Below are 72089 nucleotides of genomic sequence, written 5' to 3' on the forward strand. Positions count from 1 at the left end.
AAACTATAAATTTACAGATTCAAGAATTCCAATGATCCCAAACTAGGCATTTCGGAGTAAAATTGCTGAAAACTAAATTTTAAGGGGAAAAAAATATTAAAAGCAACCAGAAAGGGAGAGTGCATTTTACATGAGAATAATTTTTCACTATTATTAATGTCTTCTGATCAGAAACAACAGAAAATCATAAACCATAAGACACTGGAATATTATTTTCTGGAGTACTAAAATGAAAAAAATACATATAGAATTATAAATCCAGTAAAAATGACATTCAAGTGTAAAAAATAAAAACACTTTAGATAAAAACTAAGAGAATTTGTTAGAATAAGATCAGCCCTATAAGAAATGTTAAATGAAGTTCTTTAATCTGAAAGAAAATAATACAAAAAGAAAACTTGGATATACCAAGAATATTAATAATAAAAATTACTGAAAATGTCATATAGGGGATAAAATGCTATTATTTTTGTTTCCTTTATTTATTCAAAAGAAATTAGTAGTGATTTTTCATAATATATATTGAAGTAAAATATATGGCAATAATTGGACAAAATGGAAGGGAGAAATGAAAGTATACTTTTTAATTTCTTACATGTGAAGTGATATAATCAAGATAGACTATGATAAAACAAGTATGAATACTTAAATCTCTGCAATAATTATTAAATACTATATAAACCAAAAATATATATAAGAACCAATGGGAGAAAATAGAATATTTAAAAGACTTGCATTTTTTTTGTTTTTAGATGAACAAAAATAATTACCAAACTACTTCATTTCCTATAGAGAAATAATTATATTTAAACGATAAGTATAGCTGGAAAAATGTATCACCCATATTTTTAAAATTAGTTATGTTTTAACATGATTATTATAGTCAGTCCCATATGAGTATAATTAAATAATATCTTGAGCTTCTTTTATATAGATCACTCTAAAAAATTAAGCATAAACATCAGTGTTCCAGAATATTTAGTATTCAATAATAATTTTGACTTTTAGAATTAGTAATACTAATAACAAAATAAATATAACTGTTTATGCTTCCCAGAACCGGAGTATAAAATTTTGGCTAAATCTGATGTAATATATTATTTATGAAACATTTCATTAAAAATCACCTAAATGTTATTACCAGTGGAGTTTGTCTAAATTTGAAACATTTCTAAGTACTTGCAAAGCTAAATATACTTGGAGGAGAAGTGAGAAACACACAGTTGATGAGTGTAAATATTGATACAAAAAAACCCACCATTTCCTAAAATGTACTTTATTTAGAATTTTTTTCTGAAAATAGTAGGCTTTGTATGTGAATTAGCAGTTTAAGCTATAGGCAGTGGGGGGCTAAGCATGACAAAAGAAGGGTATGCTCCCATATTTATTTTTTAATCAAAGAAAGATTCATTCTTATTTACAAATCTGATGAGGTTCAGGCTATTTTCCTACATTTCGTAGCAATGCCATATCAAAGAGATGTCGTTGATGCTCACATAGCAAAGAAGAAAGCATGGATTGCTTCCATCTGTTTTTATACTGTATTGGGGAATGATATACAGCATTTCTGTCCACCCCCAGATAGTCTGGATACAGTCATATGTCTCAACTGCAAAGGAGACTGAGAAAATAGATTTCTGCATCCCCACGGGGAAGAAAATTAATTTAATCAGAATCATTTTTCTCTTTACTGGTTACAAAATTATGATTTTGTATTTTGGCAACCAAAAAGAGAATATAGTCTAGAAATCAGTGAAGACCAGATAACTAAAATTGTTAAACCTAAATTATGAGAAAAAAAGTAGAGGTTAAATACATTACATTCTCTAATATTTCAGGCTAAGAGAGAAACTTCAACAGTATCACTAGTATTAGAAATTCAGGCAATCTTAAAGGTATAGTATAGATTAATAAATTAATATGAGAATAATTGGGGAGTACAACAGGAAAAGGAAGTTGGGGAAAAAATAAATGTCACCCTTTGAGAGCTACTAAAAGTTTATTTGAATATAATGACATTTCAGAGGGAGAAACGTGTTTCAGAGGGAAAAAAAATGCTTACAGGGAAAGCCCTGGAATCGCTGGGACCATTTAGAACTTACTAGAGAGGATCAAGTAAAAGGCAATGAATATCTGAGCTGAGAAATAAAACTAATGGAAGTGGGGTAAATTTGGAAGATAATAAAAGTGGAATTGATTTGAAGGATTAGCCATAAAATCTCAGAATGAGAAAAGAAGCAGAGATATAAGCAATCTTTATAAGCTCTTTGTCTGATAACATGAAATGCTGGTGATTCTGTTATCAAAGAACCAGGAGACAAAAAGTACCTGTAGGAGAATCAAGTTAACTTCTATTTAGAGTCTGGAGTTGGAAATATTTGCAGGACATAGAGGTGGATATATAGTTGAAGCAATCTGGACATTCAGGGCTGGAACTACTGAGGAATTAAAACTAGGAATGAACATTAAGTGTATGAGCCTTGTACTTATATTTGACAGTTTTAGAGAACATGTTTAGAGTATATAAAATTTTAAGGTAAATAAGGAGTGAGTGTAAAAGGATACTTACTTTAAATGTTAGACAAGAAAGGAAAGTCAAAGAAAATGCTTTTGGAATGAATACTGTAATTTAATGTAATTAACACCAGAAATGTTTATACTTTACACCGACACTTTTGATTATGGTACAGGCCACTGAATAATATTACCTGCAAAATAGAAATATGTGGTGTTTTTACTTTTCCATCTGTTGAAAGCACACTGAAGTACATTATCCATATTGACCCAAGAATTGATTCCATTTTTCTTCTATAATCCAAAGGAGTATACACTTATGATCACACAATTTCTCCAACAGATATGTGAGGCCTTGATGTTATTTGTTCAGTTAGATTAATTCCAACAACGACTCTAATGAATAAAATTTTCCACTGTCATTAATATTACTGTTTTTTTCTGAAGCTTATTATTGTGATATCCAATTATTTTGCATAGAGTTTTACAAATCAGAGTATGCCACTAAAGAAATTAAAAGATTTAAGTAAGTGGGAAACAATATGGTCCTGAAAAGAAATATTTCAATAATAAAAAATTTCCACCCAATTAATTTATAAGTTCAACACAATTTCAACTGACATAATGTTTTCTTAATTGCTAAAAAATTCTTAAGTCATCTGGAAGAACAAAGAAATAAGAATAGTCAAAAGAAAAATGTTAAAGCAGACTTTGCCTTACAAACATTAAAGGCTATTAAGTAAGCACAATGCTATGCATTGTGTGCTCTGAAATACAAATTGATGAATAAATAGAATACCATACATGAAAATTTCATGAAATAGATTCATTATGAAAGAAAATTTATTTTGTGAAAAGGTGATGTTTCAAAACAGAGGATATATGAATCACTCAATTAATTGCAATGTGACAAGTGGCTAATTGCTCAGAAAACTGATAGCCCCATTATCATTAAGTAGATGAATGAATCATTCAATAAATGATATTGAAATAAATGAAAAATTGTTTAAAAATATGACCACATTTTTAATTAATCTCATTATTAGCTATGCTAATGGCTATAGTAAATATATTATAAAAGTATAATGACTTGTGTAATAGCACATACAATTTTTCCTCATCAGAGAGCAGCTTTATTTCAGGCTCTATCTATTCTAACCTTTACCACACAAAAGACTTTGAAGAGCCCTACACTCAGCAAACAAACAGAGAAGAGAGATCAAAGGCAAACCCCCAACACTGTGCCTTGAAAGTAACACACTCATATTCCACTGATGAAGTGTAATCACATAATCCAACCCAGATGAAAATCAGGCCTACAAGACATGATTCCTGACAGGTAAATAGAGAGTGAGCAATGAGGGTTGTTAATGTATAGCTGTTCCTATCTGTTTCATGCATTGTGCAGCAAAATAAAATACACATAAATCACATATTTAAATATGAACTTAACTTACTAATATAAAATTGTAGTGTTATATATACTGTAAATTTAAAGTAGCCTTTTAAATATAATTCAATAGGTTAAGTCACAAAATAACTGGTGAATTTAAGTAGATACATATTTTTGAAGGTTTGCATATAAAACAACTCAAAACTACCTGAGAAAATTAAAATCAAAATACAAAAATAATCTTCCATATATGACAGAAACATGGAACATATCTATAAAACTTCATTTAAATCAATAAGAAAATTGAATACCAGTACTATGAACTGACAATATTCGAATGAAGGAATTTAAATGGTCAGTATACATATAGAATAATTTTGTTTAATATTCAAATTTTAAAACCTTAAACATCACAATACCTGGAGTTCCACTTTCAGTTATGATAGCGTAACAAAAACTAGATTTACCCTCTAATAATAAAAAACTAAAAACTTCAACAAAACATATGAAACAACTGTTTTTCAGACACTAACAACAAGCCAGCAGAGAAATGAGATCTTTGAGAGAAAGGAAAAAAATAGGTGAGCAGTACAGTTGTCTTCTGTCTGGAGATGATTTCCAAGCAGGGTCAGGGGAGACACAAAGGACAATGACTTCACTGAAGTGAAGAGATGGAGATCAGAATATGAAGCTCAGATGTCTGAAAGTCATGGAGCAGCGTTATGAAAAGTAGGATGATACACAAAGAAAGAGCTCCAGACATCTGCTTGGACATTCCTCTCGAGTGTTTGCTGATTACTAGGTTGAAAATGCATAGATAGAAACTTTACAAAGCCAGTCAAAAACAAGGGGAGGTGGTCTGGTAACGCCAAGTATACTGGGGTTCAAATAAGGAGGAAGAAGAGACATACTTGAGCCAGAATCAGCCAGAGTCGACAGTCCCCACTGATCCGCTGGGACATTTAGCGGAGACCTTAGAGGAGTCACACCTAAGTGCTAGAGACAAACTGTAAACTATACATGTAGTGAAAGTTACTGTATTATGAAAATTTCAAAGTAGAGACCTCAAAAGGATTAAAATGATTATAGATTAAGATAAATCCTTGCTAAACAAAGCTTCCCGCCTTCTAAAGAAAGATAATGCTAAAACTTTTCTAAATTTGACAAAAACTATAAAGCCATGAATTAAAGAAGCTGAAAGACCCCAGGACAATCAGGATCACAATCATGAAGAGAGAGTACCAAGATGGCTGACCACAGGCATCTGCTGCCAGATCGTCCCAGAAAAAGGAAAAGTTTTAGATGAAACAAACAAACAAACTTAGATGGGGTGTAATTGTGAGGGAAAGGTGCTAAAATCTACCAGAGATTCCACGGAAAGAAGTTGTGGAGCAAAACAATAAGGAGCAAGATATTGGCAGAGATCAGCCCCCAGTAGTCTTGGAGGTGGTGAGAGGAGGTGTGGTTTTGTTTCTCCCCCCTCACACCTCTGGACGTCAACAGGCTCCAGAACTGCTGGAGAGCCTTTCTCCCCCATGAGCCCAGGGGCTGCTGCCACCAGTGACCGGGAGCTTCTTGAGGACAAAGTGCCCGCTGAGCCCCTCGCGGTCACTTTCCATCACCACAGACCCGAGCCAAGATGGCGGGCGCCCTGTTGCCTCTCCCTGCGCCGAGCGCCTCCGGCCTTCCTGGGAGCTCCCGCCCCCCGGGTTTGCTCGGTGGCTCCCACACAGACACTTCCCAGCTCTGGCCCAGACCGCAGGGGTCACAGCGGCCAGTTAGTCCCTGGGGACCTTCGTGACCCCCGAGCTTGGGCATTTTGGTGGGATGCCTTCTGGAGAGAGGGACGGAGAGGACCAGAGCGCGGCTTTCCTCCAGTCAGACTCTTCTCCTCCCCCAGCCGTCCTGCACCCTGCTGCCGACGGGGATGACTGAGCCGAGACTCTCAGGAGCGGCTGGGTCCCGTCTGTTGGGGTGCGCCTACACTCCAGGCTCCCACAGAGAGCGGGGCTCACACTTTGCCTGTTAAAGCCCTGCAGCAGCCTCGGGATCCGGGTCTGGGAGCTCCCTGCCCGCTGGTCCTCCCGGTGCGCCCGCCTGGCTGCCCGGCGCGGCGGGGGGACGGCGAGCCTACCATAGCACCCTGCGGGCAACCGGGCCAGCACCGCGTGGTCAGGGGCTGCACTTGGGGCACCCGGGCACAGGCCTGCAGGCCAGATTCCACTTCTCCCCACCCCCAGGACTCATTCATGTTGCTGGGGCGCGGAGGGGGCATCTGTGAAGTGATCTCGAGTAGCCAGCGAGCCCCAGAGCTGAGCGGGGAGCGCGTGGTCAGAGCCGCAGCGCACGCACTGACAAACCCTCCTCCCCAGGAAAGCCTCACTGCCGGCCCGGGCGAGAGCCCGCGCAGGGAAGCGCCGCCGCTCCATGCGGTCCAGCTCAGCTCGCACGAGCTCCCGCCTGCAGCCAGACACAGGAAGACTGCAGGGCAGAGGCGGACGGAGAAGAGCGAGGCCCACCCCTGACAGCCGGGTTGCGAATTGGACAGCCCTGCCCCCACGGGCAGACTTTCTGGTTGGCGGGGCTGTTTCAGTCTCTTTCTGGTGGTGGTCCCCAGCAGCCTGCAACTGGATGCTTCACCCCTGCAAAGACAGCTAGCTCCCTTGGTGGAGCCTGAAGCAGGCTCACCCCACCCAGCCCTGCCCATCCTCACTTCTCCACCCACCTCTGCTGTGGTGGAGAAAAAGGAGTCCCTTGGGAGCTCCAGGGTACCACCCACCAGCTGGGGCATTTGAGTGCTTCTCTTGAGGGCTAGAGCTGATCACACGCTCCCAGAAATAAAAAACAACCATTGCAGCTGGTTCTTTCTGGCTAGTGCCATCAACTGTCAGAGAAGACAACGTGTATGGCTGTTTACAGCATTTACTGCCTCAATCATATAGAATATGGCTGATTCTTACCCACAAGCACCGCCTACTGTCTCGGAAATTAAACTGGGCATCCCAGTATAATCCACACTGTTAAGAAGACCACAGGGCTGGGGAAAGAAAAAGGATTGCAAAGACCTCCATCCTCTCTCATCAACAAGAGACAGGGAATCTGCCCATACACGTAGCTCCCCACTGCTGCAGCCTACAAACAACTTGCAGCTGAGATAGCTATCACGTTAAAGATATCTATGATGAAGGCATCCATCCAGAACTTAGAGGACATCAAAGCTCCCACAAGCAAATGAAATGAAAACTCATAAAGAAAAATTTCCATATAAATGTTTATAGCAGCTTTTGCATCATAGCAACAAACCCAGAAGAACTCAAATGCCTGTCAATAAGTCAATAGACATGTTATGGTATACTCAGCAATAAATATTAACAATCTATTGAAAACATTATGTTAAGTGAAATAAGCCACACACAAAAGACTATTATCTCATTTATATGAAAGTATAGAAAAGATAACCCATTACCTACGTACAGACAAAGAATCAGTTGGTAACCTGGGGCCAGGGTTGGTGAAAGAATGAACAGCAGGGAGATACAAAAAACTTTTTGCGGTAATTAAAAATTTCTGTTAGACCCATTATAGTAGAAAAATCAATCAGCTACTTGATATACAAGCTATTTATTTTATCAAGATGGGAATATTTGAAGATAATAACTCTTCTTTCTAAGGTGATGAAATAATGAAAAGATTCATTATTTGGTTGATTTTTTCAAAGTATTTTGAAATAAGTTACAAAGGCCAAAAGGGCAAAATGAAAATATCCATGAGAAGACATTAAATAAGATGAAGAATACTGTGAAGTGGTTATAGAATAAGGTTAGGCTAAGCTGTCTTTCATTCATTCTAAACCAAACAAACTAGTTTTGTTTTTTACAGCACTGATAATTTACATGAGTGCATTTATGAGGTTCTTTGGAATGCACAATTAAGATGGCAGTCTTTTAGTCTATGTGAGCTATACTTTAATAAGTTTGATTTACATATACACATTATATACATATTTATTTAATTGAAATTATTTTTATTTACAGAGTTTCTACTATGATCTCAAATAAAAATGCTTCTTTTGGAATGCTGCCTTTTCACATATATTTACTATTTGGTTATTGCAGAATCTAAGAAAGAAATAACATAACCCCCAGGCCCATGAGTGGGCATGTGGCCATATCTATGAATGTTTACTCATTGATTTATTAAAATTTTATTAATTTATCAGTTCATGACAGGAACTCTAGTAAGTGCTCGGTAATCAGATATCTTTCCCAGATATGTTCCAATTTGATCTCTGAAAAAAAAAATCACTTCTACTTTAGGACACATATTATAAATGCGAACCTGAGTGCAATAAGCTTCTCTATGAGGAAAAAGCTTCCATTGGAAGAAAACTAAGCTGACTCATAGGGAAAATCACCCATAGCAGTAGCGGGAAATGGTTCCCAAGAATTATTAAAGAGTTAGACTTCAAAGTCATTCTACAGCACTCCAGTGGACTTTTGTTATTTTGCCTATAATATGAACATACTGGATATATATTTAGCAAATAGCCACCATTCTAGAGTATCAGTTTTTTTTTTTTTAATTATTTTTTTTATTTTGGCCTATTATGGGGGTACAGATTTTAAGGTTTCAATAAATGCCCATTTCCCCCCCTCCCCCCAATTAGAAAAATGTAACATAATTTGAAAATTTACTGAGGGTGGAAATATTTATGCATATATTAATAGAAAAAGTAATTAAGATAGGACCATTGTAGTAGAAAATAAATTGGCTATTTTATATACAAGTTATTTATTTTGTTAAGATGAGGGTATTTGAATATATAACTCTTCTTTTTAATGTTATGAATCAATTAAATCATTATTTAATTGATTTGTTTTCAAAGTACTATGGTATAAGATACAAAGCCGAAAGTATTGTTTTAATTTGCTCTGTTTGTACATTGTTCTTGGCTCACAAATTTACATATTTTTCACAACTGACTTAAAACATGAATGATTATCATATTATACACATTTGGAAAACATCAGAAGTGCATCATATGCTTCTTCCAGAAACATATAGATGCATCCAGGTCAATTCAATTCAATTAAACAAAATGTTCTTGTGTACAAACAAATAGTTTTGTGAAAGTTATCAATCCAGTTATTGAAGGCTGTATAAGATGAATAAGACACAGGCATTCCCCTTCAAGACAATAATATTTTAGGGAGACAAAGCATTCACAAATACATTACGATCTCAGAGTTTTGCTGGCATCCACCCTAAATTGATTAAATGTAATGAAGTACTTTTCTCTGTATTGTATGTGTATTTGACAATTAGAGATGAAAATTGTATATTTAATTGAAATTGCTTCAAATAAACATTAATTGATTACCTAATACATAGCAGGCATCATGCTAGCAGGTGTTGATACCACATTCAATGAAAATATCAGATTCCCTGAATATAGAAGTTTATGTCTGGAACTGAAGATTGATATTAAATAAATTGTTTGGAATATAATGTTTGTAATTCAACTCAGGCAGTAATGAATCTAATTCAAACTTTATTGTTTGTACAAATATATAAATGTGAGTGTGTGTGTCTATATGTATGTGCCTTAGCATATACTTTAATACATAATATTTTAATAGATTTCTCTATAAGAATAACAAAAACACTAATATGCGTCTACTGCAAGTATCAAAACTGAAAGATAACCAAATAGAAATATTTTGTTATGCCTATCTTCACTAATTCCTTCATCTTGCCTACTCAACCTGCCCATAACTAATGTCAAAAACCTGATGTATATAAGATTCCAGATCTCTCTCTTTGTTCATATATATTCAAGTATTTATGCACATATTTAAGGGTGCTTTTTGACATTTTAGTATATTTATAAAAACTACTTTTTACATATCCCTTTCTCTCACTCTCTGTGTATACATATATATATATATATATATGTTTGTTTAAGTATATAAAACTTTCTAACTTGCTTTCTTACTTAAAAATAAATTATGAACAATCCTCCAAATCAGTACCAAATCAGTAAAAACAGATCTAGGTCATTATTTTCCAATTATATGTTAATTATACATAATGTTTAAGTGTATAGACTTGAGAAGCAGACTGAATTTTCATCCAGTCTCCCCCATTTATTATTAATGTGGCCTTGTGTACATTATTTAAATTATCTTTGCTTCAGGTTTTTTCTCTATAAAATGGAAATAATACTGTTATCTAACATATATAATTGTTGGGAGATTAAATAAAATATTAGCTATAAAGTGCTTAAAAAGTTCCTGGCCTATAGAAGGTGCTATGTAATATCTGTTATTGTCATCATCATCAGTATTACAAATGAAATACTAAGTAAACATATCCAGATAGATGCACCTTCAAATTTTTCCTATTTTGTACAACTACAAACTATTAGAAATATCTTCTAAATATATTTTTACTTGGAGGTATATATAATTATTATTTTTAGTTTGTTTTACTATAATACAATGTAGCAAAATATATTTCCATCTGGAATTCATGAGAGTATCTGCTACTTCACATACTAATAAGCCTTGGAAAGTTCCATGCTCTTTAATTATTGCCAGTCTAAAAAATGAAAAGCTATATTTAATTTGTACATCCTCAGGAACTAGAGATGTTTTGAGTATCACTTTCTATGTTTGTTTGGCCTACGAATATTCCCTCCTATGAATTGCCAATTTGCATTCTTTGCCTCTTTTCTATTTAAGGCTTTTAATTACAACTGAGTAAAAATTATTTTTACATTTTTCATACTGACATTTTATCTCTCCTATGAATTGAGAGAGAATATCTGTAATATGGGCATCTATTTAACATCCTATTGCTTCAAAGTGAACAAAAAATGACAGATGGAACTCTGCTCATCATTCAGACTATCCAGCTCTGGCCATTTCATAGTTTGAGTATCTTGCTAAGCCAAGTGTGATGATATTAAAATACATATTATCCATATAATATTATATATATATTTTTCATGATCACTTAATGTAAGTGGCCATATTTAACACTGTGATTTTTGGCTTATGTTCTGTGTTAACAGCGTTAATTTCTAGGTCAGGTGAAGTTTCGTAGCAACTTGTCTTCATGTGTCTTGAACTTTGTAACATTTTTTTTTTCTTTTTGTCTTTCTCTCTATGGAAGTTAAGGATTTTAGCAGTATTTGTCTAATTTTCCTTTTAAATGATCTTCCCTGGATTACCCTTAGCCATTTAATAAACATATTCAGATTGTTCTTCAGGTTTGAGAAATTTTACTCTATTGTTGGTTTTGTTATTCCTTCATATCTGTCCATTTTTCTTTTCCTGAAACTTTTATTATTCACATGTTACATCTCCTATGTCTTTCATTTATACCTCTTAATATTTTATTTCATTAATCTCATTTCATTTTCAAGTATTATTATAACATATTTCTTAATCCTCTAAGCAAATAATTTACTTTCAAAAGTAGATTTTACTATATTCAATGTACCTAATAAATTTTGTATACATGAAATATGTTTTGGGTTATAATATTCTTCTATCTTTGTGGTTTTCGTGTGTGTAGGCGTGTGTGTGCCTGCACACTTGTGTGTGCACTCCCACCGAATCTTCCAAAGAGTTTTATTATTTTGTTGCTCAATCTCCTATCTGACTTTTCTGTTATTGTCACTTCAGCAGGTGTTACATGTTCAAGGCTTTCAAAGCTTCCATCGGCCTTTGATTCTTGATTTTTTAAAAACCATTTTCCTTTTTTCTCTTTATGTTATATATCCTGTATAGTCCAGACAAGCAGCTAATCTCTCTTGAGTTGCCATATGCAAATAATCATTAACTGGAGCAGTATTTCTGCTCTTATTGAATTTCTATAAACACATATACACATAGATAAACATCCTTCCTGTCAACCAGGTCACTCTAGATGCAAGAACAGTCGTCCCTCAGTCATTCTGTCTAGGAACAAATTCACCTGCATATTCAGATTGCTTCTGTGTTTGCAAGGGTCACAGAGTCAGGAAGGCTTCTCATTATCACACATATGCTGGTACAGCCCTTTTCTCAGGTGACTCAGAGGTATTCGCAGGTAAGACATCTGAGACCGCAAGTCAGCTCTTATGTCATAAACATGCTGCTCTCCACTTCCCTGTTTCTCAATGATTCAGACATGTGCAGCAGATACCCAGTTTACCTACACTACCTCCATCTTATTCCAGAGATACCTCGAGTGAAGCCAGTAAATCGAGGGCTTCCATGAATCAAAAGCAAGATACCATCTTTCAGGATTGACTCCAATGTTTTCTCTTTTTATTCTTTTCTTCCCTTCCTCCCTCTTTCTCTCCATCCCTACCCCCTCCCTCACCTTCCGTCCCTCTCTCTTTCTCTTTCTCTTTCCTTCCTTCCTCCCTCCCTCCCTCCCTCTCTCCTTCCTTCCTTCCCTCCCTCCCTCCCTCCCTCTCTCCTTCCTTCCCTCCCTCCCTCCCTCCCTCCCTCCCTCCCTCCCTCCCTCCTTCCTTCCTTCCTTCCTTCCTTCCTTCCTTCCTTCCTTCTTTCCTTCCTTCCTTCCTTCCTTCCTTCCTTCCTTCCTCTTTCTTTCTTGAGAACCACAGAGAATAAGTTGGTAGATATAGACAGCTAGGTTACAGTACAAATAATTTTGTAATCTGAATTATTTTTGTCAGTGCTTTATAATTAATGATATATTTTACTATTCAAACGTTGTTTGAAAAAATATGTTGATAATGTCTTACATCATTTTATCCATTCAGACCCATTTGAAAATCTTTAAAAATTAATAAATCAATCTATTTTCATATTTAAATCTAAATATTACATGCTAAAACATATTTTTCAGAGCCTATGTGTATCCAGATTACAAATCAAATTAATTACTTTTATTAACTAGCCTAATTGATTTTATTAGAAAGCATAACATTAACTTGAATATATTTGCCTGAATTTGATTTGATACATCTGTATATCTTGCATATTTGACTGAATGGATCTTTCGTTACAACAGCAAAAAAAAAAAAAATACATATTTGTGCATCTATATGCAAGTTTAGTTGACTATGCAAAACGTTTTACATAACAGATATCTCAAATTTAAATCTATAACACTTTAATTCAATTATATTGAAATCTGATTGGTATTTTGTTTTGAAATTTAATTGAATCTACTTCCATATCTGATCATGTACTTAACGATTATATATTCTATTGTTTTAGATAAAATTAACACTGTGAGAAATGTACATTCTACAATGTCTTGACACTTTAAACTCAGTTAACATTCTGTTAACATAAATTGAATTTTAAAAATAGCCATACTGTGATGAAAATTATGTGGCATATAGTTATTTTTAAGTGAAGGTTAAGCATTCAACTATGGATGGCATAAAGTATTTTTTCAATAAATGTAAAAAAATTGATAAGATATAGAACTTTCATTTTTTCTTAATCTCTTAGAATTAATTTCTCTAAATATTAGTCATATCATTAGCATTAGGACAAAAATATACTTCTTAAAAACAAAGCATTTCATTTTTTGACAGTTTAATCAAATCTAGAGAAAAGTGTATTGATCAATAAATTGATTGATTTGGGCCAGAACCCATTACTTCCCGTTTTTTTAATCTTTAAGAATTTCAAAATAGAAATAAATTTACAGATGTTGTAAATGATAATCATCATAAAAATGAATATATTAATGTAAGCGGATCTAGCAGGAAATTACAGAATGGCAACTGCTTGCACCTATACATACACAAGTGTAAACTGGCACTTGAAATCTAGATATCTTCTTTGGTCTTCTCACTTTCATTTCAGTACATACCTATAATCAAATTATTATGTTTTTTCCTTCCAAAAAATGTTCCTTAACAATATCCCACCTCTGCCACGTCAAGTTGAAAATCCTATTCAATTTTTGCATTGCTTTTTCTACTTCATTCCAATATTTGAATTGAATAACCCCATGATACATTTTATTCCCCAACTCAGTCCAGAGTTTCATTATCTGCCACAGAGTTATTGCTACAATCTTCATCTGGCCAGCTGGCCCTGTTTATTGTCTGGTCTTTATACTCTTCAAACCATTTAAACAACATACTCACTTCCAACTGAAACACATTTAAACTCTGATAATGTTTTTCAAGGACTTACATTCATACCATCACTATAGTTCACCTAACAATACATTGTTAGAAAACAAACATTGTAATATCTTCAATGTGTATGTTTATTGAAAAATTACTTCATTATAATTGCTTTTTACTCCTCTTAAATAAAAAGGTAATGATTTATTTACATAAAAAAGCAGGAATCCTGAAAATTCAGAGTATACCTCTAATAGTTAAGTACAAATCAATTTGCACAAAGAGCTAATTTTGAGGATGAGTGTTAGAATTCCAAGAAAATAGAGAAAAATTAATCTAAATGCCTTCTACTAAAGATGAATAGCCAGAGGCCAAGAGAGATTATTTAGTTTTTATAAGATTATAGAGCTTGGAGTTAATAGCATAACTAGAACTCTTGATGCTTGGCTCTAGCTGGTATAGTCAATTTAAAGAATATCAACAAGATGGAAAGAAACCATCAATGGCATTTTTCTTCTCTGAGTCCCTATCATGTATTTTTCCTTGTGTCTCAAATAAAGAAGTTCAACCAAGTCAGTAAAAAAAGCAGGATAGATGAAAGTATCCAGAAACCCTATATGTTCAATAACTGTATAGGAAGGGAAACAGACACAGAAAGGTAGCTGAATTAATGGAGACAGAATCTGGAAACTAGTGTGTTTGCCAGTTTTATGCTACTATCACATGCTTGTTTTGTTGTGGAAGCTGTCAATTGGGTTGTCAATGCTTAAAGGGCCCAAATCAGAGCATCCTTTCATTGCATATTCAAGCCATATCGAACAAAATCAAAGGCAGGTATTTATTTCTCATGGCTTCTGTTTCTATCATAAGGAATAAAGTATATTTCATCAGATTAAAGCAATAATCTGTCAGCATTTCCAGGTAGTGCATTAAAACTTTTTATCTTACATCCCTGTATGTTATGCACATTTCATGAGAATCTCCATTCAAGTACCAAAGACTGAAAGCAATTGGTGAGCCAAGAACATGTACCAAAGCTTTGAGGAGAAACTGTTAAAATTTTTCTTGAAAACCTGTAAGACAATTTGAAATTAAAATAAGATAGAAACAAAGATAAATAGTTTAAATTATGCAATATTTTCAAGTGTTTTCTTTTAAAATATTATTGATAAACAAAGGTTTTATTATTTATATTTTTATGAAATTTTGATAGGACCATTTTTCTGTTTTTTATGACTGAGGTTGGTTTCAGTAGTTGACCTATATCATTTTTCATTTGAAAATATAGGAAGTAGATAGGAGAGTATTTTCCTGATAACTATTAATTCAGGAAAACATTAGAAAGCAGGGTCAGTCTTAGCCTTGGTCCTTCAGAAGGTCAAAAGCTCCTACCTAGATACCACAAAGGCCTGACATCTCAGCACAGGTCACTTTGACAAAGAATTTAGAGAAAAAAATCTTAAGTTTCTGTTCTTCATCAAGATCAGGTGACAGAGGGACAAACATTGATTTGCTTGTTTAACACTGTGACTTACTGAATTTTCTTCATAATTTTTGGAACACTGTAATCCTCATTGTATTTTTTGGCATGGAACCTATTTATTTTCTCTGTCTGCCTACCCACACAGGTACTGTACTCCAGGCATCATAAATAATGTTTTTTTCTTTTATTTAATATTTGACCAATACCAACAAACATGTTCATACTTAATTTATGTCTCATGAGGCAAAGTACTAAGATATAATATTTTTGATATGCAAAGTATATTGTATTTGTAGATGACTTTTGAACAGAAAGACCGTTTATTATGAATAGCATCAATAGTCATAAGGATTGTTGAGATCTTCAGTGGTAATGAATGCTAAGGTCTACCTTGTCGTGGCCCGTTTACAGGATGGAAGATGAACACAGAACACAAAACACAAATGCAGAACACAAAGAAAATGCAGACACACATGCAGATGGTTGACTTGAGTAGTAATACACCTGGTCAGTTTTATTTTTATACTCTAAAAAATTAAAGTTAGTTCCTTGTGCGTAACTACCCAGGCATTTCAGCAATGGCCATACATTCTGGAATGCGTAGCCTTAGGGAAGCAGATATCCCCTGGCTCAGAATTTTAAGGTGGTTGCTCTAGGTACTAGGCATAGATCACAGACCGAGATTAGCAAGGATGGGCAAGGCAAGCCACAGGGGGCATTTCTCATTCCCAGCCTTTCTTAGGGTGACCCCCTAAGATCTTTGGCTGAACCCCAGCGGCTGTGCATAGCTTAGGTCGCCCCTCTCTTGAGGGGTCTTGCCCGTCACTGATTAACCAGCCATCTGATGGGGTGTTTATCATGTGGCCTCCAGACCCCCAATGCTGTGGGGTGGGGCAGCTCTTGCTTACTTGCAACTCAGGTCCTTTGTTATGCCTCTAGGCATCAGTTTTGTTTATCACAGGGATCCTGTCCAGAACACATTACTTGCAAATGCTCTGGGTAGAACACGTACATTATTCACTAACTTTAATTCTTAAACTAGGAAAATATATATCAGTCCCCTACACTTCCTTATTTCCTTTCTGCCACCACAGAAGTTGTGGCTCAGGGGATCCCTCTTGCAGTGTCTGATGAGTGATGCATGGATCTTAAGCTTGATGCACAGGTACAGATCAAGGAACTGCAGCTCTGGGAACTGGGACTGTCACAGCACCGGTGCACAGGGCACAAGTACAGCTGCTGCCACACTGTTAACAGTATTTGGGGTGTGGATGATTGTGAAGTAGGGAACCAAGAATGTGAGTACAGGTGTGTGCAGATTTAGAGCAGCAATGGAGGAGAGGCAGAATCTGGTTTGTCATTGTGGCTGAGGCAGTGCCTAAAGTGAGGGACATGCACAGTGAAGGCTTGGTGCTGAGGCCTAGCATGTACAGCAGCTCACTATGGCAATGGCTCTTATATCTGAGATGTGGGTAGGCCCAGTGCAGCCACAAGCCCTGGGCTTGGATATGAACATTTGTGGATCAGCTGTACCTATGGGGGAAGGGCACACATGAAGGTAGATGGTAGCTCCTCTCCCAAACTGCTCAATAGAAGCTGCTTCTGGGGGTGAGGGAGTGCAGCCGTCTCTCTCTCTCTCTGAGGATTCCCCACTAGGAATGACTATTGATTACTGCAGTGGCAGGAGATTTTAGTGTCCTCTGAGGAGCAGTCGCTGGAGACCTGATGGTTCCCACTGTGTGGCTGATACCAATGCCCTCACCTTTGTTCTCTGATCAGCTATCTCTTGGCATCTCAGGTATGCCAATCTCATCAGCAATCCTTTCTATGTAAACATGGTCTCTTTTGTTGCATTACTGTGTTGTTGCAGACTCTTTAATGAAGGCTTGTACTCTCTCTGAGCTATTTACTTTGCAAATAGCTGCTGTTATATATATATATATATATATACATATATACATATATATATAATATATATGTGTGTGTGTGTTTTAATGGAGAAATGAAGACTAGTATCTCTACTATTTTGGTTGGAAATTAAAAAGAAATACTCTTAAATTTAATAATTTATTCTCCTTTATTTACTTAATAATGATAATTTCAAACATTTATTAACATATATTCTAATGAATTTATTATGAGAGGCAACTTCTTTCTTGTCTCATCTTTTTTCCTCCAATACATGGGTTTTTTAATGTTAGTGAATGTTTCCTGGGAGAGATGGAGTTTCTCTGTATTGATTATGATGCTAATTTTCTGTCTTTTATCTTCTGTTTTATATTTTATGACAATATTAAAATGTTGTTTTTTAATTCACAAAATCCAAGATGCTTGTATAATCATAATTGATTGTTATAAGTTCTTTCTTTTTGAAAACACAATAAATTTTTATCTGTCAAATTACTTCTTCTTTGTCCTTAGGCAATTTAGTCATTAACTTCTCATTTTAAATCATAAATTTTTTAAACTTGTACTTTCTCATCCGGTAAGGTGAAACTCAGCATTGACACATTTTCTTCCACGATTTCATATCTAATATTACATATTTGACTTTTAAGAAAATATCCCCTTTGTATCACAAACGTAGAGAAGCAGTTACATGACTGAAATTTTAAGAGATGAGAAGGAAATAATTTAATTGGAAAATAGAAAGGAGGCATGGACTTTATAAAAATTGAGGCATAAAGAGAAAAACGCAAATGGGAACAAAAACAGCTATAATAAGCACAGGATGAAGTGAAAGCATGCAAAAATATGAGATATGAGAGACAGCATTAGTATTATCATTTTTCTAGATGATTTAAAGTATATTATTCCATTTAACCCTAAGAACATTATCATGAAGAAGAAATTTTTATTCCAATTTTATAGGTAAAGACAAATTTAAAAGTTTGTTAGGGACAATAGGTATCAAATTTCAGGTCTCCCTGAGTCCAAAGTTCACAGCATTCATATTTTTATATTATCTCTCAATTATGAAAAAACTAGGGAAATTATCTATGCTCTATTCCTCCCTCTGCATCACATAAGCCCTGATAACTATGAATCTTTTTAGTTTCCATAGTTTTGCCTTCTCCAGAATATCATATAGTTAAAATCATACACTATATAGCCTTTTTAGTTTGTTGTCTTTCACTTGGTAATTTGCATTCAAGTTCCCTCCATGTGTTTTCATGGCTTAAGAGCTCATTTATTTTTCACACTGTGTAATATTCCACTGTCTGCATGTGCTATCATTTATCCATTCACCTGCTAAAGGACATCCTGATTATTTGTGACTTTTGGCAATTATAAATACATCTACTACAAATATCCATGTGAATTTCTTTGTGTAGATGTAATGTTTTCAACTCATTTGGATGAATACCTAAGAGTGCAGTTGTTGGATCATACAGTAGATATTTTGATGGGCTCATTTATGCCCTTCATGTGGTTAGCGTAGCAACTCCATCCTCTTTCAGTTACTCTCCTGTCTCTCCCTACATAATCTCCACACTTCTACTGATATTCTTTGAAGGTCAGTTTACAGGAATTTAAATTATCTACCCCCCACCCCCACTGGACAGTCCCTCCCCTGCACTTCTCTCACTGCTCAGGCTCTGACACCCTGTACCAGGCTAGGCCTCCCAGGGAATATGCCTTCCTCATTCTGCTCAGGCCTCCAGCTCTCCTCTACCCTGCTCGAACCTTCCCTCCTCCCCAAAATGCCTCCAAGCTTTTCCCCATTTAGTGTGTTTAAGATTTAATTTTTCAGGCAGAGAGGGAAAGGAAGGAAGAAGGAAAAGAGCTTTACCCAACTTTCAAAGTAGGAGTTTCTTAAAGGATCTCTCTTAATCTATTGAATTTATTTTATTCTCCATTGAACATTGCCCTAGTAGAAGGGGCAAATGGGTTCCTATATAAAATGTATTTGTTTCAACAATCACTCTATTTACTGATTTATCTCCAAACTAAATTGCTAAGTAAGGCAGCATCCCTGTAACGGTTAATTTTATGTATCATCTTGCCTGGGTATGATTATGCCCATATAGCTGGGAGAACCGTATTTCTGGATGTGTCTGAGGGTGTTTCTGGATGAGAATAGCCTTTGAGTCACTAGGACAAGTAAAGAAGATTGCCCTCACCAGTGTGGGTGGGCATATCTCATCCACTGAGGGCCTGAATGGAGCAAAAAGGTAGAGGAAGGGTGGATTTGCTCACTTTGCTTTATCTCTGATATCCCATTTTTCTTGCCCTAGACATTGGAAATCAGCACTCCTGGTTATTGGGCTTTCAGACTCGGGTCAAGACTTACATATTGGCCTCCCTGGTTCTCAGGTCTTGGATTTCGACTGGGACTACAGCAACAGCTTTTCTGTGCCTCCAGGTGAGGGAAGATTGTGGGATTTTTTAGTCAGTTCCTCATTATACATCTCTCTCTATATATATCTATATATATATCCAATTGTTTCTGTTCCCTGGAGAACCCTAATACAAACCCTTGAAGCCTCACATTTTGAGTCCAAATGTCAGTTTCACATATCTATTTAGACATCTCAGGCAAATTTCAAAATGTGAGAAACTGCATCTCTGTAACCTGTCATTGGCATGTTCAGCATTATTTCTTCCTACACGGAAAGCACAAGGTGCTTCCTGTTTTATCCACATCCTTTCTCTTTTTCTACATGGAGTTTTCAGTGGCAGAAAATTGCCCAAAGACCATTGGAAAAATCATGATTTAAATATGAATGTTAATGAGCTCTTAAAATTACACTATAGTGTCATTAATTTGCTTTGAACATGAGAGACTCTATCCTTGTCTCTTGATGCTTTCTTCCTCAGAGTTATCTATATCACTGGAGCATAATGCCTTTTATACCTCCATATTTACTACATTGTTTTATAATTGTTTAGGTTTCTTTTTCTGTAATGTATTACAAATTCCTTGAAAGCAAGTTGTAATATACAACCTTATCTAGTCTGATCCTAGTAAAACCTTTCAGTTGCAGTATATTCTGGATGAATAGCTTAATTTCACTTTTGAAATTAGCAGTTTACAAACAAGAACTGCCTTTGCATTACTTTACATATAATATCATTTGTTTTTCACAATATGGCTCTTTGTTATCACTGTTTTTGAAATGAGAAAAATCAGCCATTAGAGGTGAAGTGATTTGATCAGAATCGCAGTTGATTCAAATCCAGAACTATCTGGGTTTAAAGACTATATTCTTAATTTACATGATTCCGGAAACTTCAGATCTCTGGGGTCAAAAAATGTTACTGTATTTGTGAATCTGTATCATTATTATTATTGTTTTATACAAAAGATTAATAGACTAAATAAATTTAGGGTTAACAGCTTAGCAAATTAAAATATAGAACTTCAAGTTTATATTGCATGAGATGTACTAAAAATTGATGTGTTTTGCATCTGAAATTCCATTGTAACTGGCCATCCTGTGTTTTATTTAGCAATCCTAAAATAAATAACAATGAACAGTCATACTCAGAATAAATATTGCCAGTGTATGAGGACTAGGTATTATGTGAGCAGACATTTTACATCAATAAAAGTTACTGAGTCATCTCAAGTAAGCATGCACAGAAAAAAGAAAGAAAGATAGGAAAAAGGGTAAAAAGGAATGAAGGAAAAAGCAAAGGAAGACAAGAAGGAAATGAGGGAGGAGAGAGGCCTGGATGATGGAGGGAACAAGTTAGAAAAAAGGAAACGAAACAAGAGAAAGTGATAAAGAAAAGTAAGTTAGTATTAAAAATAAATATTTAAAATGCATCACATATAGATACTTAGAAATAATATATATCTTAGTCCTCTGATGCCTGGAAAGATTTAATAAGTTAAAAACCTGAAGAGATTTGGTACACAAATGGTACTCCTATACAAACTGAGGGTGTGTCAAACTCATACTTCCCATCTCTCACCATTATTGCTTATTATTTCAATCAATGTTTTTACCAGTTGTTCCAATAATGACACCTTCTATGTCATTATTTGGGTCATCCCAATTTTGTTCTTCTTTAGTGTGAACTAGAGTATGCTTTTCTATATATTTTTTATGTGCTTGAATCTCAACTTGAGATCTTAGAGTGAATATTTTTACAGTGCTTTTCCAACTAACACAAGACATGTGTTGAGCAATTTTCAATATGATCACATCAAGATCATCTCCTTTATGCCATGTGAAAATTGCTAGTGCTTATTTATTTATTTATTTATTTATTTATTTATTTATTTATTTATTTTTGGTCTGGTTTAAAATCACAACTGCCTTATTCTAAAATACATTATATGCACAATATCCTGATAATTTAGACCAATTCAAAGTTAATTCAAAGTTAATTTATACCATAGAAAATATTTTTAAAGTTAATGTTCATTAGACTCAGTCAACATCTTTCACAACTGCCTAATTTTTCTAATTGAAAAAAATAACCTTTTAAAATTTTCTTATTATAATCAATGTATACATTGTCTTCTTTTTTTTCTTTCTGAAAAAATCACCTAGATTTATAATGGAATAATAAGTTACTTCTTTTTCTGCTTCATTATTAAACATTTAATTATCATAAAGCTACTATTAGAAAAATTTAGAAATTCAGAGTTTTGAACTAAAAAAGTCTGTGATACAAAGAATAGCAAACTTATGTGAATATGTAAAGATTATAATTCTCCATCAGCTGTGTCATCCTCGACTATTCACTTAAAACCTCTCTAGCCTTGTCTTTATATCTAAGAACTAATATTTTTAAAGTAATTGATTTAACTTTTTCTTTCAATCTCAACTCATTTTGTGGCTTTTGAAGATTAAGCTAATATATTTCTATATTTTTGTTTAATTCAGTCAATATGGATGTTTTGGGGCCTTGTATATATATATATATATTAATTTTAGTTGTGAATTTATCCATTATGTCTTAGAATGAGGCAAAACAAATTTAATATATAGTAAAGAGATGCTGATGAAACTTTTAAAATTTCCTGGGTCTTAGTTTTCTTTTCTTTAAGTGACTGTGGTTTGGTGGAGTTAGATATTCATGGTCCCTTCTTGAGTCATAAATAAAATAGATAAAATATGTAGTTGCCAAATCACCACTTTATTCTGTGATGTATAGACACAGCCATTAACTACAAGCACATGAAAGAAATGATCCACAGTGAGGTGGTGTAGGCCACCTTAAATCTGAGGAAAATGCATTTTAAACAATGAAATCTAATAAGCTTGAAGTTCATAAAAAACTGGAAGAAAGCCATGCGTGTGAGCAAACTTTCAATTTAGGCATGGAAAACTGTGGATGCTGCAGTGTTTGTACACTGGCCAAAAAAGGAAAATCATTAGGCAGTATCATAAAACTCCCCTAATCCATAAAATGCCACTATTTTATTCCTGCAAACAGAAATTTCACTGTTGTTTTCTTCCTGATGCATTTTATGGCACAAGATTCTTTTATGGCACCTTATATATTTAAAATCAGTTTCTTTAAAGATTTTTTTCTAATACTTTATCTTTTAAAAGTATTGTTTCTCACAATGGAATAATCAGTGTTTTCAAAGCAAAATGTTCTGTATTATATAATGGGAAGATTTTCAGAACAAAAGAAATACATTTCTTGTTCAACAAGAGACCATCATTGTAATGCCTACAATAGACTAATGAGACTGATAGTTTAATATTTACTTATTTATTTTTTCAATTTTTAAAATATTTTATTGTTTTCTTTCAAGCACACTTTCCTCATTTACTTTTGAAAGGGCTTATACAAATTTCTCTCCATTATGTAGGAAATACTGCAAAGATATCTTTTGTAAACACTTGTTAACATTCAGATACCTTGGTTGACATCTCTGTGATCTTCTTCACGAGAACATTCATGAATCTTATGGCACAATAAATCTCTTAAGTATAAGTAATCAAGTGCTGCACATTAACACTCCTGCCATCAGTGTTTCTGTAAGTTTGATTCTGACAGCCCTTTTTGTGCTAATATTGGTAGAATTAGAAACATTCATTAAAATACTTTTTGTCTTTTTAATCAATGATGTAATTTTAATACAATCAATATTTCTCTTCGAAAATGTAATGGTAATATAATCATATAAAACCAGGGAAAATTTTGTTAAACATCATATCTTTTCTAGAGTATTGATCTCCATCTGCATAAGCAGAAAGTCTCAGAAAATTCAATTTATTTTATCAATCTCATAAAAGTCTAGGTTTTTTTATGTTAGCTGAAGTGGTATTGGACATCTCTTGTGCTTCAACTTCTCTTTTCAAGATAGCTATTTACTCCAGCTGTTGCTATAGTAACAAGATGTGTGCTGACAGTATTTCTTCTTTGCTGCGATTAGCATATTTCTCACTTTCTTTTCTAAAACTTGTTTTCTACCATGACATGGGATGGCCTAGAACATATACACATATACTGATGCATTGCACAAACTTCAGAATTTTAACTACCTTAACTCCCTGTTGGGTGAATCTTGTAAAATGATGCTGGGGAGATAGTGTACCTATGTTTTCTGTTTCTCAGGAAGAAAAGTCAGAACATATCCAAGATGGCTGCTCAGTGACTTCCTTGCTTGATACCCCCTCACTCTTGGTGACAAGAAGCTTGATAACTCACTATTTCTCCCTTTCTTCTATCTTTTACACTTCTAGTTGTACACTATTGTTTCTGTACATTACATGCCAATATAAATTGCACAAGACTCTTTCCTCAGGCTCAAGATTTTGAAGTCAACTGATCTAATATAGACCTTAGAAAAAGTATTTTCACAATGACATTCTATATAAGATTAATTACAGTAAAAGTAGTGATCATATATAACCATTGTAATCATAAATTGAGTAGATAAAATCTCAAGAATTATATATTATCATAATACACAAGATTTCATTGGTGATGAATTGGGATATTATGCATGTAGAATTTTGGCTTATGAGGTACTAGTTGGTACTAATACAGAAATGGGAAAGTGGTAAGTTAAAAGACTGTGTAGTGGACTGAATTTGTTAATAGCCCCCAAAAGTATGCATATACTATATATGCATATATATGTGTGTGTGTGTGCATGTACACAAATATGTTTTGAATTAATTTATAATTTTGCCCCATAACATGGGAGCAAGAAATGTTAATATTTCAATTTTAATTTGTGTGTGTGTGTGTTTGTGTGTATACATATATATATACCTATGTATACTATCTTACTAAATTTGAATGATAAGCGATTTTACAACTTCATCTTCCATCAAGTGACAAATGAGAATATTCCAAAATTTTAAATACACTAGAACACCAAGGGAAGACTAAATGCATGATGTCTTAAGAAACAAAAGTATTTAAAATAATATGAAGACTAGTTATGATGAATGATTTTAGTGCCATTTGATATTTATTGGCTTAAAGATTAAAATATTGTAGCAAAAATAGAAACTATAACAATGTTGGTTCTACCAATCCATGAGTATGGAATGTTCTTCCATTTTTTGATGTCATCTATGATTGCTTTCATCAATTTTTTTTAGGTATCCTTGTAGAGACTTTCCACCTCCCTGGTTAAATATATTAGTAAGTATTTTATTTCATTTATAGCTATTGTAAATGTTATTGAGTCATTCATTTGACTCTTAGCCTCATTATTATTAGTATATAGAAATGCTACTAATTTGTGTACATTGACTTTGTAACTGATAAATAAAATTACTAAATTTATTTATCAATTCTAGGAGTCTTTTGGTAGAGTCTTCAGAATTTTCTAGATATAGGACCATATCATCAGAAAAGAGAGATAGGCCGGGCGCGGTGGCTCACGCCTGTAATCCTAGCTCTCTGGGAGGCCGAGACGGGCGGATTGCTCAAGGTCAGGAGTTCGAAACCAGCCTGAGCAAGAGCGAGACCTCGTCTCTACTATAAATAGAAAGAAATTAATTGGCCAACTAATATATATAGAAAAAATTAGCCGGGCATGGTGGCACATGCCTGTAGTCCCAGCTACTCGGGAGGCTGAGGCAGGAGGATCGCTTGAGCCCAGGAGTTTGAGGTTGCTGTGAGCTAGGCTGACGCCACGGCACTCACTCTAGCCTGGGCAACAAGTGAGACTCTGTCTCAAAAAAAAAAAGAAAAGAAAAGAGAGATAGCTTGACTTCCTCTTTCCCAATTTGGATGCTCTTTAATTCTTTCTCTTGCCTGACTGCTCTGGCTCTGACTTCTAATACTATGTTGAATAGTAGTGGTAACAGCGAGAACACTATCCTGTTCTAGTTCTTAGAGGGAATGTTTTCAACTTTTCCCCATTTAGTACAATGTTTGCTATGGATTTGGTATATAGGTTTTATAATTTGGTATATAGGCATACCAAATTATAATTTGGTATATAGGTTTTATAATTTTGAGATATGTTTATTATTTGTCTAGTTTGTTGAGGGTTTTCTCATGAAAAGGGTCTGGATTGTATTGAATGCTTTTTCTGCATCTATTGAGGTGACCATATAGTCTTTGTTTTTGCTTCTGTTTATATGGTAAATCACATTTATTGATTTACATTTGTTGACCCACCCTTGCATCCCTGGGATGAACCTCAATTAATCATGGTGAATTTTCTTACAGATTCAATGCAATTCTCATCAAAATATCAACATCTTATTTCACAGATCTAGAAAACATAATCTTAAGCGTCACTTGGAACCTTAAAGGGGACTGAATAGTCAAAGCAATCTTAAGCAAAAAGAACAAATCTGGAGGTATCACATTATATGACTTCAGATTATTCTACAAGGCTATAGTAAACAAAATAGCATGGAACATAAAAATTAGAGACATATATCAATGGAACAGAATAGAGAACCAAAAAATAAAATTATATAGCTATGACCAAGTGATCTTCAACGAAGCAGACAGAAACATACACTGGGGAAAGGTTGCCTTGTTCAACAAATGGTATTAGAAAAATTGGATAGCCATATGCATAGAAATGAGACAAGGCCCATATCTCTTGCCATATACAAAAATTAATTCAACATGGATTAATGACTTAAATGTAAACCCTGAAACCAGAAAAATTCTAGAAGAAAACAAAAATAACTCTTCTAGATATAGACTTAAGCAAAGAATTTATAACTAAGAACCCAAAAGAAAATACAGCAGCAACAAAAATAAATCCATTAGGACTTAATTAAATTTAAATTTCTGCACAGCAAATAAAATATATTAACAGAGTAACCAGGCAACCTACAAAGCGGCAAAAAATATTCACAAACTATATATCCAACAAAGGACTAATTTCCAGAATCTATCAAAGAACTCAAACAAAACAGCAAGAGAAAAACAAGCAATCCCATTCAAAAGAAGGCAAAAGACATAAATGGATTTTTTTTTTCCAAAGGAAGATATATAAATAGCTAAAAGACATATGAGAAGATGTTCAGTATCACTAATTGTCGGGAAAAGCAAATTGAAACCACAATGGTATGTCACCTTGCCCCTTTTAAAATGACCATTATTAAAAAGTTAATAAACAACAGATGGTAGTGTGGATGTGGTGGATGGAACCAGTACACTTATGCACTGTTGGTGGTACTGCAAATTAATATGACCTCTATGGAAAAAGTATAGAAATTCCTCAAAGAGCTGAAAGTAGACCTACCATTTGATCCAGCAATCCCACTACTGGATATCTACCTAAAGGAAAAGAAATCATTTTATCACAAATACACTACACCCCAATATTTACTGCAGCACAATTTACAATTGCAAAGCCATGGAATCAACCTAAGTGCCCATCAATACATGAGTGGATAAAGACAATGTGTTATATGTATACCTTGAAGTACTACTCTACCATAAGAAAGGATGAATTAATGTCTTTTTCAGCAACTTGGATGGAACTAGAGACCATTCTCCTAAGGGAAATATCCCAGGAATGGACAAACAAATACCACATGTTCTTACTATTAAGTGGGAGCTAAATGATGGATGCACATGGGTGCAAAAAGTTGTGAAGGGCATTGGAAACTAAAAAGGGGAGAGGATGAGGGAGGTGATAAGAGAGTGAGGGATAAAAACTTACCTATTGGGTAGAATGAACCCTGTCCTGGTGGTGGGCACACTAAAAACCCTGACTTCAATACAATAGAGTGTATCATTTAACAAAAACTTTTGCACCCCCCCCTTAATATTTTGAAATAATAAAAAAAAAAGAAACTGTCAAACTATCTTCCAGGGTGGCTATATCACTTTTCATTCCCACCACCAGTGAATAAGGGTTCCTTTTGCTCTGTATCTTCCCCAGCATTTGATGTTGGCAGGTATTGAAATAGGATTGAAAGCAATAGATGTTACACTTATAACCCTCTTTGGTGTTTATACATCAGATGGAAGTTTGCATATAATACAAAAACAAGTACATTCTTGGTTTCTTACACAAGAATTGAAAGTATGTGCAATGTATATTAATCATACTAAACTTTGATCAATTAATTTAAGAGTGAGAAAAAGTCAATGCTTTTGGATTACATTTCTGAACATTCTGAATAGCTATATCAAGTGAATGAGACTTTAGCAATAAGATGAAGAGAGCACTTAAACTAAAGGTTTATTAAACCTTTAATTTTTTGAGTCAAGATCTTTTTAAATTTCCCATGTATTTAAAAAAGACCTATACAAATACTAAAGATCTGTTATGATAGAATTGTTTGACAGATTGATGATATATTTTATAAAAATTTTCTTATAGGTAAACATTTTATCATTATTAATTTTATCTGAATCTCCTGCATAATTTCTTACATATTCATTTATTTGTCCTACTTAACTTCTCATCTTTACTAAGTTCAAAGCAAATAGTCTTCAAATTAAAAAAAATGCACTGACTTAAAAATACTTTCTCCAAATATTCTCAAGATTTCATATTGTCAACATATAAACAACATTCTTTAAACAAAGATAAGCTCCTCAGAAAATGTTTAAAGGCAGTTTTCTATTATCCATTACATTTCTATCACTAAAAGTGCAATTTCCCTAAAAATATGTCTCCTGAACTCTCCATTTTCATCCTATTTTCATTCTATTTAGTCATAAATTGTCATTGGAGGAATTATGTTCTCATTGTAGGTGAGAGTTCTCAGTGCTTTTATCTTACTGATAATGTTATTGATGACATCCTATACATCAGTAGAACAAAACATTCCATCACCAAAATCACAGAAGAATATGTTACTTAGTTTTTTAAAAAAGTCAATATCACTTATTTTAGGGGAAAAATCCACCATAGGCATATAAAACACATTCTACTATTTAATGGATTTTTATAACTAATCCATGAATTTGAATGTGTAATTATAATTTAAGAATTTAAGTTCATGAACTTTCCCCATTCATTATTCAAGAATATTTATTATGCAAGATAAAGCAGAGTTTCTTTCTAAAACATACATAAAATTAATTTGTAAAGCATCATTCTGATCTTTGAGTGACTGTATATAATTTACTTTTTTTCAGAGTTTCCATAAATTATATGGTTACTTTATTAAGTAAATATCTAAATTGGTGACTGATTTTAAATGGACAGTCAACCCTGGAACAAAGAAGAGTTTGGGGCAGTGAACCGCTGGATAGTCAAAATTCACATATAAGTTTTTATTTCCCCCCAAACCTAACCACTAATAGCCAACTATTGACTGGAAGCCTCACTGATAACAAACAGTAGATTAACACACCTTTTGTGTGTTAATTATATTATACACTATATTCTTACAACAAAGTAAGCTAGAGAAAAGACAATTTATTTTATATTCATTAGGTGGAAGTGGATAATCATAAAGGTTTTCCTTCTTATCATCTGGGGTTGAAGAAGTGGAAAGGGTGGAAGGGGAGGCAGGAAAGGCAGACTCACTCAGTGCAAATGTATGGAAATGCATCATAAATTCTGTGTGACTTTTTTGCTTTTTCATATGTCTAAAAATGTTTCTACACCATACCAGTCCTTCTTACACCGTTTGCTTTAATATCAGAGACCAATTCATAGAAGGGTCTATGTTGCAAAAAAAAAAAAAAAAAAAAGTCAAAAAACAGACATGAACGATTGAAACCCCTCTGCCAATTAGTTTTCTGCCATTGCACATCTTCTTCCTCATCACCTGGCACTGGATCAGAGCCACTCATCCTCATCAAGTAATCTTCTGTTAATTTCTCTGGTGGGGTATTTATTAGTTTCTGAATTTCTGCAGCATCCATACCTTGAAACACCTCACCCCCACCTTTTTTTTCATCATATCCACAAACTCTTTTATGATTTCCTTGATTGGCTCTGTCACAAATCCTGTGAAGTCATGCACAACATCTAACACTGTTTTCTCCACTAGGAATTTATTACTTTGGGCTTGAGCAGTTTTAGGTCTTTTCCTATAACAAGGATGGCATTTTCAATGAAGTAAATCTTCCAAACTGTCATGATACTCTCGCTATAGGGGTTCTCTTTCATTGCATTGACAATCTTTTCCATAGAGTATCATGTGCAATGAGCCACAAATGTTTTTATGACCCCTGGATCTCGAGGCTGAATCAGAAATGCTGTATTTGGACAAAAGTAGTCCATTTCAGTACTTTTGATGTTGAACTCATGAGAATCTGGGTGGCCAGAGGTTTTGTTCAATATCAAAAGAAGTTTAAAAGGCAGTAAGCTAACTGGTAAGCTACTTTCAGTGGCAAAGCATTCATGGAACTAATCTAGAAAAAGGATTCTCACTGTCCAGGACTTCTTTTTGGACAATCATAAAACAGGTAGGTATATATAGCAAACTGGTAGGTGATATAGCACCTCTTGTATTATCCTGGATAGAGCTGGAGCCCATTCTACTAAGTGAAGTATCCTAAAAATGGAAAAACAAGCACCACATGTATTCACTATCATGTTGGTATTAACTGATCAACACTTATGTGCATATATAGTAGTAACATTCATCGGGTGTTGGGCAGATGGGAGGGGTGAGGAGAGGATGGGTATATTCACACCTAATGGGCGTGGTATCCACCATCTGGGGGATGGACATGCCTAAAGCTCTGACTGGGGTGGGGCAAGGGCAATATACGTAACCTAAACATTTGTACCCCTGTAATATTCTGAAATTAAAAAGAAAATAAAAATGGTAGCTAATATTTATCTTTTCTCTTCAGGTCTTGGGTTTAGCAGCTTTATAGACCAGGCCAGTTCTGATCATAAACCTGAGTGCATTTGCACATAGAAGTAGACTTAGACTATACTTTCCTGCCTTAAATTCTGGTGCTCACTTCTTATCCTTACTAATAAAAATCCTTTATGGCATTTATTTTCCAGAATAGGGCAGTTTAGTCTGCCTTCAAAATATTTTCCGGCAGATATAATGATTTTCTTAATGGCATCTGGGAACTTGTCTGTTGCTTCTTGGTCAGCAGAAACTGCTTCTCCTGTTAGCTTGATATTTGAAAAGAAAAACTTCTTTTTAAAATTATCAAACTATCCTTGGCTGGCATTAAATTATCCAGCTTTATATTCTTCACCTTTTTTTGCTTTAAGTTGCCATATAATGACTTTGTTATTTCTTGAATCATATTAGGATATATAGGTATCCCTTCCTTACAGCAATCCTGCACCTGCATAAAAGTTGCATTTTCAATATAAGATAAAAATGTATTTTGCAAAAAGTACAAGGTTTTTGCCTCCTGGATTAGCTACAGTGACAGCTTCATGAATTTCTCTTTTCATTTTTCACAATGTTCTTCTTATGCTGAATTTGTTTATTTTAAAATGGAGGGCAACCATACCTACAGACCTCAATCTATGGTGCATATCAAGCAAATCAACATTTTTCTGTAATGTCATCACTTTTCTCTGCTTCTTGGGAACACTTCCAGCATCAACAGTGGCATTCTGCAACTAGCCATGATAATTCACACACTGATCTTTCCATACCTCTAACAAGGGAATCACTAACTACCACAACTTTTCTATTTCTGTTACATCCAGGTTTCCTCAGAAATTCTGTTGCAGAGATGGGAAATAACATTCATACGGTATCAGACAAGTGGGAGAGGGAGGAGGGGATGAGTAAATCCACACCTAACGGATGCAGTGCATGCTATCTGGGGGATGGGCATGCTTGTTGGGTGGTACAAAAGCAATTTATATAACCAAAGCGTTTGTATCTCTATAATACTCTGAAATAAAAAAAAAAATTAAAATTAAAAAAGTGGCATTTTTTATGGTTTCCATGTCATTTTCCAGGATTTGCAGTGTTTTCTATTGCACTAAACACACAAGAATCATGAGAGATCACTTTTTGCCATGATACACAATTTACTGTACAGATGGACTGCTCATGCAGAAAGGATTAGTGTCACTTGGCATTTTAAGCAGACACAATGCTTGAATTCACAGTAGGTGGCTTTAAACTTATAACAGTGCAGGATGTACTATAGTTAATTTTATGCAGATATGACTTATTTCTTGTTTATATATCTTTATTGTATATAGTGCCATCTATAGTCTGTGTTTGTAATTTGGATGAATTTTAACTTTTTATAATAAATTTTTGTATATTTTATGGTAGTAAATGAAGTAGACTAGTATTCACATATATTTTTTGCAATCATGACATACCTAACTTAAATTTTCTTACATATATATTTTATTAATTTTTAAAAATTTTAATTAATTAATTTTATTTTAGCATATGATAGGGGTACAAATACTTAGGTTACATATATTGTCTTTGTCCCATCCAAGTCAGAGCTTCAGGCATGTCCATCTCCCAGATGGTGCACACCACACCCATTAGGCATGTACATAACCATTCCCTTCTGCCCCCTTCAGTCTACCCAATACCCAATGAATATTATTACTATAAGTGCACTTAAGTGTTGATTAGTTAATACCAATTTGATGGTGAGTACATGTGGTGCTTGTTTTTCCATTCTTGGGGTACTTCACTTAGTAGAATGGGTTCCAGCTCTATCTAGGATAATACAACAGGTGCTAAATCAGCATTGGTTTTTGTGGCTGAGTAGAACTCCATGGTATGCATATACAACATTTTATTAATCTACTCTTGTTTTGTTGGGCACTTTGGTTGTTTCCACATCTTTGCAATTGTGCTGCTATAAACATTCAAGTGCAGATGTCTTTTTCATAGAATGTCTCTTTTCCTTTGGGTAGTTGCCCAGTAATGGGATTGCTGGATCAAATGGCAGTTCTACTTTCAGCTCTTTGAGGCATCTCCATATCACTTTCTATAGAGATTGTACTAGTTTGCAGTCCCACCAGCAGTGTATGAGTGATTCTATCTCTCTGACTCCACGCCAACATTTATTGTTTTGAGACTTTTTGATAAAGGCCATTCTCACTGGAATTAAGTGATATCTAATTGTGGTTTTGATTTGCATTTCCCTGATGATTAGAAATGTTGAGTATTTTTTTCATATATTTGTTAGCCATTAATCTGTCTTCTTTCGAAAAGTTTCTGTTCATGTCTTTTGCCCACTTTTCAATGGGATTGTTTGTTTTTTTTTTCTTGATGATTTTCCCGAGTTGTATATAGATTCTAGTTATCAGCCCTTTATCGGATGTCTAGCATGTGAATATTTCCTCCCATTCTGTAGGCTGTCTATCTGCTTTCATGATAGTTTCCTTGGCTGTGCAGAGCTTTTTAATTCGATCAGGTCTCATTTACTTATTTTTGTTGTGGCTATGATTGCCTGTGAGGTCTTCTTCATAAATTCTTTGCCTAGGACAGTTCCTGAAGAGTTTTTCCATCACTTTCTTCTAGAATTCCTAAAGTTTCATGCCTTTGGTTTAAGTCAGTTATCCATGTTCAATTAATTTTTGTGAGTGATTAGAGTTGCGAACCTGTTTCAGTTTTCTATGTGTGGCTATTCAATTTTCCCAGCCCCATTTATTGAATACAATTCATTTCCCCATTGTTTGTTTTTGTTTGCTTTATGAAATATCACATGGGTATATGAGGATGGTTTTATATCTGGGTTCTTGGTTCTGATCCATTGGTCTATGTCTCTGTTCTCCTGCCAGTGTCATCCTGCTTGTAGTATAGTTTGAGGTCTGATAAAGTGATGCCTACCCATGTATTCCTTTTTACTTAATGCTGTTTTGGCTATTTGGGGTCTTATCTGATTCCATACAAAGCATAGAATTATTTTTCTAAGATCTGTGAAAAATGACATTGGTATTTTAATTGAGATTGCATTGAATTTGTAATTCACTTTGGGTAGTATAGATATTTTAATAATATTGATTCTACTTATCCATAAGCATGATAGATTTATTTGTTTATGTCTTCTTTTATTTCCTTCCTCAGAGTGCCATAGTTCTCCCTGTAGATGTCTTTCATCTCATTGTCTAAATATATTGTTAGGCATTGAATTATCTTTGTTGCTACTGTGAAAGATATTTAGTCTTTGATTTCATTCTCAGCTTGACTGTTTTTGTTGTATATTGATGTTACTGATCTGTGTACCTTGAATTTGCAAATTAAAACTTTCTGAATTTATTAAACCAAGTAGTCTCTTGGCAGAATCTCTGGGATTTTCTAGATATAAAATTATATCATCATCAGAGAGCAATAGTTTGACCTTCTCTTTCCCCATTTGGGTACTTTGATTTCCTTCTCTTGCCTGAGACTGCCTCTGGAATGACCCCTCAGTCCGTGTGTCCGATCCACTAGCATGCATCTCCATGAGATGCTGGTGGGTAGGGGGATCCCAAGTTGTGGACACCTCTGCCACCACAGGACCCCAACGGAAAAGAGGAAGGCCTCTCCACCCACGGGGGCCTCTGCCAGGGGCATGCTCCTGCTGGGGAGAAGCGGCCACTCCTCGGTTCCTTGGCTCAAGCTGCCCTCCCTATTGTCATGAGTGAGGGGAGGAACCAGTGCCCCCTCAGCCAGTGTACCTGAGGCATTCAGTTGTCATGAAAACCAGGGCACAGGCTAATTCACTCTAAGTGCCACATCCCTATCCAATATGGCAGTTCTCCTGCAGAAGTAGGGGATGGGCTTGCTTACAGGTCCCTATTCCTCAGCACCCCTCCACACTCTCGCATTGGATGTGTCTGTGAGCCCTTCCTCACCACCTGACTCCAAGACTGATCTCTCCCCTGTGACTCCCTGCACTGCCCTTGTGTCCAGGTGCACGAGGTCCAGCCTGCCTGTCTAAGCCACCAGCTCATGATCCCACCAAACACCTGCGGGCAGGAAGCTGGCTAACTGCTGCTGTCAGTGGTGGGCTGGGCTAGGAACATGCACCCAATGCGGAGAGCACCCGTCCCTGTGCTTCTCGGTTCAGAGAATTCTCACAGCTGCGGGAGGGATGGTGGTGGCCGGGGGAGGGGCTATGGCTATAAGCTAAAATTATTTTTAATTTAAGCCTGAGCTAAAATTATTCTCTTTGATGCCATGATTGGAGGAGATGCAGAAGAGGAAGTGTCTAGGTGTAGCAAGGCTGGCACTTCGGTCTCTCATGGCACTCTGCCATGGAGTGTCCCTTTTGAACACCCAGACTCCTGGGGTTCGCTGGTTCACCCCGCCATTCCTATTTAGCCACTGTGCTGGGAATCATGGAGGGTCACAGCGCCTCTGACATGTTTTATGGTCCACTGTTCACCAAAGGTACCTAGGCGCGGGAGGGGAGGTCACCCTTATGCTTTCATTGGGCTCCAATCCTCTCTGAGTCTGGTCTGCTCCACTGTCTTCTGTCTTTGTTTTCAGTTTCCTAGTTTTGCTAGGTTGAGTGCCTGGACTTCTCTGTTGTCTCCCCCTGAGATCCACACCTGAGCTGCAGCTGCTCTCCACTCTCCTCAGTCCAACAGTCTACCTTCCACCCAGGATGATCCCACAAGCCAAGATCATTTCTAGTTGGCCATCTTGGCTCACCCCCAAAACTAATATTTTAGTAAAATATTTTCAGTATAATCATGAATTGGTTTGTAATTATAACAAATGCTAGCAAAAAAACCCATGTCTTTTAAGTTTATTGAATAATAAATTTTGATTTAAGAGCTGCTATAAGAATGCCAATGTGAAATTTAATGTACAAAAGTAGATTTTGCTAAATCATAGGTATCGGATTTTAGTTCTGCAATAATCATGTAATAACTTATTCATTTATTTATCTTATCATTTTTGTTTTTAATTTTTAATACATGAAATAGATAAAAATCTCAAAATGCAAGACTAGTTGAAAGTAATCCTCAAAATCTGATACACTTATCTCCAAAGGAAATAATTGTGAAATATTGTAAATATTTATGAATGTACATGTTATATATATATATATATATACTAATACTGTGTTTGTGTATGTGTATGTGTGCGTAAAGAAGAACTCGGATATCTTGAATTTTTTATGAAAAAATGTACCTGGGAAATTGTTTCAACTTAGTACATACAGAATTGCCAACACACCTACTAACCATGCATTAACATGCCCATTTCCCTACCTATATATTTTAAAAATATATGTACAATAAATCTTCAAGGATGAAAGACATAGAAGAGTATCATGGTTCACTTAATTTCAATAACCAAGGCACCATACATGTTTAAATCTCAGGAGATTTAAATGGTTTTTCTTGAATAAAGTGCCAGAGATTGATTCTAAAATATTCATGTCTGAGAACTTGGCAAGGTCTGTGATCAGAGTAGTTAAGAAAGTTCATGTGTTAGAATCATGAAGCAGAATTCTGTCACTGATCTCTTAAATAAACCCAGTCTTCTTGACTTTATTACCTTCTATCCAATCAACACCTGTAGATTTAAAACATTTCTGGTCTGTTATTTTAACCCCCATGATTATAGGTAAGAAACACATTCTTGAGATAGTATAAAATTTTGTCAAAAGAAAAAAGAAAAGAAAAGCTAATTGCTGAAGACCTATGATACCAACCTATTTATCAGCAATGATAACTGTTAGACACTTTTCCACAGGAGAGAGAATATGATCTAATGATTTATTAACATTTAAGCTACTAGCTTTTTTATTATCTATTTTTTTATGTTTTAAGCTACTCCTGTTTTTGCCAGTATATTTAGGTAGAAGATGTTTATGGTTAACATCCATACAAATATACTATATTGGTTCATATAGCTCTTTAGAAAGTAAGCAGTTTTTGTTGTTGTTGCTTCCATGGTGTGGTGTACAAACTGTAAAGTGGCTTGCAATGATCCATGCCTTTTGTTATTCATGATTTTGTACAACTGTAGTTTTTTGAGTGTGGATTGGATGTGGCAATTTTGATTTGTTTTTAAAGAAGATAATATAGAAAAAATAATGACATGTCAATTTTGAGAGTAGGATAGAAGGACTGCATCTCTCTTTTTGCTTGCCACCCCTACTCCATCCTCTCTTCTCCCTCACTCTTCTGTGGGAAGCAAGCTGCCATGTTGCAGATAGCATTATAAAAAGACAAGCAGGACAAAGAACCAGTATCTTTGTCAAATAGCCAGGTACGTCCCGGGGCCTGCTAACAGCCATTTCAGGGAAATTGGAAGTGGATCTGACACCTACACTACAACCTTGTGGGCAGCCCTGAGCAGAGATACTCAGCTAATATCTGCTGAATTTCTGACTCATAGAAACTGTGAGATAATAAGTGTATCTTGTTTTGAACCACTAACTTTTGAGGGGATTTGCTATATAAAAATAGGTAACTACTATATTTAGGAGCAGGTGTTGTGGTGTTCTTTAGGAACAATGTATAAAAAACAGAAGAGAGCGAGAATGAGAGAGCCACAGTGAGTGAAAAGAGAGAGACAAAAAGAAGCTAAATATGTACTTCTCATCTAACAACGAAATAAAAAATGTCCTGAAAGGATAGAATCAAATAACACTCAGAACACTTTATTCTTATAAAAGTATTGTTTTTCATTAGAGATGCCCACTAGTCCTTTTTGCTTATTTCAAATTTTCTTACTAGAAGTTCTTAGAAGACAATGAAAAGTGTAGACACATAGTCATTGCATAATTCACGATATCCATAATATTTGTACAGGTTACTTACAGTAAGAGATAAATCTGAATTTTTTCCATGTAAGGTCTCTGAAGCCATCTATTATTTGTCCTGGGTTTACCCATTATACTATCTCATAGTTTGGAATGAAATTATGATTTGGAATGATCAAATATGTTTGTTGAATGAAATAACAAGCACACATATTCCTAAGATTTATTCATTTCCTAGTTTTTTGTGCTTTTTAAAAAGTGGACCAAATAGCTCAAAAATTTTCCTTAAAAATGTAAAAATATTCATTACATATATGAAGTTCATCAATGAATGCAGCTTTAAATTGTCTTTTTGTCTTTGTGTGGATTTTTAATTGATTATACAATAGGTAGTATGCTTAAATGTTTTTAATTCATTTTCATGTTAGCAGTCTGCTCCAAATACACTGTGAAACTTAATGCAGCATAATGATTTACACTTCCATAGCCTCACTACTCATAACACAGGTCAGTTATCAGTGCATTTTAATATGGTAAAAGTTCCATTAAAAAGAGTATATATACTATTATTAGGTGATAATATTATCCAAAAGATTTTGTTCTAGTGTGTTCTATAAATATTCTATCAAATAAAGGTTTAGGTCATACTGAAATAAAAGTAGATGATAGCAAACTAATACTTCTCCTCTGGGAATAATCTAGTACCAAATCTTTAATTATGAAGAAACTGCTATGGCATTTATTCTTTTCATGCATCTTCCCTTACTGGAACATTCGCTGCCAGCACATAATGCATTGCTATACACACAAAAAACAGTAAACGTTTGTAAGCCAGCCCATCCTAAGCTGCTTCATTTAAAAAAAAATGTATTTTGCCACCATATTATTACCATTAAGTTAAAAATATAGAGAAAAAATGGGCATACCCTTAAGCAAAGGAGATATTTTATAATTATCTGATAAACATGAACAAAATAGATCTCCAATTCTCCTTTTTCAGCTCTAAATTAGGTTTTCATTCCTGATCTAATTTAGCTTTCTATTTCTACAGAAATTTTTGAGATAACATTTCAACTCTCCACTTCACTTAGTCTATCAAGTCCAATCTTATCTGTATAATGAAGACCATACCTATTAAAGCACATCAAAATCGGATCAAGCAGAATAATCTTTTTTATTTTTGCTACTTGTCTACATGACAGCACCGTTCAGTGGGGACCTAGTAATTCTGTTCATCCAGTTCATTCCCTTGTAACATGAAGTAAAACTCATATTCAGGGAATGCTTTGATAGAGCTAATCTGGCTGCAGTTTTAGAGATAGCTCTCAAATCAACCTACCAAGAATATTTTAATTTACTTTTCTTCTAAATATTCACTTACACTTTCTGTCCCTTTTATTGGAAAAATACTCCATTTGACTAAATATTTTGAACTCAAAATTAATATGTTGATAACTGCATTGATGTGAATAGCATAGACTAATACTTTTAAATACATTTATTTTCATTTATCTAAGAGTTATGCATGTTTGTAATATGATAGAATTTCATCCAATTGTTTAATTTTCCAATTGTGGCATACTTGTATGCTGTACATTTGTCAACTTCCTTTTGAAAAATTTGTCTAAGTGTGTACAGCATTGGAGATAAAATAATTCTAGGCTAAGGGATTAATTTTTCCTCTTCAAGCTTTCCCAGTACAAGTGAGCAGTATTGATCTATGCTTGCTTGACCAAGCAGAGACTCTCTCTTCCAGGACTTTATATCCTTTTCAGGTGACATAAGGATAGGAGTAAGAAATGTAGGTCACTCATCACAAAAAAAACTGAGCTGATCACTTGTATCTTTACAAACTTACCTGCTGTATTTCCTACTCCCTAGACAGCAGGAACTTCCTGCCTAATCTCAAAACCAAACCTCCAAACTATCATCTGGCTTTACTTCCTTAATATATTTCTTATCATGTCCAGTTTTTTAGAGTCAATAACTGTTAAGTTTAATCAAGAAACTTAAGTGATGTAGAATGTAGTGTCATTTGAAATTTTAATACAACAAATTTAATATTTTCTTCACTATGAAGAAAATTTAAAATTGTGTTTCACAATAAAACAATGATACTTGCAAAACATCACCTAAAGTGTGGTAAATCTTAGCAACATAATTTTTAAACATATCATTACAATGAGCACCAACTTGATGTGAAGACAAATTAAGGGGAGTAATTCTATATGTCATGAAAATGTCTTAAGGAAATAAAATTGATAAATTTAAAAATATCAACTACTTGAAATATACAATATAAATAGGCTAGGAATTATAATTATGGTTTAAAAATAAAGGAAAGAGTAATATAATCTAGATGGCAGAATGTGAGGCTCTAGCACTCATCCTCCATCAGAGACAGATTTTGACAACCCCCACAGACAAGAATACCTATGTGTGAGCTCTGAAGTCCAAATGAGAGGTTCCAGAATCCCATGGGAGCAAAATGTTTAAGAATGGACACATTGAAGAGGGTAAGAAAAGTAGTTTCACTTTATCCATGTCACCCCTCCCCAAACATAGCACAGCTGGGGGTCAAATTAAGCCCCTTGAGACTACGGTTTTTCCCAGATAGAAAGTAGAAGTGAAGTGAGTACCTACCTTCCCCAGCCTAGTGGAGTCCACTTCAGACTCACCCAACCCAGAACACTGAAGGGGATGGGTATAGCTTAATCATCTGGTGAGAGTAATAGCTAGAAACAAGGAGAAGGGGCGGGAGTTCAAAGCAACTGGCACATGGTTCTCAATGTCATGCTGTGGATCCTGCGAACTGGCTACCAAACTCCACCAAGAGTCCTACCCATGAAACTCATAAATTGGTCACCTGCAAATTACCCTAACCAGCACACATCCCTCCCCAACATACTGTGTGCCTTTTCATGGAGGATGCACTCACATATCTGTTCAGGGCCCTAAAATGCACTTCTGTAGACAACACATGGAGATCAACAGCTGGTTCATATCTTATCAACCAGATCAACCCTGCTGGATTGGAATATGGCAGACAGTCTTGAACACTTTAAGTCACTGCCATGAAGAAAATAAATGAGAGACTCACAGTAGCAGGTATGAATTTCTGGGATTGAAAGAAGACACATAATACTAATCTTTCCCATCTAAGAGGTAACAAGAGTAAAGTGGACACATCCATATTAAATACCTGAAGGAAACTGAGAATCTTATACTGGGATCACTAATGAATATATTTCTCTCCTGAGCTATGCAGTAAGTCTTGCAGTGACTGCTTTATTGAGTGTAAAGACAGTAATGCAAGGGTTCAGACAACTTGAAAAATCAAGAAAATGTGGCACTATAAAAGGAACAAAATATAGCTCCAGGGACTGATGCCAAAGAATTGTGAATTTATGAATTTCCTGAAAAAAAATCAAAATAATTGCCATCAAGGGGTTCAATGAGCTATGAAAGAACACACATAATCAATTAAAAGAGATGAGGAAAATAATATAGAAACAAAATAAAATGTTCAATGCAGAAAGAAACAACCAGAAACTCTAAAGATGAAGAATAGAATGTCTGAAATGGAAAATAAAACAGTAAAGCTTCAATAGCAGACTTCACCAAGCAGAAGAAAGATCAGAAAAGTTGAAGATCATTTGAAACTATCCAATCAGAGTAACAACAGCAACAAAAGATAACAAAAGAATAAAGAACACCAAAGGGACTTATAGGACACCATCAAACAAACTTAATCGACACGAATGGGAGTCTCAGATACAGCAAAGAAAAAAAAATAAAAGAGGCAGAAAGCTTATCTAAAGAATTAATGAAAGAAAATTCACAGACATAGAGAAGGATATAACATCCAGATCCCTCAAGCCCAAGAATTTCAAATATATTTACCATAAAGAAGCCTTCATTGAGACATTATAATTAATTTGTTAAAAGTCAAAAACAAAAAGGATTTTGAAAATCACAAGAGAAAAAAGGCTCATCACATGCAAGGGAACCTTCATAATGTTCTGAGAAGACATCTCAGCAGAAAATCTTGCAAGCCCGGAGAAGTTGGGATGATATATTAAAAGTGGTGAAAGTAAAATAGCCAAAAATAATACACAAGCCAATCAAGAATAATATATAAGGCAAAGCTCTTCTTCAGAATGAAGGAAAGATAAGATTATTTTCCAGACAAACAAACACTGAAGGAGTTCATCACCACTAGACTTGCATTACAACAAATGCTAAAGGAAGTTGTTTAAGTTGAAACAAAAAGATTCTATTTAGCAACATAAAAATTGTGAAGTTACAGAACTCACTAATAAAGGTAAGTATATAGTCAAATTCAGAATATTCTAATATTATAATGGTACATGAATCCCTTTTAATTCTAGTATAAAAATTAAAAGACAAATGTATGAAAGTTAACTATAACTACAATATTTTTTTAATGATACAAAATTTATAAAAGATGAAAATTTTGATATCAATAAAATAAAATGAGTTGGAGAAGTAAAAGTGCAGAGTTTTTGTATGCATTAAAATTAAGTTGTTATTAGCTTAAAATAGAGTGCTATGACTATAACATTTTATGTAAGCATCATAGTAATCACAAGGCATAAACCTATAGTATATATACAAAAGATAAAAACAAAGGAAATAAGGCATACCACTACAGAAAATTATCAAATCACAAGGGAAAAAAGGAAGAAAGGAAGAAAAGATCTACAAAACACTGAAAACACAATTAACAAAATGACAATAGTAAGTTCTTACCTATCAATAACTACTTTAAATGCAAATGAATTAAATTCTCCAATTGAAAAACAGTGTGACTAAAACGATGATAGAATAAGTTATATCTACATGCTGTCTACAAGAGACTCACTTTAGAACAACAAATAAGTCAAAAAAGAATCAAAAGTAAAATCAAAACAGTTATTGAATTAAACAAAAATGAAACACTCTAAAATTTATCAGATGCAGCAGAAGTGCTGCATGTTTAAAGCCCACATTAAGAAAAAAGAAAGATCTCAAAAAAAAACAAAAAACTTTACACCAACAAGAACTAGGAAAAGGAGACTAAACCAAGCCCAAAGTTAGCAGAAGAAAGGAAATGACAAACATTAGAGTAGAAACAAATGGAATAAAGACCAGAGAAACAATAGAAAAATCAATAAAATTGAGAGTTCTTTTAAAAAATATATATAAACAACATTGACAAAACTTCAGCTAAACCAACCTAGGAAAAAAGGACAGAGCTCAAATAAACAGAGTTATAATTGAAAGATGAGTAATATTAAACTCATACTACAGAAATACAAAGGATCATGAAGTAATAATATAGACAATTATACACTCATGAATTTAGTAACTCGAAGAAATGAAATAATTCCTAGAAACATAAAAATTACCATGACTGAACCATAAAGAAATAGAAAATCTGAATAGATGCATAATGAGTAAGGAAATTGAATCAGTAATGACAGGGCTCCAAAATGCAAAAAAATACAGGCTAAAATGAATATACTGATGAATTCTGCCAAACTTTTAAAGCAGAATGAACACCAATCAATTTCTTTCAAAAAATTGAAGAAGAATAAGAAACATTTCTAAACTCATTTTATGATGCCAGCATTACCCTGATACCAAAGCCAGACATTATAGAAAAATGAAATTACAGGTCAATATCCCTGATGAATATACATGTAAAAATCCTCAACAAAGTAATAGCAACCTGGATTCAATAACACATGAAAAAGATTATATTCCATGATCAAGTAGCATTTACCCCAGGATGGTTAAACATGTGCAAATCAATAATTGTGAAACATCATATTAACAGAAAAAAAGAATAGAAATCATATTATCATCTTACTAATTGCAGAGAACATATTCAACAAAATTTAACATCTTTTATGATAAAATTGCTCACAAAATAAAGTGAAAAAGGAATGTCCTTCAGTGTGATAAAGGCCATATATCATACAGCTAATATCATACTTAATAATGAAAAGGTGAAATCATTTTCTTTATAAACAGCAACAAGACAAAGATGCCCAATCTTGCCACTTTTATTCAATATAGTACTCGAATTCCTATTTAGAGCAGTTAGGCAAGGAAAAGGACAAAAAGAATTCAGATCAGAAAGGAAAAAGTAAAACTATCTCTGTTGGCAGACAACATGACCTCATATATCGAAAACACTAAAAACTCCTTAAAAAAACCAACCTGTTAATACAGGGATAAAATGTATAATAAACAAATCAGTGTAACTGAGACATTGATTGTATGCCTATATCAAATAATCACCCTGTGAGTATATACAACTATTATACACCCATAATAATTGGAGAATAAAAATGAATTTAAAATGTTAAAACTAATAAATGAATTTAGTAAAGTTTAAGGATACAAAATCAATATATAAAATTAGTTGCAATTCTGTATAAATAAAGTACAAAAGATTAATAAAACTCCATTTATAATAGCCATGAAAAGGGATAAAACACATAGATATAAATTTAACTGAGATAAAAGATCTGTACACTGAAAACTATAAAACATTGTTGAAAAAAATCACACACACAATAAAGGTATCACTGTTCATGGCTTGAAAGAATCAATATTGTTAAAATGTCTGTTATACTCAAAGTGATTTACACATTCAATGAAATCCCTATCAAAATTCCAAATATATTTTTTAGATAAGGTGAAAAAAGATCACAAAATTTCTGTATAATCTCAAAATACTCTGAATAGACAAAGCAATCTTGAACATGAAGAACAAAGCTAGAGGCATCACACTTCCTGATTTCAAATTATATTACCAAGCCATGGCAATCAAAACACTATGATAATTGCACAGGAACCAACATATAGACAAATGGAATAGAATAGAAGGCTCAGAAATAAACCCATATCTATATGGGTATTGGTCAACTAATATTTGATAAATGTGCCAAGAAATACACAATAGGAAAAGGATGGTGTCTTCAGTAAATCGTATTGGGGAAACTGGATATCCAGATGTAAAAGAATGAAATTATATTGTATCTTATACCATACACAAAAATCAACTCAAACTAAAACTGGATTAAAGAACTAAACATAAAACTAAAGCTATAAAACCCCTGGAAGAAAACATAGAGAAAAGCCTCCTTGACATTGGTCTTAGCAATGATATTTTTTTCTTGGATATGACACAAAAAGCATAGGCAACAAAAGCAAAAATAAACAAGTGAGATTACATCAAGCTAAAAACCATCTAAACAGCAAAGAAATCAATCAACAAAATAAAAAGGCAACCTATGAATGGGAGAAAATATTTGCAAATCATGTATCTTATAAGGGGTAAATATCAAAAATATACAAGGAAATCACACAACTGAATAGTAAAAGTACAAACAACTCAATTAGAAAACAGGCTAACGACTTAAATAGACATTTGTCCAAAAAAGACATACCAAAGACATACATAACAACAGTTATATGAAGAGGTATTCAACATTACTTATCATCAGAGGAATGCAAATCAAAGGCACAAGGAGAAATTACCCTACACCTGTCGAAATGACAATTTATTTTTAAGAAACCCAGAAAAGATTAAGCATTGGCTAGAATGTAAAGAAAGGTAAACCCTTATACATTGTTTGTTGGGAATGTAAATTGGTATGGACAATATGGAAAACAGTATGAAGGTTCCTCAGAAAATTAAAAATAGAACTATTATATGATCCAACAGTTCCACTTCTTGGGAATAGCCAAAGGAATTGAAATCAGGATCTCAAAGAGAAATCTGCATTTCCATGTTCGTTTTAGCATCTGTCATTCAAAACAGCCAAGACATGGAAACAACTTAAATATCAATTCATAGATAACAGGACAATTTGTGAAGAAGATAAACATGAGAAATAAAATATTACTCAACCTTAAAATGATATAAATCTTGCCATTTGTGACCATGTGGATAGACCTGTAGGGCAACATATTACATGAAATATACCAGGCACAAAAAGACAAGTACTGTATAACCTTACATGTGGAATCTGAAATAGTCCAAGTCATAGAAGCAGAGAGTAGAATGGTGGTTGCTGGAGACTAAGAGGAGGAGGGAAAAGGGGAAGTGATTGTTAAGGGTACACAGTTTTAATTATGCAAGATAAATTCTAATAATAGAAATCTACACTATTACACAGCACAGTCCTCTAGTTAGCAATATTGTATATGTAAAATTTGTTAAGAGGAGAGATCTAATATTTAATGGTTTTAGCACCAAAAAAGCAATAATAAAAATAAAGGGGGCAGGAAGAAAGTTTGGAAGGTGAATATATTTATGGCCTTGATAGTGGTGATGGTTTCAGGAGTGGACACATACATGCCCCAGATCCATTAAGATGTACACATTAAATATGTACAGCTTTTCATATGCAAATTATACCTCAATAAAGTGGTTTTTAAAAAATGAAAAAATATTTTTACAATGAAATTAAAACAGGAAGATGAGAATTGCAAAATTCAGGTAAATGTATTAATATTTAAGAAAAACAATGAAAACTCCTCCAAATTTTTTATTCTTATTTTTAATTTTTGTTTCTTGACCTCAATATAATATAATATATATACAACTTATATAAAATTAACTATTTAAGATAAGGTTTAGGTTTTATGTATAATAAATGATAGGACTATTTGTAATATAATTTTATTTGCTACCTCCATCATATATGCCTTTTAAAATCTTAACTTTCCAATTCCAGTCTTTTTTAATATCTACTATTGGTTATTCATGACTGTTTTCTTATTTCACTATATAGAGAAAAGTATTTAAATAGCCATATTAACAATTTACAATATAAATACTGCTAAACACATTATGAACCAATTTTCTTTGATATCAATATTTTTCAATTTGCTTAAACTTCAAATATTATTTTTAATGTGTTTCTCTATGTTATTGTTCAAAGCAATAAAGGAAATTGAAAAGATTAATTACCTGAGAACATAATTATTACAAATAATTTCTTAGGATTAATTATGCCAAATGGAAACGATGTTAGACCAAGTTGGCTTTTTTACAAGCTTTCCTATTATGAGAGAGAAGTTTATTATGAAACAAGATCTTAGGTGAGTAATTTTCAAAATTATTTATATTACAAATCACTCAGTATGATTAGTCAATGCTCCCCAAAATGTGGGTTTGCTTCAATTTATCATTTAACTCATGAAGTGATTATTTAGCTTTGCCTTTAGAATATTCTAAATATCATGACCCTTCCTTTTCCTGCTTTAAACAAGTAAATGTAAAATGCTAGAATTTTCCAAGCAGTGGGAATAGGTATATTACAAATTGTTTTTAACTGGAAGATAGTTTTCAAATTATTCCCTTATATCAATGTTAGATTGCTCAGTAGTGAGACATTCCCACAAAAATTGATTGTGTGATGGCAGCTGGTTATGAATTATACAAAAGTAAAACAGGTGTTCCTTCATACCAATAATTAATGGCTTGTTTTAAAAACATCATTTCTAGGAGATTTGAGGAATTATCGTAGTATATAATACATAAACAAGAGCATAGGATATCTGATTTGAAAACTCTAGACCCTATAATTCCTCTCCCAAAAAACATTTGTTGGTCTTCATTTTGTCAATCAAAGTAAATTAAAAAAGTAATCTTCTATTGAAATATTTTCTAGAGAATAAATTAAGTATATCAAATATAATTTATGTCTGTATTAAAAAGCATCTTTTTCCATTCTGTGCTCTTCAATACATAGGCATATGTTTACATGCCCATAAACATAAGTACAGTTGAAAAAGTCTTATCATTGTAGCTTATATGAATTTAATTACCTTCAAATACAATGTAATCATTTTCAATATTATTTAATACTTTAGCTGAGATAGATATGCATATAAAATGTAGATATTAATATCAGGGAGTGGTTTTTAAAAGCAGGTATGTGTGTGGAAAAGAGAAAAAGAAAGAGAAAGAAAGAAAAATATAAAACAATTCTTACACCTTAACAAAAAGCAGGCAAACCACCAAATGAAGAAAATAGTTAATAAGTCTTAAATAGGCCATTCACCAAAGAAATTAATAAGCATGGCTAATAAACATTTCAAAAGATTTTAATAGTGTTAGTCATCATGGAAATATAGATTAAATCCAGAATGTGATGCCATTTCACACCAAATAGAATAGTTATTAAAAAAAGAAAAAGACTTACAATCCAAATCATTAACAAGGATGTGGAACAATTAGAAATTTCTCATATATTTCAGGTGGAAATTTTAAAAAGTACAACCACTTTGCAAAATAGTGTAGCCATCTTTTACAAAGTTCTAATAAACATATGCTGTAAATCAGAAAGTATATTTCTATGTATTTATAAATACTATGAAGAAATATAAATATAAATCATGGAGAGGCGTGTGTACAAATGCCCATATTAACTTTTTTTCATACAGCAATGCAAACCAGCAAACTGGTGACAAATACAAAGACATCAATGCATCTCACAGACATCTTGTACAGGAATAGAAGCCACACACAAAACAACACACAATGTATGATTCTATTTATGCGAAATTCTAGAACAGGCAAAACCAATCTGTGAGGACACAGATCATATCAGTATTTACCTATGGTGGGTGAGGTGAATGCAAAGTACCACAATTTTCTGATGTGATAGAAATTTTCTATCTTGATTAGCATGGAGGTTTCACAGAGATAAATATATGTACAGATATATACACACATATATACATAGATAAATATTTAAGAGATATACTCTGAAGTTTTTTTCTATTTTGCTATGTTTTAAACTAGATATTTATAGTCTATTACAAAACAGGAAAAATACATTATTGGCGAAGTAACTACACTCTGGGTAGCAGCATGTAATTTGGGGAAGAGCTTGAAGAGACACTGGCCATAAATACAGTGGTCACACTGGACATAACTATAGTGGTCACAGTGGAACACAGGAGCAAAAGTGTAGCCTGCACACAAGGGGACTCACTGAGGCTGCATATGTTAGATGGTCTCTCTCTCTCTCTCTGTCTCTCTCTCTCATAAAATTCTATTGGCTCTATAATCTAGGTACTTGGTATATGTTACAAAATAAAAGATTTGTAACCCAAAGTGTTTACTCTCCTTTGGAAAATCCAAGCAAATAGAGTGCTGTGTACACATAGGTACCCAGCAGTGTAAGAACAAGATTCTTGCTCATCCTCCCTAAAGCTTAATCAGCCATTCGAAAATACTCCCTTTCACACACAGAGTTTTACTACTGCTCTAAATAAAGTCCCTTGAAGAAAGTGTGATGTATGAATCAGAAGGCAAAGATACAAGAACAAAAAAATGTTGCTGAATGAAACTAAATAGAACTATAAAAATAACCTCATTATTATACACAAAGGTAAACAAAAATAAACATATGTACTATCATACATAAGAGTGTTATATAAAAGCAATGTGTCTCAGGGCCCTGTGGTTTCTTCCCCCAAATAGACTAATATACATGCTGAATAATATGTCTAACATGTAGATTCCTTAGTTTGCAAAGTAATAGAAGATAATAAAATTGGCTTACAGAATAAGAGAGTATTTTGGCAAAATAATTGAAATTTCAAAGGTGAGTAGGTTTTAAACTTGGCCCAGTAAAATTTATGCCTTAAATTTTCCATTTTTCTTTTGGCTCTCTCCAGCCTGCACGCCAGCTGTGTCCAGATGTCCACTTTCCTCCTTGTCGTAGGAAGCTTCTCAAAACAACTGGGGTACGATGCATTTCTTTTCACATCCAGAAGGAAAGAAAACATTAACTTTCACTAACATTCCGTTCAGACTGAGAATCTACTTTCCTTAAATTCTCCAAAAAGATCTAATACTTTAGCTGTGACATATATTTCTTGGCCAGTCTGTCTTGCAACACAAAGTTCTGGCTTGTAGACAGTGGCTCTTTGTTCACTGGCCTCCATGCTTACTTCTTAGCTGACATGGGGGAAGGCACCCTTCTAGGAGTTGAACAGCTTTATGTTCTAGAAAGTGGGCGTTAGGCAACATGGAGGATGCCTTGTTGGCTTAATAGTAATACACCAGTGACACACACACACACACACACACACACACACACACACACACACACAATCTGTACCTATATCTATGCCTATGACTATATCATCTATATGTGTATGTCTCAATTTACGATCATTAAAATATTGTAGTCTACTCATTTTTGTGCTTTCCAGTAAATTCCTATCAACACATTCATTCACAAGAAGACAGAGGCTTTAGTGGCTGGAATCTCATCCAAAATCACACCAAACCCTGCCCAGCAAGCATACTACCTCCACTGCCTGTGGACTGAGGGACGTCTGACTGGCAACTGAATTGTTGCTGGCAAATCAAGCTGGATGTGATGCTGGCAACTGCACCATTGCTTTCCCTGGAATCTGGATGCAACTGTATAGAATCATTGCTGAGAAAATGGACTCTGTCCAAATTTGATTCTTTGTGGTATTATCTAAATATGAACCATCCTTGTTGTGTCCATGTAACTGTCCAAACTTAAGATATGTTGTTCATCTTCTGCCAGAAAGACAGCCTGGGAAAGTGAAGGTGCCAGCCTCATAATATAATCTTGTCCTTCCAGAAGGAATGTCCTAAAACAGAAAACTTATATTTCATTAAAGAACAGCATCAGATATAGTTAATGGGAAAACTCGATGTGTATTACTTGGACCTCAAAAGTTTTCTTTTTTTTTTTTTTTTAAATTTAGGTAATTAGTTCTAAACCATCTTTCTTTTAGGACTTTGTTCTAAAGCTAAACATATAGAAGCGAAATAGCCATATTCATACCAACATTGTTCTGAAAACATATTGCATCATTACTCGCAACTTTCAGCACAAAGCAGCAAAAATGCAGCTTTTAGGTGATTCAGTGTACTTCAGTTCCAGCTCAAATTATACTGAACTGAATGAGCTTGCCTTCCTTTGGTGTTTTGAGAAGGAAATTGTATAGGTGTGTCTCATATCTACATTTTTATGGGATGCTGTTCCTTTAGTGGGCTACCAACACCTATCTCAGTAAGTCAGGCAATGTGCATTACATAGAAAAATCTGAAGTCTTAAGGTGCTTCAAAATGAGAACAAAAATGCTCATTTTTCCCTGAGATTAAAATTTTCAAATATTAAGAGAGCCCAGCAATTAAAACATGAACTCTGGAGCCAGACTGCCTGGTTTGCAACCCCAGATCCACCTCTTTTATGTGAAATTGAGTAAATCACCTGATTATTCTACGCCTCATTATTCAAAGAGTTCTCGTGAGGAATAAATGAGTTGATATATGTAAGGCATTTAGCAAAGTGCCTGGTACACAATGAACACCATATAAGCCTTAGCTGTTACTGATAACATTTTATTCATCAATTCACTCAACACCGGGTGCATGCTGTGCCAGGGTTTCCTCTAGGTGAAGAAGACTAGAGAGACAAGGTTCCCTCTCTCAGGGAGCATCCATTCTGGTGAGGGGAAAAGAGAAAATAAGCAATATTTCAGAAAAGAATATGAACACGAGCAGGATTTTGTCATCCACAGAAAGAATCATTCCAGAGTTTACGATCAACATGGTTTTAAGAAAGGGTAGTGATAGGAAATTGGATCTGAGCATTTTGTGGATAAATCTACAGGGGAAAAATAAACTGAAAGTATTTTTAACTTGTGTACAAATTTAGCTATGTCATGTACTAGAGAATGTCAGACCTAACCATTTTAGCTGAGCTCAGCATTTTTGCTGAAGGAATTAATCCCATTTTTTCATGACCTGGGTTTGATGTGTATTTGTAGGATCTGATTAAACTGGACAGAGGAGGATTTCATATCAATAAAAATCATACACTGAGGGTGGTGCAGTGGGTCAGCCTGCATTGAGGAGGAATTATATGAAAAGTTAAAGAACGTTAGTTCATGATGATGACCCTTGGCTTAACATGCTTGAAAGGATTTAGGTCTTAATCTTTACTTCAAAACACATAAAAGAAGCTACAGGAAAGAAAACACTGAATTTATTCAGACATGTAGACAAAATGGACCTGTTTTAAAAGAAGCAAGTAAAGATGTGTATTTCTTTTTTAGTTGTTGCTGAAATAAATAGATAAAAATGAGCATATTTGTGATGAATATCATTTATACATGACTTTCAACACAAAACTTCATTTTAATTATAACTGCATATGTTATTTTATATGCTGTTGTCTATTTTTATTTGTGTGGATTTATAGTATACTAAATTCTTATTTTATGCTTGTTTCTTTTTCAAAGATTTTCTTGAACTCATGAGTATTCAAAAAACCAAATAAAACAATCACATAAAATTAAGTAACCAAAAAAACTTTGAAGAGTGATTTATCACACAGCAAAATTTGAGTACTTTCACTTATATAAATTTAAATACTACTATTTCTCTGCCTTATTTTTTGTTTCTAATTGAAACTGTAAAATCCATAATCAACTTCCTCTTAACTGTGTACAAAATATAGTTAAGAATTTTTTCTAGGCTTTGTTATAGCTTCTTGCTGAAATTTTTCCCTAAATAGCAAGAAAATATGTGACCAAGGACATTGAGTTCTGCAGGATTTCCACTACCTTAGGAAAAATAGAAAGTGTATAAAATTTGCCTTATACTTATTTAAGCAAGGGTTATCTTTTAAATATTTGATTCTCCTATATAACCACTTACAGTAATGTTTACATAAGAAGAACTACTTCAATTATGCACACTAACTTACTATAAGAAGGTAACCCTGATAAACAAATACTGTTTCAGGTTTTGTGTGGTTGTGAAAATTAATACCATATAAATGAAGCCATCTGTATGCTTTGCTTATGACACTGTTATAATCTACAAATATCGATATAAGCAAATGAGTTTTAATAATTTTTCATCTCATATTCCTACAGGTTTATTCTAGAGATACAAATAATCTTGAATCCTTAACAGATAAAATAATTATGGAAAAAAGTAACTCCTACAAAATGGTCATTTATAGTATAATTATTATTTGGGTTATAATAAATATTACAGACATTTTAATTAAACCGTTTTTATTTCATCAAAATAATAATTGAAATCATATTTTGATAAACACTTTGAGTAATGTTTTTGAATTATACCCACTTTCAAATAATTGCAGTTAATAAAATCCACTTATTCATGTGTCTTTTTTATTAGCACCTAGTAAATGTGAAGTAAAACCCTAAATTTATGAAGAACACAAATCTCTTAAAATTTAATACTAAGAAGTGACTTTATAAATTAAAATTATTGCTATTAATATTATTTAGTCAATTGTGGAGGGGAAGGTAATGTTTGTACTTTTATATTTTCTTGAAATAAAATTTTAAAAAAAGAATATTATTTATTTAATCAAACAAAACATTTGCGGGACAAGATTCCAAACTTGTACTGTCAGTTTGTGATATTTAGTAAGAATAAAGTTTCTCAACCTGAGCATTATTGATACTTTGGGCTACATAACTCTTTGTTTTGGATGCTTTCCTTTTCATTGTGGGTGTTTAGCAGCTCCCTTTGCATTCATCTATGAGATGCCAATAGCATACTCCACACATATTGTGAATATCAAACATGTCTTCAGACTTTCTAAGAAATTTTTCTCAACTAAATCACACTTAGTTGAGAACTTATGAGCTCAAGTGAATATCTTGTAGGAAAGTTCAAAGCAACCTATACTTTTAGTCTAGTTTAGCCCTATTCTCAAAGTAGAAATGCCTCTATGATCTTGACTAATGCCCAAGATATTTCATGCATAATTTCTACTTAGGCCACTTGAAACTTGAATATCTCCCAGACTTTTGTGATCTCAGGGAATTTTTCAGCTGCAAAGTATTTGTACTTAGCCTGAGGTTATGGAGTTTTACCTATGTAGCCATGGTATAATATTGAAAAAATAAACTTAATATATTAATATACAGATTACTGTGTATATATCTTTCTCTACATAGTTTCCTAATTTCTGTTAATCTGCTCCAAATAACAGTCACATAAATCTTCCTAAATCTAATACCTCTTTCCTTGGCTGACTGAGATAAACATGCTCTGCCTGAGTTTTTTGTTCTTGTACAGTGATGAAAAAATTATCATTTTAACTCTTTTTTTCACCATTTTTTAGGTACATTAATCACATGCTGCCTATTATATAATGTCCAAAAACAGTTGTTTAATATATTTCATTCAATTTTCTAGTCACTTATGGCAAGAAGGAGGCCAGAACACTGGCTCTTTCATAGCATGAAATAAAAGTTTCCGACTGAGATATTTTATGAAGGAAGCAGAACACTATTAGAAATAAATTGGAAAAAATATATATATATACAAACTGAGACTGGCCAAAACCAAATAGACCATACTTACCTTTGGTCTATAACTTAATACTCAAGTGGAAAACATAGTTTCTTCATAAGAGAACTACACAATGACATTTAAGTTTAATGGTACTTTCCATTTATAAGAATAGATTTCCATGGGCTGGGCATGGTGGCTCACACATGTAATCCTCGCACTCTGGAAGGCCAAGGCAAGAGGACTGCTTGAACTCAGGAGTGAGAGACCAGCCTGAGCAAGAGTGAGACCCCATCTCTACTATAAATAAGCCAACTAGTGCATACCTGTAGCCCAGCTACTAGGGAGGCTGAGGCAAGAGGATTGCTTTAACCCAGAATTTGAGGTTGCAGCGAGCTGTGACGATGCCACTGCACTCTACCCAGGATGACAAAGTGAGACTGTGTGCCAAAAAGGAAGAAACAATGAAAAAGAAAAAGAATAGATTTCCTAAGATGTAGAAGATAAATTAGAACATTTCTCAAAGATTCCATATTCAGTGTATGATCTCTTTTACATACAGGTACCTAATTCAAGGTAAACCAATCCCATATTGTGTTTTTTGTACATATATATGAATATATAATTTAGGGATGAATATATTTAGGCATTGAAAGAACTATTTAAGGATTGGCTCTCACCAAGGAGGTAGATTTAATGAAGTAAGGGTGTTTCTGTTTGCTTAACATTGAGAAATGAGGGTTGGCTATCGATTGGCTTATTTTTAGGGTATGCACAATTAGGGATGCTTCTGCTAATTGACTAGTAAGGGTATAAAACTCTCTCTCTCTTCTCACTTCCATCTCCCACTACTCCCTCTATCTCTTTGATCGCATTGTGAATGCTTTTAATTACAGACAAAGAATATTCAATGTTTTCCTTTATTTATTTTGAAAAAGTTTTCCTCACTATTCTTGGTCTCCCAATACCCCTTTGGTCACTCCTCAGCCAAAGTTTCAGAATCAACAATCAGAGACTGTTCATTATTTTATTTGATTATTTTATTTGATTCTCTTGGAAGAAAATATTTAAAAATGACTGATATTGTTTGAGTGTTTGTCAACATGATTTTATTATCCATTTATGATGTTTTATTTTAATTATTTGTAGAATTATTTTCAGAAAAGTGACTTTCAAGAGGCGTTTAAGTCTCTGGATTACAGTCATTGTAAAACTACTACACAAAAATGGATTACAAAATTTATATGAAGTGAAAAGAAGGTGATCCAGAATTATATCCCAAGATTTACAAACTTACAGAATTAATACTCTTGATCTAGATCCAACAATCACATTTCTTGATATTTATCCAAAGGAGTTGAAAACTTATGTCCACAAAAAAGCCTGTACACAAATGTTTATAGAAGCTTTATTCATAATTGCCAAAACTTGAAAGCAAACAAGATGTCCTTCTATAAATGAATGGATAAATAAATTGAAATATATCTACATAACAGCACTAAAAAGAAATGAGTTATTAAGTGATAAAAAGTCGTGGAGGAATCTTTAAATAGTACTTAGACAAAGAAGCTAATATGTAAAAGCTATATACTGTGTAATTCCAACTCTATTACATTCTGAACAAAGCAAAACTATACACAGTGTAAAAAAACCTTTGGCTGCCAGAAGTTAGGTGGGAGAGAAGGATGAACAGGTGGAGCATAAGGGGTTTTAGGGCAGTGAAAATACTCCGTATGATTTTATGGTAGCATACATATGACATTATACATTTGCCTAAATGCAGCACCAAGAGTGAACCCTAACGTAAACCATAGATTTTGGATGATAGTAATTTGTCAATGTAGGTTCATAAATTGTAACAAATGTACAACTGAGGTGAGAAGTAGTGATAATGGAGGAGGTGGTGGTGTGTGTGGGAACAGGGGATAATATAATAAGAATCTCTGTTCATTTCACTCAATTTTGCTGTGAAGCTAAAACTGCCCTAAAAAAATAAAATCTTTTTTTAAAGTCAGTTGCTAACCTATATACTGGCAACAAACAATTAAAATTTGGAATTCTAAAACAAGCAATATCATTTATAATAGCACTAAAATAAAATAATTATTTATAGATTTTAAAAAATATGTCCAGGATCAGCATGAACACATCTACATAATTATAATGAATAAATCAAGGAAGATAAATAAAAGGAGATATATTCCACGTTCATTGAATGGAATTATTCAGAAATAGACCCATGAAAAGCATAGTCAATCACTTTCCAGCAAAGATACAAGGGCACTGGTTTGCTATGGCTTTTTAAATAGGTGAATGTTTAAACTTAGAAAATATACACATATTGATTGATGCATTTATATAACTCACAGTGTGAGAAATAACACCAAATTCATTTAGAGATGCTCAAATTTTATCTTAGGATATAGTTCTTGTTAATGTGCCAGCATTAGGTTGGTTACAGATGAGTCACGAATTGCTATTTTAGAGTGGTGTTTCAATCAGTGTTTGACTATAGTCAAAGAGTTGTCTCATGGAGTACATAGGCAAATCTCCACTTGTCCAGTTAAGGTTTCTGGTCCCAATACACAGCCACCTGGACTTGTCAGATTATTTTTGATGGCTTTAACAATTAGATTTTTCTTTGTATTGTTTCAGACTCCCTGAGTCAGAGATTGTTCATCCATGATGAAATCTATAAATGTATTTATTCATGAATTGGTCTCTGCAAAAAACTTGAGTTCAAACAACTTGTTTAGCATAAATATTTGCTAATGAATTTTTTCCAAATCTTATAGTATGTTTTTTATAGTAGTCCAGGGCATCATTTTTGTGTATGCAATATTTTTGCTGAAAGCATTGAGTGAGACTTTAAATAAGTCACATATTTGTTGTCCATTTTCTAACATGGTATTTGCAAAGGTTAACTAACAATTCTGTTTCTAAAGCATGTCAGATCATGAACTACATTAAAAGCATTATGAATATTAATGTATGTATTTACCTTTGCTTATTTAGCAACTTGTAAGGCCCCAGAAAGATCATAAGCTTGGCCACTGGGTCAATTTGAAATTTGATAACAGATTGGATTCTCCAAAGAATTCTGGAGCAGTTATTGAAAAACTAACCTGAAATTGTCCATAATTATTTACATAAGGCCTAACAAAAAACAATTTTGTCAGGACTAATCTAACTACAACACTGACCACAAGATATATTCTTGGCATAGATTCTCAACAAAATACAATAATATTATTGTGAGCATCTCCCTCATCAGGTAAATATAATAGTATTTCTGGAATCATAGTATTACTTTGGCAGATAGTTTTATGAGAAACAAAAGGTTACATTAATTAATTAATTAATTCTCTAGAAGATGTTAGAGGTGGTCCATTACCAATAGGAATTGCATTACATTTGGTGAGATTAGATTTAAAGGTAACTGTAGTTTATGACCTAAAGATATGTTGATTAATTCAGCTGAGATTAAAATTGTTAAATAAGCCTTGGCTACTGGATTAAGAAATAGACAATGCATCTTAATGTATAGCATATTGAGATGACACCATAGAACTTGGCATAACTTTTCATTAAATATATATATATATATATATATATATATATATATATATATACCGTGTTTTCCCAAAACTAAGACAGGGTCTTATATTTATTTTTCCTCAAGAAGACACACTAGGGCTTATTTTCAGGGGATGTGCTATTTTTTTTTATGTACAGTACAGCAATCTACATTTATTCAAATATAGTCGTCTTCTTCTGGAACATCATCATAATTCTCCAAACTCCAAATTCCATCCTGAATTTCTTGCGATTCTATTTCCTTTAGAACCATTGGCCCCAATCTCTCATGTTGAGTAATAGTGCTCTCATGGGGCAGACAAGAAGGGCTGCTCATCTTCTTTACCGCTCCACAACAAAATGCATGGGTTGTGCAGATGCGCTGCGTAGCCACGCCCATCACTAGGTCTTATTTTCGGGGTAGGGTTTATATTGCACAAATGCTTAGAAATCCTGCTAGGGCTTATTTTATGGGTAGGTTTTATTTTGGGAGAAACACGGTATATATATCTTGATATGACATTGTTGAAGGAGTATTTTGAAATTATTTGAGGACCTTTTTCATTTATATGTTTCATGGAGTTGGTTTCAAAATTTTAGTTTATTCAAACATAGAAGCGTGCTATTTCAGAAAAATTTGGTTCAATTGTCTTACAAATATGTTAATATCAGAAATCATCTTATGATTTTTTAGTAGCTGGTCTTGGGTAACTTTGAATTATTTGTAATGTATCCCTAGATAATATTTTTCCTTCACCTAACATCATTAGGGAGATAATATGATTATTACTTTATCTAGAAGCTTTGTGTTACTTTTTAGACTGATTAGAAAATAGATGTACATAATTGTGATAGAATAATATAATCCAAAAGATGTCCACATTCTAATTCCCAGAACCTTTTAAGTATCTAATTTTACATAGCAAAAGGGATTTTGTATATGTGATTAAGTTAAAGACCTTGAAATGGGGAGATTACCTTATGTTACGTAGGTGGCCCCACTAAAATCACAAGGGGCCTTGTAAGAAGAAGGCAAGAGTGTCACAGTCAGAGAGAAGAGGTGTGACAATGGAAGCAGAGGTTGGAACAATGTGCTCTGAAGATGGAAGAAGTGACCATGAGTGAAGGAACACAGTTGGTTATAGAACCTGAAAACAAAAAGGCATTTATTTTTTCTTGCAAGTTTTGGAATAAATCAGTTCTGCTTGACACCTAACTATACCCCAGAAACATGGGTTTTGGACTCTTGATCTCCCAAACTGTAAGAAAATAAATTTATGATTTTATAAAACACTAAGTTTGGGGTAATTGTTATTAGCTGCCATAGGAAACCAATACATGAATAACCCTTAGATTTGTCCATATCAATGCACTATTAAAAGAAGTCTTGTATTTATTACCAGAGCACCTCCACATGAAAATACATCTCCTTAAAATTCTGGTTTAAAGTTTTGATACATAGCATTGTGCTTCAATGAATCTTTGGAGCATGCTTGTATTATCTACATATCTTATGTTTCATTTGTTCCCTTTTGATTCTTAGAAAAAAGGAGACATTTAGACTTTTTGGGGGAGAAGGAGTTATGTATTTATGTAAAGGACATTAGTGGGTTTGAATAATAACTTATTCATTTTCTAGAGCTCTTTCAAAATGTTAAGGCATATATAGGGAACCTTCTAACTGGGTGATTTCATTTCCAATATAGTTATTATTTTTTCTGATTAAATCCCTATTTCAAGTCTGAATCTATTTTCCAAGAAAGACCACAAACCCCTTTACCTTGCCAGATTTTTCTATCCCAGAATATTGTGTTATCTCCTTTCTTACTTTATTTACACACTGTTTCTCTTTGAAATAATAATTTAAAAATCAAATTATTGATATAAATCTTATATTCTAGGACAAAATGCTCATAACAAAATCCTTAATTCTGAAGCAAAATTTTAATAATTTTGTGTATGTGCTTTAGAAAACTCTTTTAATTATATTCAATCTTTTTCTAGATCAGGTTTTGGGTTTAACTTCTATAGTTATTCCTTCTGGACTAGTAATTTTAAGAGGTTGTTGTGTCACGCAATTTATTTTCATAAGGGAAAAAAAATTCAGGAAAATTAAATTTATTTGGTTCATTTTGTTTAGGAGAAGTCTCAAAATAAATAGAAACTTTGTAAGTAGATGCGGAGATGGGGAATTTAAAGGTGGAAATATATATATATATATATATATATATATACATATATATATATACATAAATTTGGAATTTATATACATTAGAGAGAGAGAGAGAGAGAGACAAACAGAGACAGAGAAAAAATAGAGAAGATTTTAAAGGAAGCTTCAGAATTTTTACAATGACAGTATTATTATTATTTGTTTACCTGGAACATAATTGAGAAAGAAAATAATACTGGATCATTTCATTTTGAGGCATCAGCATTTAAATCAAAGGAATTTGGTCACTGTTGGTATTTTTGCCTTTGTACTTTTCTAGAATTGTCTTAAAAGTATTATTTTTGATATTTTTGACATGTCATAAATTCAGCATAATAATAAATATAATTTGAAGTCACTTTAGTGAAATTGTGTCATTCACAAGAAAGTATATGATTAGAGTTATAGTAGTGTATACATAAGAAGCAAGAGGATACTAACTGGAGTTTGGGGCTTTAACTCAGAAAATCCATGGGAAACAAAACAAATCACGATAGTCAATCAAAACCGTTTGCCTATTAATAACATCCTATGACTCCCAAACAAAAAGGGGATATGAAATGACTGCATGATAGATCCCAGACTATGAGCCTCCTTCAGTTCTTTAATTGTATTTTTTCATTATGCTTATTATTTTGAGAACAAACTGCTTACATGGGTGTGACATGCTACAGTAGAAATATCATAAACTTGAAATTCTGAAAGACTCAGGTTCAAAATGCAGCTAAGTTGCCTATGGCCTGGGTTCCTATGTCCATCTCTGATCTTCTCTGTGAGGAGGATTAGTAGTATAAGATGAGGCCACTAAAAACCATGTCAAGATAACTACATTTATTCAATAAGTTAAAGAATTTAAAATGTCTACTACTATGATTGCTAATTAGCAAGAGCTGTCTATTTATATATTAGTTTCTTCAGTATCATGGAGGTTAACCTGAATGATAAAATAAGATAAAGAATACATTATTAATAAATAAATTTAAGTATTTACTAATGTCAAATATAGAGAAAGTGGCCTAATAGGAAGATTATTTTTTTATTTTTCCTTCTGACTCACAAATCTGTTGTTTCCTTTTATACTACATAGGACAATTTCCAAACCTTTTTGAAGTACTCTGAATCCTAGTAGTTATTAGTTTTGTTTGTTTTGTTTACAATCTGTCTCTGCTTTTAAAGCCATTTAATATCTGTGCATTAAAGGCTTGACTGACAGACTGAAATCTCTCTTCACCACTTTCTTCAGGAGGATTTAGGTTGTACTTATGCAAATTAATTCCCAATGGCCTGTCTCTGCATTCTTCTTGAGTGAAAACACAAAATAGAAAATTACAAGAATTGGAAACACAGATAAGTAATAAAGCATTAAAATGAATTTTAATAAACTGGAAAGTATAACACTTTTGAGAAATTAATCAGAAAGAAATCATTGCAAAATATTATTATTCAAATGTTCTAATTTAAAAATTAATTGCAATGAATTGTAGAACACAAATACATCTTATTTTAAGTTTAGCATCAGATTTTTTTAGAGTAATTGGAAGTGGCTCACTTTTTCTCAGCATAGACAGCAATTTAGCTTAATTTCATAACCAAGAAATGCTTTTCAAAAATAATTTCCTTCTTTTTCTCAATGATTTCATTTTTCAGTAAAGCAAACAATTTAAGAAATTATTTGCTTTCTTGAGATTTAAAACTACTCCAAAATTACTGAACTACTTACTAAGGATAGCAATCTTATGAGGTGTTATCAGTCTCTCTGCAACCCTGGTGGCATATGAAAGAAAATAAAGAAAATAAATAATTCATTTTCACACGATCCAGAGAACTTCTTCTTTTTCTTTTCTTTCCTTTTTTTTTTTTTTTTTGTTTTTTTTTTTGAGACAGATTCTCGCTTTGTTGCCCAGGCTAGAGTGAGTGCCATGGCGTCAGCCTAGCTCATAGCAACCTCAAACTCTTGGGCTCAAGCAATCCTGCTGCCTCAGCCTACCAAGTGGCTGGGACTACAGGCGTGCGCCACCATGCCTGGCTAATTTTTTCTATATATATATTAGTTGGCCAATTAATTTCTTTCTATTTATAGTAGAGACAGGTCTCGCTCTTGCTCAGGCTGGTTTCGAACTTCTGACCTCGAGCAATCTGCCCACCTCGGCATCCCAGAGTGCTAGGATTACAGGCGTGAGCCACCGTTCCCGGCCCAGAGAACTTTTTCTTATGAACACTGAGTTAAAAATATTTTTCTTTTTCTTTCTTTCTTTATTTCTCTTTTTTAAAATGAAATATTTTCAATATTACTGCAGCGTAATACTAATACTTTAAGAATACCTATGCTGATTTCAGATTACTTAAGTATCAATCCAAGTTATGTTTGTTTCACTTTAGGCAAATTGCTTAATTTTTTAATCCTCTTTTTTCTCATTTATAAAACAAATATAGTAAATACCTATTAAGGTTTCTCTAGGCATTGTGTTAGAAGTAAAATTCACAGCAAATAGTAAGATATGTGGCAAATAATAATCATTCAATAAATACAAGAATTTATTATTATTAGAGGGGTTTACAGATGGTTGATTAGAGGCATGTGTTACTTGCCTCCTTCACTAACAAGAACTAAAATAGTGAATAGATAATCATAATTTGAATAGATCATTCATGAGAGAATGCTGGAATTCAACAAAGTCGCAAGAAATGCCTTAAGCAAAGGAAGGGGAGGAAGTGAGGTAACCTGCTTGGCCAGGATCAGGAGCCAGGAGAGACCTCCCAATATGGGGAAAGGGTAAGTGAGAAACCCCAGAAGTTCCGATTCCTATGGTGGACTCCTCCAATCCCAACCATGGGAGAGTCCCTTGACCCTTGCTGGCTCCGAGACCAAGACAGGGAACGCCTTGGAAACCTCATAAAGGCATTGCTCCAGAAAGGAGCTCATGCTGGGTTTCGCCAGCCCCAAGGCCTGAGAAGTGGCATCACGGTGCCATTTTGACATAATGGCCTTTACTCCACTGGACTTCATCCTGTCCCGCACAAGGCTGAGGCAGCAGCCACTGGCAGCAACCCCAATCCCTCTGCAGAGGAATGGCCACACATTCTCACACATCCCACGGAAAAATGCCACTGCCTGCAACTGCCATGGATGTAGCCTATTATGGGCTGAGGCACAGGCAAAACCCATACCTCCCAGCTGACTGCCTAAATATGCTCCCAGGGAAACCAACTCTGCCCTCCCTAGTAGCAAAGCTGCAACCTAGCGTCAACTTCTGCCACCTCTACCTGAGCATTCCTCTGGTGACTCTGGGGCTCACTCCACATCTGTGCAACACAGCCAGCATCTTTATGTACCACCATAGGACCTGAGGGCACAGCCTGGCTGGCTCTACTCCCCCACCACCCAACATAACCGTCTAAGTGCCTGAGGATTGCCTAGCTGAGACCACCACTGGTGACACCTGAGCACTCTTTTCTGGGTCTCAGGTTGGGCCCACTCAACCAGCTGCTATCATCACAGCTGACAACCCCACACATAAAACCTGAGGGTCTACAGATTGGCATGCCCAACCCATCATAGCCACCACCAATACCAGCATGGACCACTTGGGTTTCAGAAGGTTGTCCCACCACTGCTGCTGCTATCACCCACACCATGCTCACTGCCCAAGGGCTTGAGGATGCTCACCTGATTGGCCCGTGATGTCAAACCTAACACCTGTGCAAGCCACCCGGAGACCTAAGAATAGGCCTACTTAGATCCACTACCACAGGTGCCAGAGACCATTGCCCTGGGGCCCAAGGACAGGCATACTCAGCCCACAACTGCCACCACTGGGGCTCAAAGACTAGCCTACATGGCATGCCAGTCCCAGGAAAAATTTCACTACAGTCTGCACTTACCCTAAGCCACTGAGGAAATAACCCATACCACTGACCCTGTTTATAGCCAAAGAAGTCACACAAAGACTATATTACTGCACAGATGTGTAAACAAAGCCAAAGTGGTGTACCCAACCAATGCCATGCACACATTTTCAGGAAAAAATCTTACGCTTCAAAGAAAAGTGAAAAATTGGAAAAAGCAACTATTACATCAGATGTGCAGATATACAGGAAACAAGAGAAAGCAAGGAAATGGAAATATGACACTGCAAAAGGTGCAGAAAATCTCCAGCAACAAATCCCAATCAAAAAACATCCATAAAATCGTGAAAAAGAATTCAAAATTTTGATACTGAAGCTTAGTAAGTATACAAGAGAATTGTAGAAAACAGTATAAAAATAAGAAAAAAATCAGAATATGAATAAGAAAGTTACTAAAGAGATATTAGTAGATATCACAAAAAAATAAACAGAAATTCTGAAACTGAAGAATTAATTGAATGAAATACAAAAATACATTCAAAAGCTTCAAAAATAGACTATATTTCAAGCAGAAGAAAGAATCTTAGAACCTGAAGGCAGATCCTTTGAAATAACACAGTTAGATAAAAAATAAACATAATTTAAAAGAATGAGGAAAACCTTCATGACATGAGATACCAAGAAAAATTAAATGTTTGAATTATTGGGGTCCTAGAAATCAAAGAGAGAATGAAAGGGTTAGGAAAACTATTTAACAAAATAATAAATGAAAACTCCCAAGTCTACCAAGAGATTTAGACATCCAGAAAAAGAAGACCCAGAGGACTTCAAACAAATAGCACTCAAAATGGTCTTCTCCAAGGCACATTATAAGTCAAAGATGAAGAGAATTCTACAAACAGTAAAAGAAAGGCATCCAGTCACATATAATGGAATCCTCGTGAGACTAACAGTGAATTTCTCAGCAGTAACCTTACAGTCCACGAGAGAATGGAATGATATATTCAAAGTGAAGAAAGAAAAGAAAGAACCCTCCCACCCAAGCATACTACAAATAGCAAAAGCATTATTTGTAAATGAGGGAGAAATAGGCTTTTCAAGACAAGCAAAAGCTGACAGAATTTATCACCACTACACTGACCCTTTAAGAAATATGAAAGGGAATCTCAAGCCTGGAAGCAAAAGGACAACATTTGCCATCATAACAACACATGAACATATAAAACTCATTGGTTAGCTAGACTAATCAAGAAAATAAGAGAAAAGACCAAAATAAACAGTATCAGAAATGAAATGGGGGACCTTACACTGATACTAGAGAAATACAAAAGTTTATCTGAGACTATTATGAATAACTATACACTCGTAAACTGGAAAACCTAGAGAAAATGAATAACTTCCTGGAAACATACAACTTAATGATATTGAATCAGGACTCAATAGAAAGCCTAAACAGATCAATAACAAGAGATAAGATTGAATGAGTAATAAAAAAGTATCCCAACAAAGAAAAACTCAGGAACATATAAATTCACTGCTGAATTCTACAAAATGCATAATAAAGAAATAACACCAATTCTATTCAAAATATTACCAATAATTTAAGAAGAGGTAATTCTCTCCAACTCATCCTATAAATTTAGCATTACCATGACACCAAAAATAAACAAGGACATAGAAAAAATAGAAAACTACAAGCCAATATTCCTGATAAGCATAGGCACAAATATCCTCAATAAAATAATAGCAAAACAAATTTAACGGTACATCAAAGGATAATATGCAGTGATCACGTGGAATTTATCTCAGGCATGAAAGAATCATTCAACACATGCAAAACAGTAAAAATATATCAACAGAATGAAGAACAGAAAATATATGATCATTTCAATTGATGTTGAAGAAGCATATGAAAGAATTCAAAATCCCTGCATGACAAAAACTCAAAAAACTGGGTATAGAAGGAATTGGAATATACCTAAACACAATAAAAGCAATATATGACAGACCAACAACTAGTATCATCCTGAACAAGTAAAAACTGAAAGCCTTCATCTAAGATCTAGAACACAAATATGCCAACTTTTATAACTGTTATTCAATATAGTACTGGAAATCATAGCCAGAGCAATCCAACACCAGAAAGAAATAAAAGGTGTCCAATTTGGAAAAGATAAAGTTGAATTGTCCCTCTTTGTAGATGACATGTTCTTATATTTAGAAAAATCAAAACAAAACCGTTAGAACTGACAAACAAATTCAGTTAAGTTGCAGGATACAAAATCAGCACACAAAAATCAGAAATGTTTCTATAAACTAATAATAAAATAAGTAAAAAAGAAATCAAAAAAGTAATCCCATTTACAAAGCTATCAAAAATACCTAGGAATAAATTTAACCAAAGAGGTAAAAGATCTTTACAAGGAAAACTAAAAAACTCTGATGAAAGAAATTGAGGAGGACATAAACAAATAGAAAAACGTCCCACTGTCATTGATCAGAAGAATTAATGTGATGATAATCCCCCAAACAATCTATAGATTTAGTGCAAACCCTATTAAAATACCAATTTTATTTTTTACATAAATATTTAATAAAATCATAAAATCAGTATGGAACCAAAAAAGACAAAGAATAGCCAAAATGGTGCTGAGTTAAAGGAACAAAGCTGGAGGCATCATACTCCCTGACTTAAAAATATAACATAAGGCAATAAGAAATGAAACAGCACGGTATTGTTATAAAATGAAACACACAGATGGAACAGAAAACCCAGAAATAAATCCACATATTTACAGCCAACTTATCTTCAACAAAGCCATTGAAAACATGCATTAGGGCAATAACACCCTTTTTAATAAATAGTGCAGAGAAAACTGGATAATCATATGCAAAAGAATGAAACTGGAACCCTGTCTCTCACTGTAGGCAAATACAAACTCAAGATGGATTACATATTTAGACATTAAATATAAGGCACCAAATTATAAAACTGCTAGAAGAAAACTTAGGGAAAGCTCTTCAGGACATTAGTCTAGGGAAAGATTTTATGGCCAAGACTTCAAACACACAGACAACTAAAATGAACATAGACAAATAGGACTATATTAAACTAAAAATCTTCTACATAGAAAAATAAATAATCAACAGAGTGAGGAGACAATTTCTTGAACGGGAGAAAATATGTGTAAACTATTCATCCAACATTGGGTTAATATTCAGAATATACAAGAAACTCAAACAACTGGTTACTAAAAAACCAAACCAAACCAAAACAAACAAAGTAACAAAAACCCAAATAATCCTTTAAGTATGGGCAGATCACATGAATAGACATTCCTCAAAAGAAGATATACATATGACTGGTAGATATATGAAAAAATGCTTCACGTAGCTAATCATCAGGGAAATGCAAATCAAAATCACAATGAGATATTATCTTACCCCAGTCACAATGGCTATTATTAAAAAGACAAAAAATAATAGATGTTGGTGAGCATGTGAAGAACACTGTCGGTAGGAATATAAATTAGCACAGTCACTATGGAAAATAGTATGGAGATTTCTCAAATAGCTAAAAATAGAACTGAAATACTATCCAGAAATCTCACTACTGGATATTCATACAAAGGAAAATAAATCAATGTATCAAAGGATACATTCACTTCCATGTTTATTGCAGCACTATTCACAATAGCAAAGATATGAAATCAACCTAAGTATGTATCAGCAGACAAGTGTGTAAAGGAAATGCGGTATATATACACAATAGAATACTATTTGGCGATAAAAAAAAATTAATCATGTCATTTGCAGTAACATTGCTGGGAATGAAGGTCATTATAGTAAGGGATATAAGCTAGGCACAGAAAGACAAATATCATGTAATTTCACTCATATGTGATTGTAAAATATAAGTGACATGGAGGTAGAGAGTGGAATGATAGCTATCAGAGATTTGGAAGGGTGGAAGCAGGGATAAAAAGAGGTCCGTTAATGGACACAAACATATAGTTAATAGAAGAAATTAGTTCTAATGCTTGATAGCAGGGCAGGCTGACTATAGTTAACAATATATTATATTTTTCAAAATAGCTAGAAAAAAGACCTTAAATGTACCCAGTACATAGAAATCATAAATACGTGGGTGGTGAATACTTTAAGTACCCTGACTTGACCATTGCACATGTTATGCATGTAACAAAATTTCACACATATCTGATAAATATGCACAAACATAATGTATTAATTTTTAAATTGTTATTTTTAATGCTATTGCTATTTTTTTCAGATTATATTTCCTAGGAAGCAAACTCTGAAGAATTTAGAGTTAAAGATGTTTGTTAGGAGTACTCTAAAACTTAACACAAGTGGAACTGAAAGAAAGGGACCAGGAATGAGTACAGGAAGAAGTTGAGTATTGATATAGGGCTACTGTCAGCCTTGACCAACCTCACAAGACTTCTGGTGCCAAAATGGCCATTCAGAGTTGTCCCAAGTCAGACCTAGATGCCAGGTCTTTAATATTCCCCATCAGTCAGTCGTTTGATGTGGACTCCCTGGGAAGGAAGTAGTCTTAAACAAGGCAGCTCTGTGCAGCTGAGCCAATCCCTGAAGAGCCTCAAACTTTTAATAGCATTCCCTGTGCTGAGTCACCAAGTTCTTTTTTAAGTGTCAAATGAAAGTATCTGCCACAGTTATTAATGTCATATCATTATTCTTTAATTGATTTTAAGTGACTTTAATCTCATAAATTCACATTATTATAGAATTAATTCTTTTTTTAAAATATTTTTTACTTGAATAGAGGGTTTTATTGTTTTGTTCAGGCTGATCTTGAACTCCTGATGGGAATGGATCCTCGGACCTTGGTCTCTGGAGCAGCTGGGACTACTGTGCCCACTTGAAACTGAGTTTTTGGCATGAAATGACTTTTCAGGATCAAGCAAGAGGAAGAAGAATTTGAAGTCAGGAAGCTATATTTCAAAGCATACACCAATAACAGGACAGCTCTTGGTTATCTTAACTTCCTGAATAATAAAAATCAAAACCATGCAAGCCACTATACTTATCGGTCATATTCCGGAGTCTAGTAGATTTTATAAAATAGTTGTATATACCTGTGTGCACATGTGTGGAGGGTCATTACAGAAACATACACATTAAATTAGAATTCAATATGCAATATCTTAAAATGACTTCTCACCATCTCAATGCAGAGAATTCCCCCATCCTTCAATTTACAAAAGCTTCTATTTATACCTTCTCTCTAACTCTTCTCTCCTTGCCCTCTAACTCTAATTTCTTTTATCAGTGTTAAATCAAAACAACAAAACCTAAAACTCCACCAATTCTTCCAAATATGGCTTACAGAGCAACTTCTTAACTTACGAATAGATTTTCTACATGGTGTTGTTGGGACAGAGAGTGTGAGAATGCCAGCTTGTTAAAGGCATGTTTCACATCTTCACACCCATTCAGTACAATATCTAGTGATTTTCAGGGCTTTATTTAAATAACAGTCTCATCACTTCAATGCTTCATATCATTAGGTCATTAATAAGTTAGGGCAATTTTATTAACTTTCCTGGAATTTCAATATCCTGGATTTGACCTGTACAAAGAAAACCTAAGATCTATAAGCTCTAAAATTATATGCTCCTAGAATGAAGCTTTCGTGTTTGGTAAATAAATTTAAAGTTTCCAAATTTTATACTAGCTAAGAGGAAATCAACAAAGTTATCTGATTCTTAGATTTGTTTTCCCTCATGTATGCTATAGATTAAGTTTGTATTTTGAGTAACTTTAAATATAAATGAATTTAATCATCACCTGGAAATTTTGATTACAATTAAAGAATAAAGCCAAAAATAATTAAAATGATCTACTCTCCTCAAAATCTAAGAATAATCTTGATTTACTTTGAAAACTAATTATCTGGCTAAGAGAATAATGTTACAAGGTCCATAAGTTAATGTAGAATTATTTTAAACAAAAAATTGCTAAAATAACTTTAAAACCAGTATACCACTGATTTTTAGGTTCTTATTCAAATGATCTTAGTTGATCATTTGTTGATATATGCTTCATTGGTTTGATATATAGAGGAATCCATACTAATCTTATGGATAATTGTTTGTATGTGTTCACTTGATGTTCTATTAAAAAGCAAAACAAAACAAAAACTCTTTAACCCCCACCTTACTCTTATCCTTGTTTTGAAAAGTACAAAATTTATAAATTTTATATCATTAAAGTATGAATTTAAAAGTAATAGTTTTGATAAGACTTATACTTCAGATAAAACAAATTAGTTAAAAATCCTAAGAAAAATTAAAATTAAATTCCTTATAGGTTTGCTTAATATGTGGAAGAAAAGTATTGTAATAACTTTATTGGGTGCATTTGAAAGAGTAAGGATGATGTTCTCATTCATGGGTATTTTTGCTTCCCTTTCAGTAAGAAATACCAAGTGTAAATGAGATCGGATGTGTATCGCTGGATTTAATGTCAATTTCACTTTGCCTAACATGAGAAAAATTGAGGCTGGGATCAAGGGGGAAGATGAGATAAAACTGAGGTGTTCAAAGTGCAAGAAGTGAAGATCAAAAAGTATTTTACTGCGAGCTCATTTTTAATAAAATGTGAAAAAAATGCATTAGAAAGGAATGGTAATAAAAGAGAAGATATTCTTAGAAGCTTATGTTCAATGATATCTGCTTTATAAAGTTCAAGTTGATGTAATTTGACCTTAGAAAAAAATGTTGCCTTATCCCAGTGCCATTTAAAAGAATTAAAGAGGTGAAAACTTGATATACCATTTTTTAAAGATTTGTTTGAAGGAATCTGACCAACTCTACCTTTCAAAGATTTTCTGTGCTGACAATTGAGACATTATTAGGTATTCCACAATCAATCCATCTCCTAGGCTCCGGAAGGCTGCCTTGACTCATTCAGAGGGAATTAAGGAAGTCCTACATTACTATCTCAGGTGAAATAATGAGTCATCCTTACAGACCTTCAGGCACTGCCTTTGTATTCCGATTCTAGTTATTGGGTGTTGTTTTGTTATTAGTCCTGTATTGTAGAAGTGAAGACCTCATTTATTTTCTTATTCTTAACATCTACTCGGGACTCTGTTCCCCTTGAACTGTATTCCTATTCTTGGAAAACCCTGGACTCTCAATGAATGACATTTGACTGAAGTCCTCCTATCTACTAACAAATGGTCTTTAATATTAAGCCTGGACCTATCTGTCTGGTGTCCCTGCACTATGCATTATGTTATAGCAATAACACAGCCCACCTGTATCCCTTGCCATCCATATATTTGACCCTTCTTCAACATTCCCAATGCTACCCATGCAGAGTAAAACCTTCCTTCTAGCACCATATCCTCTTGAAACAATGATCTACTCCCAGACAAGAGGGTTATCTGTGCTGTTTTAATTTTCCATTTGCCATGTTCACTCCCTTTTTGTTCTGAAATCTATAACCATGACTAAGCCCCCATGGCACTGAAGTTACTGACCCAAAGGAGCTTAATGTGTTTCATGCATGGAGGTAAAGAGGTGGGGATGCCATGGGGACAAGTACGTGAATGATGTGACAAAACAAAAACCAAGTGTTTATATTAAGTGTTACAAGGGAGATAAATATTTATAGATCTCTTTAGCGTCATAATAAGTAAATGTAAGAGCCATAATCTGTTTGAGCTGCTATAACAAAATATCTGAGAATGGGAAATTTATAAAGCAAAAAATTTTATTTGTCATAGTTCTGGAGGCTGGAAGTCCAAGATCAAGGCACAGACAGATTCCATGACCAGACCAGTCTCTGCTTCCAAAAGGATACGTTGTAGGTATTAGTAATTGTTACTGCTATCATTACCATTATCATTATTTTTGTTATCACCATCATTTCATCATTTTATAAATCAAAATAGTAAAAATGAAACTAATGAGGGCAAACAGTGTGAAGCATTTTTGATAGAAAATGAAGACATTTGCTTGAATAAGTCACTTTTGATTTTAGTTTGGTTAAAAACAAAGTTAAATTGGGTTTGGAAAAAGATACAGAAGATAAAATAAATGATACAATATAGTGTATTAAAAATTATCTCCATGCTGGGCCTGGTGGCTCACACATGTAATCCTAGCACTTTGGAAGGCTGAGGCAAGAGGATCATTTGAGCTCAGGAGTTTTAGACCAGCCTCAGCAAGAGCGAGACCCATCTCTACTAAAAATAGAAAAATTATCCAGGCATGGTGGCATGCACCTATAGTCCCAGTTACTTGGGAGGCTGAGTTAGGAGGTTCACTTGAGCTTAGGAGTTTGAGGTTGCAGTGAGCTCAGATAATACCACTGCACTCTAGCTGCAGCAGCAGAGAGGGGGAAAAAAGTAGCAATAATAAATTTAATACCAAATTACCTGGATGAGGTTAATGCATTAATTTTTCTTGCTATTTTTTAGAAATGAAGAGACATTTATAGGAGTGAGGGAGATAAAGATAATTCAGTGTTCTGTTAGGTTCTGTTAGGATTAACCTGAAAATTTTTTCATAATAATTAAATCTAAACCTTGAGTTTTATGTATAGAGTAGAATAATT

This window comes from Microcebus murinus, chromosome 23 (assembly GCF_040939455.1).
Source record: "Microcebus murinus isolate Inina chromosome 23, M.murinus_Inina_mat1.0, whole genome shotgun sequence".
Lineage (NCBI taxonomy): Eukaryota > Metazoa > Chordata > Mammalia > Primates > Cheirogaleidae > Microcebus > Microcebus murinus.